This window comes from Pinus tabuliformis, chromosome 6, assembly GCF_031772625.1.
Source record: "Pinus tabuliformis cultivar Carrire ecotype Pingquan chromosome 6, CPIR1, whole genome shotgun sequence".
NCBI classification, from domain to species: Eukaryota; Viridiplantae; Streptophyta; class Pinopsida; order Pinales; family Pinaceae; genus Pinus; species Pinus tabuliformis.
The window spans coordinates 167,502,049-167,574,137 of record NC_142292.1 but is presented as its reverse complement, the minus strand read 5'-3'; positions in this window follow the sequence as shown (position 1 = coordinate 167,574,137).

Sequence of the window (72,089 nt, the reverse complement as noted above, 5' to 3'; positions counted from 1 at the left end):
GCACACTTGGCCAAATGGACCCAGGCTTATGGAGAAAAGCCCCAACCTGAATGGGTGCACTTATTCTGTCACACCCTAGATATTGTCCCGATGAAATGGTATGTAGGAACTGAGCTCCACCATGGGACATGAGAATGGGATATCCTACGTGAAGGATTCATGATGACATTCAATTTTTAGGATGGGTTTGACAGTATTGATGAAGTGCTACAAGAGGTGAAAGAAACAATCTTTAGGATACCACTATTTTTGGAAGTTTTAGCATTTATGGATAAACGCTTAAACCCCTAGACTAGTAGCTAAGTCTAGAACAACAATGCAATCAATTATCTACTTTTTCTATGACCAATAGATTAAATAAGATTGTAAAGAAGCCTACCTAAAGCTTTCTCTTACTCCTTATCTCCCTTGACCAATTCTGTCGCTCCTTTCCATACTTAATCCACTTGAAAAGTACCTGCACACAGACAGAAGACAAAATCGATCAAAGCATATGATAATGATCTATTGATTAAACATAGCATGGAATCAAGTACATAATATACATATGAAAGCATCAATGAACAATACAAACATATGGAAAAATCTTTGAACACTTTATTAGTAAAAGGAAGAGTTACAACCCAATTTTCTTGATTCAGTATCACTCCTCCAGTTCAATCCCATCCTCTCCTCATAACAAGCAAGACATTTTGACATCAGTACAATACTTGAAACCATCTCAAGTCTCATACTAACAGCATCTCCATATAATTCAATGATTTCCAGCCCAGCCAGCCCTTGATCACTTAGACGAGTGGTCTTTTTATAGGTGAATGAAGGAAGTTATGCCCTAAATGGTGATAATGAATGCCCTCCCAAACTTAGGATTTAGTTCCATGGAGGAAGGGATGAAGGGATTGATGTTCCTTAACTCCTCCCTCATACAATTTCGAGCCTAAAGGAGCAGATAAACTTGGGAATATTCTAGATGCATCCAATGGATAAGAATATTCCCAAACCCTAATGAAATTTCGCTCAAATTCACCCAACGCGCCCTGGTAGTTTACTGGGCTGCATTGCAGTGCACCTTGGTAGTGTACTGGGTTGCACTGCAGCACACCCTGGTAGTGTTTCTACTTGCGCTGATCCTCTTAGAGACACTTTTTGGATGATTTCAGTCATAGAACTTCTTGGGAAGTTAGGCATTCTGATGGTTGACTTCTTTAGGGCATGTAACAACTGAATTAGGGTTTGATGGGATGTAATAGTACCGATCTCTAAGTCGGGGTTGATGTGCCCAAATGGATCTGTAACAGTTGCCCCCTAAAGCATGAAGTTGTAAATATGTATGTGGAGTGAAATTCTTTGCTATGTGGAGAGGAGGTCTCGAAGTAGAAGACGACCTGCATCAATTACAATACATATATCATGATAATTGATTTTTTCATGAATTCACTGAGGAAAGGCATACCCATACTCAACTTATAAACTTTCATTACATGTACAAATATAGTCGTCTACAAATATAGACCCATGAATGGATGACCATTAATGTATGGCCATTGTACATTTGATTTAGTACTCCTGAAAATATCGCAGCCCGGATGGATGAAACTAGATCCAGGGTCTTCAATCTCATTCAATCTTTCACTTAAGTACAAGTCTAACCATGTGAATAGATGATCTGAAGTCAAACATGGGAAGACATCGTCTGATTACCAGCCAATGATGTAAGTCATTAACAGATGTGAGAGGAATCATCGATAATGATGATGAACCTCAAGGTACTACAATACATTTCGCATGGTGTGAATAAATGATTTTATGTCGAACACCATACAAAGTCTTTCGGTCGAAGGCCAATGATGTTAAGCTATGACCATGTTGAATTCCCGAAAATCGGGTCGACAACAAGGGGGATACCCGCCCATCCGGACCTTGGTTGGCAGCTCCTTATCCGTTTGGTATAGCGGGTCCGACTGGGGATAATGGGACCAGTTTCCCAATCTAAGGGTGTGTGTGTGTGCAGAGTTGGATGATGTTGATCTAAGAGTTATAATCTAAGCTACTTTAATCTAATTCTATGCTATTGTAATCTAATGAAAAAAGCACATCTAATCTATGCTAACCCGGGATGTATTTCTTCTATTATGCGATCTAAATAGATTTCAAATAATAACTGGTAATAAAGATCATTCAGCTATCATAAGAATGGAAATCAATTAAGATGAACCACTTTGCATAAAAATTTAGGCAAAACAGTTGTGAATAGCATATCGCATAATAAGTTATTCATATATCAAACATAAATAAATGGCTCCACCGTACAAAAGTGCCAAATGGTAACTCAAACATTCATGCAATAACATATAAACAACTAAAAACTATATATCACTTTAAGAATATAAGCAGAAATGGTCAAGAGATAAAAGTACCATTTATGACTGGTCCTACTCATAAGCTTCAAGCAACAATGATTTATCTCTCCTTGTTCTAATATCTACCAAGAGTACAGAAGTGCAACATCAGTAGCAGATATCAAATGCAAACATTAATAAACCTTGATCCATTCATTCATCAAAACCTCCTCTGAGGGTGCAAAAGTGCATGTTCTGAGGACAAGTTTTTGACAAATTTCTAGACCCTTCTCTAAATGCATGAGAAGGGTTTAAATACTGCTAACTAAATAACTTAATTACATAAATTTAGGATACGGTTTAAATGACCGCCCTTTATCTAAGAAAACTTATTTCTAAAAATTGAATCTAATTCCTAACTATTTCTACATTTGCTCCTTAATGTTGCGAGTATGCAACATCCTGGGAAGAGTCGGCTGGTTGTTTTCTGCTTTTGCTTGGGCCACGCAAATAGAAATGGCAAGTGCTGGAACCACTTTTTAGTAAACTAGAGATGTTTTTGGGAATCATCCTCTGGCTGGGTGAATTTACTGCGTATATACTTGGTAACAACCCAAATTTCTCTCAAATTGCTTCTGCTTTTGCTATCTCGATTTCCGGACTCGTGGACGACTAAGCAAGTTAGGGACTTTGCTTTCTGAACAATTTTCTTAGCGATGCGTGATTAGCGCTAGGCGCTAATCGCGCATTGAAAACTGCCTCCGTTCTTTGATCCGGGCCTTTCTGGTGCGTTTTCTACCTTTAGCGCTTTTTCCTTTACTGGGAATAAGCTTCAGAATTTTGTAAACATGCTTCTTTTGTGAGCTTTTGACCTTGAGTGTCGAATCGCCTATTGATATCAGCATTTGTTCAGTAATACTTTGAAATCCACATTTCTGTTGCATGCGGTATCTGTTTATGAGGATATCTCTTCTCTGTTCTCCGAGCATTGACGCTTTCCCTTTTCCCTTAGATGTTTCCTGCAGTTCACGCAAAGAAAAAGAGTAATGATAATAAATTTTGACACGAAAGCTCTAAGCTCTACGAATGTATAAAATTATGACACCCATAGTGAACTGACTCTTCGAAAGACACAAAAATTGTCCTTCATGAATACTTTGGCGTACATTCATTAATTTCTTTTAAGGTGCGCGCCAAATTTTTTTGTTTAGGGACTGCTTTTCTTGAATGATGAGCCGAGGAAAATTTGCGATGGGTGATTTCTGTGACTCGCATCGCAGCATCGCGGATCGCATTATCAAGATGTGTTATTGCAGAGTTTCCTGATCAGTTTAGTGCAGAATCGCGTTATCGTGTTGTCACAAGATCACAACATTGCGTGTATCGCAAGATCGCAACATCGCTCTTATCGCAAGATCGTAGCATCGCACTTATCGCAAGATCGCGGCATCGCATTTATTGCAAGATCGCAGATCACATATCGTTGCAATTTGTTAAGTTATTGTGTGTTGTTTATGCGATGTCGCATATCGGCCATCGAAGATTTCTTAAGATCTTCATTTATGGGCGCTTCTTAATGTATGCGATGCGATGAATTTCGCGTCACTTCTTCGCAGTTTTTTATTGTGCTCATAAAGAAATGTTTTACTCTTCTCCGTGCAATATATTTTTAAGGAGTATAATACAAAAAAAATTTATAAATTTTTTTGAATTTTTTACTAAGTGTCCCCACTTGTTTAGTGTTATTGCTAATACTAAAGAAGGAGGGGGTTGTTGGTGGCCACAACACACCGAAAGCGAGAAACCTGCCATTGATGTATGCAAGCCTCAAGGTACTGAAGGGGTGTTTCTAAGTCAACTACTTGGATAATGTGTTGATGTCGACAAGAAGCAACTTATCACATGAGGGCATAGCGACTTGTCGCAGGAGGGCCTTGATGTATCCCACATCAACGAAATGAAATGAGGTAAATTATTTTGGAGATAAAAATTGACTGACGACAGAAGGTTCAGGAATGGTGGTCATGAAAATGAAGGTTTATGGTATTGCAAAGGATGAAGTTTGAACTAAATGACTTCTCTTGAACATGTTGGTGACGCTAAGATGAATTGGTAGCAGTGACCCAAAACAAAGTAATGGATGGTATGATAAACCAATGGTGTGATAACCATCAAGCTGAATGACCCAATCCACATAGTCACGATGATGAGCTGAAAGTGTTATGTTCAAGAGTGACTTGCCACCATAAATTGTTTTCCCCTATTTCCAATTTTCCCCAGTCATTGCTGACCAGTACCTCTTTGTTTTTTTATCAAGCTTGACGAGGATAACATATGCTTGTTGTATAATTCCACCCTTCAGGTGAATCCATCGCTATTTGATGTTTTAACAATTCTAGTGAAGGTGAAACTCGGTCTTGTATAGATGGACGAGTTTTTCGCTATTTGATGTTTTTAAAGAGTTTAACGACAAAGATAACTCGGTCCTTTTCATGTTTAGAGAGTTTGAAAAGGGATGAAAAGAAACTGGTCTATGGGCTAGAAGCAAAGTTTCCTACATCTCTAGGAATTCCTGTGATCAAGTTGCTGCAAGAAATACAAGCTGAGCCCAATGACATCCAGAGAAGGATTAATCATACAATTCATTTACAGCAAACAAGAGAAGAAGTCTATCAAAGAATCCAATTTCTACAAGAAAAACTCAAAAGAATATTTGACAAAAGAACCAAAGCTGAAGATTTCTTCATAGAAACAAAGTGTTAGATGGATTCCAGAAGGAGGACAAAGGCAAACATGGTAAGTTTATTTTTTATGGAAAGGTCCCTATGTCATCGATGCTATACAAGGAAACAACACCTATTTTGTAAGAATGTTTGGATGGCTCAAACACGGAGGAAGGCCCAGTAATGGGAAATGCTCAAGCATATTCGAAACTATCCTTTGATCAAACACTGAACATGCAATAAATTGTACATAAATATTTATCCCAGATATTTTCAGTTACAGCAGATAAATAAAGCACCAAGTGGAGCATAATTTTGAGAAAACCTGCATGCAACACTATGTTCTTTTTGGAGAATGTTGATCCTGGCATTTGAAAGCAAAGAAAAAACACAAGATAACTATCAAGTGATGAGGAAAATTTCCGAGAAACAGGTAAAATAAAACAGATCTTGCAAATTCACACAAATCAGCTCACAGGGGTGCTGCCTGCAACTATCTAGGATCCTAACATTGGTCTCCAACAACAGAGGAAATTCAGCCTGCATCCAAGAAAGCAGAACTCAGGCAATCTGACCTGCTGTTCTTGGCTTTTCACCTGGAAAAGCCATCCCTCATCACCCAAGTGGAGCCACTGTTAGCCTCCTATACCAATAGGTTTTCATCTCTCATGATTGACAGTGGAAGTGCCAAAAATGTTCACCTTCCATGCTGCTAAGGTTCCATTTTTGTGAAAGAAGCAGACAATTAAAAAATGTAAAGAGGGTATGCCTTAAAAGAAAAATCAAAAGGCAAGAAAATGAATTGGTCAAAGAAAAATAAAGAAATGAACCCCAAACAAAGACCATGAAAGTGGCTAGTCCAAATGGCCACTACTACTTTGATGGGTGGTCCAACAGCTCAAGCTGGGCCTCACCATGTTTTGAATTGCATGTTGTAGACTAGAGAGGAAGTACCTGTTCAAACAGTTCAAGCTTGACAGATGACTAGGTGGATAGAGAAAGAAAGGAGCCCAACTGCTTAATCTGGGCCCTTGGAAGTCATAAGGGTAGACTTAGATAGGAGGGCAGCAAAAAGAAAAGAGAATTATCAGGGTTTGCAAGGCTAAGTGCACCCATCCAAAGGAAGAAAAAATGTTAGGCATATTAGGCAGGGTAGGCAGTTGAAGGTTGCAGAAAGCAAGATCTAAGCATATGACATGGAAAAATCACAATGATGTCACCAGCAGGAGAAAGGCAAGAGCAATGGCCTATTTGGCAAACTACTAAACCATCACTAACTTCCCTCATCCCCTTCAAAAGTTTCTTACTAACCTCCCCATGAGCACTGCAGGATCTGCCTGATCAGTCCTCCTTACACTCTTCATTTGTAAAAATTTCATGTCAAATGACTTCTCTCTTTGAAAAGAAGCCACATTTCTTGTGTAAAAATTCTTTTCATTTTGATCTACTCCCTAACTAAGTTTGTTTCCTAAAAAACTTAGTTCTATCACTTCCCATTCACATTCCCCTCCAAAACTAACTACTAACTCTATCTACACTAAATCCCCTATGTTCCCCTTTCCCTATTACTATAACACCATGGTGTATAAACCCCAAACAATGTATAAATATCCCCCCTTTAGCATTATAGCTAAATAACACTTCTATGGGAGACATTAGCCCACCAGGGACTATAGTCAACCCTGCTTTGGGATTACTCTAACCTCTGGTCAGAGTAATAACCTATACTAAACCCTCATTTCCCCTTTTTCCCAAAAAATTCATGAAAAACCCCTTCCCCCCGCTCAAACCAACATTCAAAGGTTTTTAACCCTGACAGATTAACCCACATACCCTGTAAATTCCAAAAACCCCTTAACCAAAGTTTTAAACCCAAAAACATTTAAATGAATATTTTATTGGCCGGCGGGTCCCCACCCAAACTTGCACGATGGGTCGGGGCGCCCGCCAGCCCTTGATTTCCCGCTGCCCCCAATCCAACGGTGGGCGGTCGATTTGAGTTTTGAACCCGCCGCGCTTTAGCGTCCGGGGAGCGGGTGGTTTTGGCCCCGTACACTGGACGCGTGGCAGCCGGCGGAGGTGTTCGGAGCCCCCCTCCCCGATACCGCCTTCTCCCAAAAGCGGTGCGGGGAGACCGCTTACCGCCTTTCCCCGATACCGCCTCCTCTGTCACGTCACCCCACATCACCGTGACGTCATGCCACCGGTCCCGCCACCGCGCCTCGTGGCCCTCCACATCACCTTGCCACCCCACACATCCGCCACCGTGTCTTGCCATGCTGGCCTCCAGCTCAGCACCCACGTCACCTTCCGTACCCGGGCCCGCCATGACGTCATGCTGACGTCATTGGCGGAAAAGCACCAATGACCCATATTTTCCAAATTTTTCGTTGAAAACACGCAAACAAGCCGTTTTGTGTCATTTTCATTTAAAATAGATAGAGCCATTGTGAGCTGTTCGCACCGAAAATTGCCTCCAAACCGTGAAATTCAAAGCTCAAGACCGTCATTCACCAATTCAACTAAGTTCTACACCCACTGTCCAACCCGGAGGCTCTCGGCATCGTTTATCCAGGTATTTGCCAGAATTCACCTGTTTTACCCATGTTTATGCCTTTCTCTGCAATATTGTCCATTAAACACCTGGTTATTCCCAAATTAAAGATTGTCTCTTAGTCAATTCTGGACTAAAACAACCTACATTGCCCCCTGCTCCAAAATTTGATGTTAAAACAATAATTCGCGGTCTTAATTTGCAAATTCATCCTCAAGCTGCCCGGCATTGTTCCCTTTTGCCGAGTGCAGGCTTGAAAAGCTGCATTTCACCAATTTTAGTCCTGCCCGCCCTCTGCATTTCATCCTCGTTGTTCACAATCCCTGTGAATTTACCCAAGCAGAGCAGAGGCAAGCCTGCCTAGCCTGCCTGTTCCTCTTTGAAGAATACATCCAGCATCATCTGCATTCAATCTGCCAATTGACCTCTAGAAAAGCCTTGCAAGCTATTATACTTACCTTGTAACATTCAGAAATTACATAATGGCTGCTCCTGCACCCACAGCTCTCAGTGTTGCCCCCATGAATCCACCAAATAAAGAGCTTGAGTCCCTGCCTCTTGCTGACAGGGATTACCTCATCCAAGACTTTGTGGGTGATAGGAACCATTTGCAGACCTTCAGGGAATTGAGAGATGACTATTTGAATGGCAAGGATACATATGGGATATGGGAATCAAATCTGCCATATTACTTTCTCCCATCTGTTAACATTTTTCCAGAGATTATCCGCCTATGTGCTGAGAATTATGATGCAAATCACAGAGCTGTCAAGTCTCCATCTGGGAGCATCCTCTTTCACATTAATGCTGAGTCCATCAACCAGATGCTCAACTTCAAACAAACTCAGCTGTTGTTTCCTTTCTCCATGAACTATCTGCTGGATACAGGTGCCAAGATGTCCACTGCTGACATTCAGAAGATCACCCAGACATTTATGAGGCCTGACCGCCAGCCCACAGGGCCACCTCCCTACTTGTATGTCCACTTTACTGATGTAGGCAAACTTCTGCTGGACATGATTGCTTATGTGTTGGGCTATAAAACCAGTGAGTTTGTTGATGAGACTGTGCTGGTGTTTTTAGCTGCTTATAGCCCAGGCCAACCCCCTGCCTACAAATATAATTTTGCCAAATTCATAGCCAACAAGATACATGACCAGCTGTTCAAAGTAGACAGGGAGGGCATTTTCAAATACTCATCATACATCTACCATTTGTTCATGTATTACCAGTCCGAGGCCTTTCAATGCTCCATCAAAAAGCTGGATTCTAAGGGGGAAAGAAGGTCTGTCATCTTCTGGACATCAGTTTATCACCAAGTCCAAGATTCACCATACTCATACTGTGAATTTATTGATGAGTTTGTCTACCCAGTCTCTTGCTTATTAATGAGGTCCCCTCCTCCCAGAGTCTCATTTGAAATCCAGAAAACTCTGCAGCTGTCCAAAAATTATAAAATAGGTGATTGGTACCTATATCAAGATCATACAGTCATCAGAATTTATGGCTGTGAGCTCTGTCCATACAGGCTCCCAAAATATGTGCCAATGAGACTGTTTGCCTTGGAGTACTATAGGCAGCTCATTCACTCTGACCTCACCCACTTCCACAGTGCTAAAAAGAAAGCCCATCTCAAGTTTAAGCACCACCTGGGCCCCTTCATCATGAATAAAAAAGAGGGATGGCAAGATGCTGAGCAAATCCTCAAAGACAAGTACAAGCTATCAAAAAGCTTCCGATGGGTCCCTTATGACCCTGAAGGCTTCATCTGTGCTAGGAGGGTCAAGTACAGGCTGCTAGGCTATGAGCACTGTAAATTTCCACATATTGAACAGTATGCCAATCAGCAAGAATGGCTGCAAGATACATTAATTGAGAAACTAACTGAAGAAGAAATAATGCAAAAGAATGTCAAGGATTTGGAAAAAACTCTTGACTTGGATTCTGTGCAGCAGGTAATCTTCAAGCAACCACATCCAGTGGGAGAAGGGACTTCAGCTACAACAACTGCACCAGCCACCCAGGCGCCCTCTACAGCAGCATCAGGCACAGATAAAGGTAAAGGAATAATGGGTGCTGAAGAAGAAACAGTAAAAGAACAGCCTGCCTCCTCAATTGGGCAGCAACAAGAGCAGACCCCTCCACCACAAACAGAACCACCTACAGCACCTATTTTGCAGACTCCAGCACATGAGGAGAGGGGTAAGAAAAGAGACAGAGAAGAGTCCACTCCTGCTAGTGGATCCTCCCAGCAACCTGAGGCCAAGAGGCAAAAGGTTGACTCCCCAGTGATAGAAGAAATAAGTGAAGAAGTCCTTGACAGTCCAAGGAAAGAAGGGGGAGACAGCCAGCAAACGGGTACAAGCTCCTTTCAGCAGGAGCAGGGATTACAGCTTGGCTTGGAGGTGTCCTCCTCCACTCAGCAGAGCAAGAAGCCTTCAAGCACCAAGGCTTCCTTCAAACAAATAAAGGCACAGAATGACTTGCTGAGAATAGAAGTATACAAGCAGTTTCTCAAAGCAACACCAGCCAAGCAAGAAAGGTTGATGTCTGTATACGACATACAAGAGGAGAAAATGATCCTCAGCCACTTCAAACCCAAGGTGCCGCAGCCTAAATCAGCTGCAGATTTTGTAAGAACAAGGGTGGAAGTCATGGCAAAGGACATTCACCCCATGGACCAAATAGAGCTGCACAAACAAACGGGAGAAATGGTCTATGCCACCTTGGTAGACAGGGCCACAATGGCCCATGAATTGAAAGAATCACTAAAGAATACCAACATTCAGTTGGATTTTGAGAGAATGTCCTCCATGGCCAAGGACAACAGGATTAAATCACTAGAGGACATCATCATAGACCTAGGACATGATCCTAAGGACCCAAAGGGCGTGAGGGCCCTCATGAAGAAAAAAGAAGATGATCTTAATGCATTGAAGAAAAGGTTGAAGCTGCTGCCCACCGAGCACCCCCAAACAGCAGAATTGCAGAAGGAAAAGGAGGCCGATGAGCAACTTGATCTAATAATGCAGCTCAATCAAAAGGTCCTTGATTTGGAAAAGGAACTAGAAGGGGCACTGCAAGACAAGCAGGGAGAATCTACATCCCAAGCTCCTCCAACTACTTCAACCACTGCAACAACTACAGAGGCAGCAGTAGCCCCTGTAACAACTACAGCAACAACAGAAGCAGCAGCAACAACAACAGCTCCAGAGTCCAGTTTAAACATGGAAGATTTGACTAAGGCTATCAAAGAGCTGGAGCTCCAAGCTACTGAGATCAAAGAGGCCAAGGAAAAATTGGCAGAACTAGAGGCCAAATATGACAAGTCCAAGATGACTGTAGCTGAGCAGTCTAGAGAAATTAAGGCCCTCAAAGACAAAATAAAGGCCTTAGAAAAGGAGCTCAAGCTAGAAAGTGCTCTGGCAGAAATAAAGAGAATTTTGTGGGCCCGAATTGACCAATCCATTACTAGACAATGGAAGTCAATCAAGACTGTGCATGAACAAATGGAATTAATTGGCAAAGCACAGATCGAGATCCAGAAAGCCAGAACAGTACTAGGGAATAGGCCTGAGCAGGCCAATAGAATGATACATTTTTTGAACAATCAGACCCAGGAGGAGCTAGCAGCCATCAACATTGTTAACAGAACAGAGGCTGTCCTTACAGCTAAAAAGGTGCTAACTCTCAGGAATTTTGTACAGACTGTAGAGAGAAAATGCCATGAAATACAGGCTGAGGTGGATGAATACAAGCTCAAAATGGGAGCACTGCAAGGAAAGGGATTGCCCAGCCTACTAACCAGCACGGGAAGACTGCTCCCCCGTGAGCAATATGCTGCCAGGATGTCAACTTTTATTGAAAATCATATCACTGCATCTGCCAGTACTTCTGAGGAAGCAGGGCCTCCAACAGGGCAGGGCCTTTTTGACAAACTTGAAAATCTGTTTTTTATTGAAAATGAAATCCACCACCTTTTTGAGGTTCCTCCTAATTTTTATAGATATACAGAGGCAGATGAAACATTGGTGAAAATTCGAAGGCACCAGCTGCCCAAAGAGGATTGGTGGCAGGCAATGCTGCAAATTTTGCCTCAGTGATCTCAGTTGATCAATCCTAGTCAGCCTCCACTTAGCAAAGAGCAAAAAGCAGAATAAAGACAGCATACAAGGCAGCCGATAAGGATGACTCAGCATAAAGACAGCGCAGCAAGCCAAATATAAAAAATGCGCAAATTTTGGGCAGCGCATCTTCAGCCGACTCCAACGGTCACAAAGTCAACATTCTCTGACCATTTTGGACAGCTAATACAATCAGAAGTTACTACAGCATTTACTTTCTCAGCTACAATGCTCCAGGAGTTGGCACGATATTAATGAGCCATTAACTCATTAGCTAGATATTTTCTGATGTAAATTTTGTATATATACCTCCCCTGGCAACGTATGAGGGGTTGGTGATTTTCATTCTGAGGCAAATGTATTGTATATTTTCAGATAATCTAATGCAAGAGGCTGGAAAAACTCAGTGATTTCCTGAATGTTTGATGTCTTGGTGATGCTATGCGTGCTGTTGCAGAATTCCTGTGCTGTCTAATGGAACAATAAGTTTTCTCAATCTATGTTTTGTCTTCTTATGTTTGTTTGAATCATACACATGTTTCACTAATCTAACAGTAGAGAAAAGGAATAGTACAGGAAATGTTTTGTTACACCTTGTGCTCAATCTCTATTGCTGAAAATGTTTTCTTCAGAATTGATCATGAACATGAATTCTTAATTGCTCATGTTTTCATTAATTCTATAAATATGAATGTTATATAGAAATTCTTCACTGCTTCTAAATAATATTCCCACTGTTCTCCATATCAGTTTGTTGAAAGATCCTTAATTGCCTTTCATGCCCTGATCACATCACCCCAATCACAGATTTAAAGAATTGTTTCTTAGACACTTATCTGGCTCTGCAGCATCACTATTGTATCAGCACAGACATATCAAGCAAGTTAAGCATCACTGACTCCATGCCCAATGGCCTAGAACACCCTGGTAATCATATATATATCTTGACTGAAGTCATCATCCAGCAAACTTCAAAACAAAACCTTGAGCATCATAACTAGCCTAAAATATTATACAAACAAAGTTAAATCATAAAGAGAGAGCCCTCTCTGGTCATAGGTAGGCTAGAACCTGTGACCCAAAGATTGGTTAGTGGTTACCTCGGCCGTATTCCCTTGGGAGTCAAAGGGAACAACCTGAGTGATAACATATTGGCGACTCCACTGGGGACAGAGCGTATTTTTCAGCTGCTGTCTGTTTTTAGACAGTAGTTCCAAAAGCCTGATCAGTCCCTTAAAATAGTTCTAAAAAATATCCTCAAAAATACCAAAAACAAGTTCAGAAGCTGGCTCCTAAGAAGAGAACTAGGCACACCAGGTCAAATCCTGACCCAAATCCCCCACCTGTTTTCGAAAATCCAAATTTGATCCATAAAACTCTTAGGAACCCGAACAATCCCCTGAAACTAGCCCTGAGGCAGTTCAACAAAGTTTTATTCCAACCCCTTCTAAGCCAGCCGTTCACCTCCATACAACTCATTCTTCCCCCTCTTCATCATCCACTTCACAAAACATATTGTCTACAACCAACACACAAACTGTTGTTGCTGTCCCTGTTGTTCCAGTTGTCCCACTTATCCCACCAAATATGGCTAATCGTTATGCACCCCTTCAGTTGCCTGGAAATCCTGGGGCCATGCCTCAGGACTACCAAGGCAAAATTACTTATTTTGATGGAACCAGTACATACACTGCCTTACAGCATACTAAGAAAATGCAAGACTACTTTGAGAACTATGAGATAGATGATGATGATGTAAGGATGAAAATCTTTGTCCAAAGTTTAACAGGTGAAGTAAGAACCTGGTTCAGGGCACTGGCTGCACATTCTATAGCTGATTCAGGTGCCCTTTATCAGTCCTTCCTCAACAGATGGGAAAAGAAAAAGGACCCTCTACACATTTTATCTGAATATGATACCATAAAAAGAGGCCCACAAGAAACTGTCTTGGACTATTGCACTAGATTCAACACTATTTATAATGCCATTCCTCAAAATCTTAGACCTCCACCTGATTTAGCATTGATTAAATTCCCTGATGGATTTGATGCTGATATGGCATATCAACTAAGAGAAAGAGCCCCTGCAACTCTAGCAGACATGCAAAACATAGCTGTGAGTGTAGAGGCAAATCTAATTGCCAAAAGAAACCGGGCGAGAACTGAAAGGAGAACTACTTTCAAAGAAGAACCCTCATCATTTGAGCAAAAGCTAGATGCAATCATCAAAGGGATGGACAGACTTGGAGACAGAGTGGAAACCATAGAAAGAAAATCATCATGGGAAGGTCAAACAAGCAATATTAGAAACCCAAACTTCAGAAAGAATCAAAATCCTAATGTTGGAAGGACTGATCCTGACCAGCATGTCAGACCTCCTTTCCAAGAGAATTATGCTGAGGCTTCAACATCTAGTGAACCTAATGAAGACCCTCACATCAACCTAATGGGTTTGGACAGTGAAAATCAAGTCTTTCTGACACAAGAAGACCAAGAGGTTTACAATGACAATCAATTCCACACTAAGTCAGGAGAATCATTGATTTTAAAGAAGGTTATGATGCAGCTGTGTATGAGGTACACAAACAGTACAAACTAAGGAGTAGAACAATAGATGTACCTACACCCCTCAAACCAAAGGACAATAAGCAGCCAAAAAAGATCAATGAAAATACTACCCTTCCCAATCAGCTGGCAGCTCAAACCCACCTGCCACAGAAGTGACTGTGGAGGACATTTCAGAACAACAGTCCTCTCAAAATCAGCCAGGTACACCCCATCCATTAAGGACAAAGGCAGATACTCCCCTAGGAAACAAACATGGCACCAGTTTTACTCAAAATGGACCTAACTATGAGCAAAAGACACTTGATAACTCAGCTGAAAAGGAAAAATCTGTTGCACTGAATGCCAAAATTCAAATGGAAAAACCTTTTAACTTGGAAACAGAAATAAGTAAGCTAAAGATATCAGTTCCTCTTTCGGAATTAGCCAAACATGACATATACAGACAGCAGATCAATAAATCACTCCAAGTATCAGACAACAAAGATGCTGTGAATGTCCTAGATGACCAACCAGAGTTGCTGTTCGGACCTGAGGTTAATGGAAAAACAGAAATGGAGGGGTACCACCCTTTTATGTCAGTCTAAACATTCATGATAAGGTCCTACATAATGCAATGTTCGATTCTGGGGCCTCACACAACTTAATGCCCAAATCTGTAATGGAAAAACTTGACTTGGACATCACAAGACCTTACAAAGATCTATTCTCATTTGATTCAAGCCAAGTCAGGTGTTTGGGCCTGATTAAAGACTTATGTGTCTCCCTGGTTCAATACCCAACCAAAACTATCTTGATGGATGTAGTGGTAGCTGACATACCCCCTAAGTATGGCATGCTCTTGTCCAGATCTTGGGGGGCCAAACTTCAAGGATCTCTGCAATTAGATATGTCCTATGCAACTATCTCAGTCTTTGGGCAGCCAAAGAGATTGTACCGGGAGACTCTGATGAAATATGTGGTAAGCAGTCAAGAGAAGCCCCAAAACTTTCCAATCTATTCAATACACTCAGACATGGATTCATTTATTCTCTACAATGCTGACATCTGTCACAAAGCTTATTCTGAACTATTAATGACAGTAGAGACCGAGGAGTCAGATGAGCAATGTGCTTTCAAAGACCAAGGGACTGTGGGTATAGCTGATAAGAAGACAAAGGAACAGGATGCACCAAGTAACTTGCAAGAAACAAATCTGCCCATGATCCAACTCACTAAAAATTTCAATCCAGATCTTGATCATGAAACCTTATGGTATCTAGAATTTGATGGCTCTGTAAACAAGCTAGGAGCTGGGGCAGGAGTCTGGATCCACAATATGCACAATGACCAAGCTGAGGGCCATGCATACAGACTAAACTTTCGATGCACAAACAACATGGCTGAATATGAAGCCCTCCTGTTAGGTCTGAAACTCATAAAAAATCTAGGTGCAACCAAAATCTCAATCTTGGGAGATTCAGATCTGGTCATACAACAGATGAAGGGAAATTTCACCACAAATGATCTGAGGTTGAGAGCATACAAGGGGGCAGCTATTCAAGTACTTGAGAGCTTCTCACAATCACAGTTGACTAAAATTTCCAGAGAACTCAATCTACATGCTCACAGCTTGGCAACTTTTGCCAGCACTTGTAAGTTGCCTTTCAAAACCAATCATACATTTACTGCTGAAATCAAACACAGACCTTCAGTTCCAGATAACATCAAGAATTGGCAAGTCTTCGAGAGTAATACACAGATAAATAACTTTCTCACTTTAAAGGAAGAATTTTCTGGCATGAACATTGACACTAGCACTAGAGATGATCAACCACAGATATGCACAATTACACAGAAAATATCAGCTGAAACTGCTGATCTAGTTCTGCATCCTACCACCTTTGACAAAGAAACTATACAGGAGTTGAAACAATCAGATGAAGAGGAAATGGTTGAAGCAGAAGATGAGGTAATTGAGCTAAAGGATAATTTTCTGCCCATAGGTCTAACCCCTTTGGAGGATCTGTTTGATTCAAATGATATCTCAAGAAAACCAAAAATGCAACCATTGAATGCTGAAATAGAAGATTGTAACATTGGGACCCCTGAAAATCCCAAAATGGTTAAGCTATCCAAAGCATTACCACCTGAACAGAAACTAAAATACATTGAGTTATTCAAAGAGTTTCAAGATGTCTTTGCCTGGAGCTATGAGGACCTTAAATCTTATGATACATCAGTTATCCAACACACTATCCCTCTAAAAGAAAATCAAAAGCCTTTTAAACAGAAGCTCAGGAGAGTCAATCCAGTCCTCCTCCCCCTTATTGAAAAAGAGGTTAAACGTATGTATGAAGCTGGGATCATCGCCCCAATTAGATTCTCAGAGTGGATCTCAAACCTTGTGCCTACTAGGAAAAAGACAGGGGAAATCCGACTGTGTGTTGACCTAAGAAATTTGAACAAAGTATCTCTCAAAGACCATTATCCCTTACCAAAAATGGATCATATCTTGCAAAGGGTAGTGGGAGCTGCTAGGATCTCTTTACTAGATGGTTTCTCAGGATTCAATCAGATTCTAGTACACCCGGATGATCAAGACAAAACTGCCTTTACAACACCTTGGGGAACATTCAAATATGTCAAAATGCCTTTTGGACTTAAAAATGCAGGGGCCACATTCCAAAGAGCAATGGATATTGCCTTTGCCAAGGAAATTCATGACTTCCTAGTTATCTATCTTGATGATCTCACTGCCTTTTCAAAATCAGATCAAGAACATTTGGAACACTTGAGGCAGGTTTTCACAATTTGTAGAAAGTATGGCATATCTTTGAACCCAAAGAAGTCACTGTTTGGGCTGGAAGAAGGTAAACTCCTGGGGCATATAATCTCAAAAGATGGTATTAGGATTGACCCGGACAGAATTCAAGCTATCCTACAAATACCACATCCAAGAAACATCAAAGAACTACAAAGCTTTCTAGGAAAGATCAACTTCTTGAGGAGGTTCATTCCCAATCTGGCTGAACTCATAAGAATGTTAAATAATATGCTGAAAAAGGATTCCAAGATCAAATGGACCATGGAAGCTAGACAAGCCTTTGAGGATATCAAAAGAGCATTGACAAACACACCAGTCCTAACAAGCCCTAGATTTGATCAAGATTTTATCATTTTTTCTTTTGCATCTGAACATACAATTGCTGCTGTCCTATTACAAAAAGATGACCAAGGCTGTGAAAAACCTATTGCATTTTTTAGCAGAGCCCTTAGGGATGCTCCTTTGAAATATCAGATCATGGAAAAACAAGCCTATGCATTGGTAAAAGCCATCAAGGAATTCAGAATCTATATCCTTTACTCTCATATAATTGCCTATGTACCTAATGCAGTGGTCAAAGATATTCTAACCCAAGAAGGAATTGAAGGCAAGAGGGGCAAATGGATTGCCAATATCTTAGAATATGACATTGAGATTAAACCTACCAAACTGATAAAAGGACAAGGCCTAGCCAAATTAATGACTGAAACTAATTTTCAAGCCCTTGACATTAATGAACTGGACAACGAACAGGAGATGGCGACTCCACAGATCAACCAAGCCTTTATGCAATCTCCCTGGTATACTGATATATGTTTTGTATTATTAAACCTGCAAGCTCCTCCAGGGTTGTCCAGAACCAAGAAAAGATTCTTGAAAATGAAAGCATCAAAGTTTTGTATTATTGACAATGTTTTATTTTGGAGAAATCATGAAGGGATCTTACTCAATTGCTTAACAATAGAAGAAACTGACAATGTCCTCAAAGAATTTCATGCAGGTGACTGTGGAGGACACTTATACTGGAAGTCCACAGCTGATAAAATCCTAAGGGCTGGATTTTATTGGCCCTCCTTGTTTACTGATGTAAAGAGATTTGTAATGTCTTGCCACAAATGCCAAATTTTTGAGGGCAAGAGGAAGCTGCTACCTTTACCACTCAAACCAGTTTCAACTGAAAGACCATTCCAGCAATGGGGTTTAGACTTCATTGGTGAAATTCACCCTTCATCCTCTGGCCAGCATAGGTGGATTCTCACTGCCACAGACTATTTTACCAAATGGATAGAGGCCATCCCTTGTAGGCAGGCCAATGACTCCATTATTATACAATTTCTAGAAACCAACATCTTGTCCAGGTTTGGTTGTCCAGACAAAATCATCACAGACAATGCTGCTGCTTTCAAGTCCAAGAAAATGATCAACTTTTGTCACAAGTATCACATGACCCTAGGTCATTCCACTACCTATTATCCTCAAGGTAATGTCCTAGCCGAGTCTTCCAATAAAAGTCTCATCAACATCATTAAAAAAGTTTTGGAAGAAAACAAAAAAGAATTGGCATAAGAAGTTGGTAAATGCATTGTGGGCAGACAGACTGACCACCAAGAGATCAATTGGCATGAGTCCATATGAACTGGTCTATGGGCTAGAAGCAAAGTCTCCTACATCTCTAGGAATTCCTGTGATCAAGTTGCTGCAAGAAATACAAGCTGAGCCCAATGACATCCAAAGAAGGATTAATCAGACAATTCATTTACAGCAAACAAGAGAAGAAGTCTATCAAAGAACCCAAGTTCTATAAGAAAAGCTCAAAAGAATATTTGACAAAAGAACCAAAGCTGAAGATTTCTTCATAGGAAACAAAGTGTTAAGATGGGATTCCAGAAGGGAGGACAAAGGCAAACATGGTAAGTTTGATTTTTTATGGAAAGGTCCCTATGTCATCGATGCTATACAAGGAAACAACACCTATTTTCTAAGAAGTTTGGATGGCTCAAACACGGAGGAAGGCCCAGTTAATGGGAGAATGCTCAAGCATTATTTCGACTCCCTTTGATCAAACACTGAACAGGCATATATTGTACATAAATATTTATTCCCAGTATTTTCAGTTACAGCAGATAAATAAAGCACCAAGTGGAGCATATTTTGAGAAGACCAACATGCTACACTATGTTCTTTTTGGAGAATGTTGATCCTGGCATTTGGAAAGCAAAGAAAAACACAGGATAACTATCAAGTGATGAGGAAAATTTCCGAGAAACAGGTAAAAAACAGATCTGCAAATTCATAGCAAATCAGCTCACGGGGTGCTGCCTGCAACTATCTAGGATCCTAACCATTGGTCTCCAACAACAGAGAAATTCAGCCTGCACCAAGAAAGTAGAACTCAGGCAATCTGACCTGCTATTCTTGGCTTTTCACCTGGAAAAGCCATCCCCAAGTGGAGCCACTGTTAGCCTCCTATACCAATAGGTTTTCATCTCTCATGATTGACAGTGGAAGTGCCAAAAATGTTCATCTTCCATGCTGCTAAGGTTCCATTTTTGTGAAAGAAGCAGACAATTAAAAAATGTAAAGAGGGTATGCCTTAAAATAAAAATCAAAGGGCAAGAAAATGATTTGGTCAAAGAAAAATAAAGAAATGAACCCCAAACAAAGACCATGAAAGTGGCTAGTCCAAATGGCCACTACTACTTTGATGGGTGGTCCAACAGCTCAAGCTGGGCCTCACCATGTTTTGAATTGCATGTTGTAGACTAGAGAGGAAGTACCTGTTCAAACAGTTCAAGCTTGACAGATGACTAGGTGGATAGAGAAAGAAAGGAGCCCAACTGCTTAATCTGGGCCCTTGGAAGTCATAAGGGTAGACTTAGATAGGAGGGCAGCAAAAAAGAAAAGAGAATTATTAGGGTTTGCAAGGATAAGTGCACCCATCCAAAGGAAGAAAAAATGTTAGGCATATTAGACAGGGTAGGCAGTTGAAGGTTGTAGAAAGTAAGATCCAAGCATATGACATGGGAAAAATCACAATGATATCACCAGCAGGAGAAAGGCAAGAGCAATGGCCTATTTGGCATACTACTAAACCATCACTAACTTCCCTCATCCCCTTCAAAAAGTTTCTTACTAACCTCCCCATGAGCACTGCAGGATCTGCCTGATCAGTCCTCCTTACACTCTTCATTTGTACAAATTTCATGTTAGAAGTGACTTCTCTCTTTGAAAAGGAGCCACATTTCCTGTGTAATTTTTTTTTTCATTTTGATCTACTCCCTAACTAAGTTTGTTTCCTAAAAAACTCAGTTTCTATCACTTCCCATTCACATTCCCCTCCAAAACTAACTACTAACTCTATCTACACTAAATCCCCTATGTTCCCCTTTCCCTATTACTATAACACCATGGTGTATAAACCCCAAACAATGTATAAATATCCCCCCTTTAGCATTATAGCTAAATAACACTTCTATGGGAGACATTAGCCCACCAGGGACTATAGTCAACCCTGCTTTGGGATTACTCTAACCCCTGGTCAGAGTAATAACCTATACTAAACCCTCATTTCCCCTCTTTCCCGAAAAATTCATGAAAAACCCCTTCCCCCCCCTCGAAACCAGCATTCAAAGGTTTTAACCCTGACAGATTAGCCCACATTAATCTGTATATATTCCAAATCCCCCTTAACCAAAGTTTTAAACCCAAAAACATTTAAATGAATATTTTATTGGCCGGCGGGTCCCCACCCAAACTTGCACGATGGGTCGGGGCGCCCACCAGCCCTTGATTTCCCGCTTCCCCCAATCTAAAGGTGGCGGTCGATCTGAGTTTTGAACCCGCCGCGCTTTCGCGTCTGGGGAGCGGGTGGTTTTGGCCCCCGTACACTGGACGCGTGGCAGCCGGCGGAGGTGTTCGGAGCCCCCCTCCCCGATATCGCCTTCTCCCAAAAGCAGTGCGGGGAGACCGCTTACCGCCTTCCCCGATACCGCCTCCTCTGTCACGTCACCCCCACATCACCCTGACGTCATGCCACCGGTCCCCGCCACCGCGCCTCGTGGCCCTCCACATCACCTTGCCACCCCACACATCTGCCACCGTGTCCTGCCATGCTGGCCTCCAGCTCAGCACCCACGTCACCTTCCGTACCCGGGCCCGCCATGACGTCATGCTGACGTCATTGGCGGAAAAGCGCCAATGACCCATATTTTCCAAATTTTTCGTTAAAAATGCGCAAACAAGCCGTTTTGTGTCATTTTCATTTGAAAGAGACAGAGTCGTTGTGAGCTGTTCGCACCGAAAATTGCCTCCAAACCGTGAAATTCAAAGCTCAAGACGCGTCATTCACCAATTCAACTAAGTTCTGCACCCACTGTCCGACCCGGAGGCTCTCAGCATCGTTCACCCAGGTATTTGCCAGAATTCACCTATTTTACCCATGTTTGTGCCTTTCTCTGCAATATTTTCCATTAAACACCTGGTTATTCCCAAATTAAACATTGTCTCTTAGTCAATTCTGGACTAAAACAACCTACATTGCCCCCTGCTCCAAAATTTGATGTTAAAACAATAATTCGCGGTCTTAATTTGCAAATTCGTCCTCAAGCTGCCCCGCATTGTTCCCTTTTGCCGAGTGCAGGCTTGAAAAGATGCATTTCACCAATTTTAGTCCTGCCCGCCCTCTGCATTTCATCCTCATTGTTCACAATCCCTGTGAATTTACCCAAGCAGAGCAGAGGCAAGCCTTCCTAGCCAGCCTGTTCCTCTTTGAAGAATACATCCAGCATCATCTGCATTCAAACTGCCAATTGACCTCTAGAAAAGCCTTGCAAGCTATTATACTTACCTTGTAACATTCAGAAATTACATAATGGCTGCTCCTGCACCCACAGCTCTCAGTGTTGCCCCCATGAATCCACCAAATAAAGAGCTTGAGTCCCTGCCTCTTGCTGACAGGGATTACCTCATCCAAGACTTTGTGGGTGACAGGAACCATTTGCAGACCTTCCGGGAATTAAGGGATAACTATTTGAATGGCAAGGATACATATGGGATATGGGAATCAAATCTGCCATATTACTTTCTCCCATCTATTAACATTTTTCCAGAGATTATCCGCCTATGTGCTGAGAATTATGATGCAAATCACAGAGCTGTCAAGTCTCCATCTGGGAGCATCCTCTTTCACATTAATGCTGAGTCCATCAACCAGATGCTCAACTTCAAACAAACTCAGCTGTTGTTTCCTTTCTCCATGAACTATCTGCTGGATACAGGTGCCAAGATGTCCACTGCTGACATTCAGAAGATCACCCAGAAATTTATGAGGCTTGACCGCCAGCCCACAGGGCCACCTCCCTACTTGTATGTACACTTTACTGATGTAGGAAAACTTCTGCTGGACATGATTGCTTATGTGTTGGGCTATAAAACCAGTGAGTTTGTTGATGAGACTGTGCTGGTGTTTTTAGCTGCTTATAGCCCAGGCCAACCCCCTGCCTACAAATATAATTTTGCCAAATTCATAGCCAACAAGATACATGACCAACTGTTCAAAGTAGACAGGGAGGGCATTTTCAAATACTCATCATACATCTACCATTTGTTCATGTATTACCAGTCCGAGGCCTTTCAATGCTCCATCAAAAAGCTGGATTCTAAGGGGGAAAGAAGGTCTGTCATCTTCTGGACATCAGTTTATCACCAAGTCCAAGATTCACCATACTCATACTGTGAATCTATCGATGAGTTTGTCTACCCAGTCTCTTGCTTATTAATGAGGTCCCCTCCTCGCAGAGTCTCATTTGAAATCCAGAAAACTCTGCAGCTGTCCAAAAATTATAAAATAGGTGATTGGTACCTATATCAAGATCATACAGTCATCAGAATTTATGGCTGTGAGCTCTGTCCATACAGGCTCCCAAAATATGTGCCAATGAGGCTGTTTGCCTTGGAGTACTATAGGCAGCTCATTCACTCTGACCTCACCCACTTCCACAGTGCTAAAAAGAAGGCCCATCTCAAGTTTAAGCACCACCTGGGCCCCTTCATCATGAATAAAAAAGAGGGATGGCAAGATGCTGAGCAAATCCTCAAATACAAGTACAAGCTATCAAAAAGCTTCCGATGGGTCCCCTATGACCCTGAAGGCTTCATCTGTGCTAGGAGGGTCAAGTACAGGCTGCTAGGCTATGAGCACTATAAATTTCCACATATTGAACAGTATGCCAATCAGCAAGAATGGCTGCAAGATACATTAATTGAGAAACTAACTGAAGAAGAAATAATGCAAAAGAATGTCAAGGATTTGGAAAAAACTCTTGACTTGGATTCTGTGCAGCAGGTAATCTTCAAGAAACCACATCCAGTGGGAGAAGGGACTTCAGCTACAACAACTGCACCAGCCACCCAGGCACCCTCTACAGCAGCATCAGGCACAGATAAAGGTAAAGGAATAATGGGTGCTGAAGAAGAAACAGTAAAAGAACAGCCTGCCTCCTCACTTGGGCAGCAACAAGAGCAGACCCCTCCGCCACAAACAGAACCACCTACAGCACCTATTTTGCAGACTCCAGCACATGAGGAGAGGGGTAAGAAAAGAGACAGAGAAGAGTCCACTCCTGCTAGTGGATCCTCCCAGCAACCTGAGGCCAAGAGGCAAAAGATTGACTCCCTAGTGATAGAAGAAATAAGTGAAGAAGTCCTTGACAGTCCAAGGAAAGAAGGGGGAGACAGCCAGCAAACGGGTACAAGCTCCTTTCAGCAGGAGCAGGGATTACAGCTTGGCTTGGAGGTGTCCTCCTCCACTCAGCAGAGCAAGAAGCCTTCAAGCACCAAGGCTTCCTTCAAACAAATAAAGGCACAGAATGACTTGCTGAGAATAGAAGTATACAAGCAGTTTCTCAAAGCAACACCAGCCAAGCAAGAAAGGTTGATGTCTGTATACGACATACAAGAGGAGAAAATGACCCTCAGCCACTTCAAACCCAAGGTGCCGCAGCCTAAATCAGCTGCAGATTATGTAAGAACAAGGGTGGAAGTCATGGCAAAGGACATTCACCCCATGGACCAAATAGAGCTGCACAAACAAACAGGAGAAATGGTCTATGCCACCTTGGTAGACAGGGCCACAATGGCCCATGAATTGAAAGAATCACTAAAGAATACCAACATTCAGTTGGATTTTGAGAGAATGTCCTCCATGGCCAAGGACAATAGGATTAAATCACTAGAGAACATCATCATAGACCTAGGACATGATCCTAAGGACCCAAAGGGCGTGAGGGCCCTCATGAAGAAAAAAGAAGATGATCTTAATGCATTGAAGAAAAGGTTGAAGTTGCTACCCACCGAACACCCCCAAACAGCAGAATTGTAGAAGGAAAAGGAGGCCGATGAGCAACTTGATCTAATAATGCAGCTCAATCAGAAGGTCCTTGATTTGGAAAAGGAACTAGAAGGGGCGGTGCAAGACAAGCAGGGAGAATCTACATCCCAAGCTCCTCCAACTACTTCAACCACTGCAACAACTACAGAGGCAGCAGTAGCCCCTGTAACAACTACAACAACAACAGAAGCCGCAGCAACAACAACAGCTCCAGAGCCCAGTTTAAACATGGAAGATTTGACTAAGGCTATCAAAGAGCTGGAGCTCCAAGCTACTGAGATCAAAGAGGCCAAGGAAAAATTGGCAGAACTAGAGGCCAAATATGACAAGTCCAAGATGACTGTAGCTGAGCAGTCTAGAGAAATTAAGGCCCTCAAAGACAAAATAAAGGCCTTAGAAAAGGAGCTCAAACTAGAAACTGCTCTGGCAGAAATAAAGAGAATTTTGTGGGCCCGAATTGACCAATCCATTACTAGACAATGGAAGTCAATCAAGACTGTGCATGAACAAATGGAATTAATTGGAAAAGCACAGATTGAGATCCAGAAAGCCAGAACAGTACTATGGAATAGGCCTGAGCAGGCCAATAGAATGATACATTTTTTGAACAATCAAACCCAGGAGGAGCTAGCAGCCATCAACATTGTTAACAGAACAGAGGCTGTCCTTACAGCTAAAAAGGTGCTAACTCTCAGGAATTTTGTACAGATGGTAGAAAGAAAATGCCAGGAAATACAGGCTGAGGTGGATGAATACAAGCTCAAAATGGGAGCACTGCAAGGAAAGGGATTGCCCATCCTACTAACCAGCACGGGAAGACTGCTCCCCCGTGAGCAATATGCTGCCAGGATGTCAACTTTTATTGAAAATCATATCACTGCATCTGCCAGTACTTCTGAGGAAGCAGGGCCTCCAACAGGGCAGGGCCTTTTTGACAAACTTGAAAATCTGTTTTTTATTGAAAATGAAATCCACCACCTTTTTGAGGTTCCTCCTAATTTTTATAGATACACAGAGGCAGATGAAACATTGGTGAAAATTCGAAGGCACCAGCTGCCCAAAGAGGATTGGTGGCAGGCAATGCTGCAAATTTTGCCTCAGTGATCTCAGTTGATCAATCCTAGTCAGCCTCCACTTAGCAAGAGCAAAAGGCAGAATAAAGACAGCATACAAGGCAGCTGATAAGGATGACTCAGCATAAAGACAGTGGCAGCAAGCCAAATATAAAAAATACGCAAATTTTGGGTAGCGCATCTTCAGCCGACTCCAACGGTCACAAAATCAACATTCTCTGACCATTTTGGACAGCTAATACAATCAGAAGTTACCACAGCATTTACTTTCTCAGCTACAATGCTCCAAGAGTTGGCACGATATTAATGAGCCATTAACTCATTCGTTAGATATTTTCTCATGCAAATTTTGTATATATACCTCCCTTGGCAACGTATGAGGGGTTGGTGATTTTCATTCTGAGGCAAATGTATTGTATATTTTCAGATAATCTAATGCAAGAGGCTGGAAAAGCTCAGTGATTTCCTGAATGTTTGATGTCTTGGTGATGCTATGCGTGCTGTTGCAGAATTCCTGTGTTGTCTAATGGAACAATAAGTTTTCTCAATCTATGTTTTGTCTTCTTATGTTTGTTTGAATCATACACATGTTTCACTAATCTAACAGTAGAGAAAAGGAATAGTACAGGAAATGTTTTGTTACACCTTGTGCTCAATCTCTATTGCTGAAAATGTTTTCTTCAGAATTGATCATGAACATGAATTCTTAATTGCTCATGTTTTCGTTAATTCTATAAATATGAATGTTATATAGAAATTCTTCACTGCTTCTAAATAATATTCCCACTGTTCTCCATATCAGTTTGTTGAAAGATCCTTAATTGCCTTTCATGCCCTGATCACATCACTCCAATCACAGATTTAAAGAATTGTTTCTTAGACACTTACCTGGCTCTGCAGCATCACTATTGTATCAGCGCAGGCATATCAAGCAAGTTAAGCATCACTGACTCCATGCCCAATGGCCTAGAACACCCTGGTAATCATATATATGTCTTGACTGAAGTCATCATCCAGCAAACTTCAAAACAAAACCTTGAGCCTCATAACTAGCCTAAAATATTATACAAACAAAGTTAAATTGTAAATAGAGAGCCCTCTCTGGTCATAGGTAGGCTAGAACCTGTGACCCAAAGATTGGTTAGTGGTTACCTCGGCCGTATTCCCTTGGGAGTCAAAGGGAACAACCTGAGCGATAACAGATTTGTTGCTCAAGTTTGAAAAAGCATAAAACAATATGAGAGAGAACCTATTGACCATGTTCAATCAACGTATTCCTTTTTCGTAGTTAATCTATCTCAGCCCAAAAGAGGGTTAAACTTGTACTGGTTAAATATCAATTCCAATCCGTTAACGAGATGGAAATGACAAGCGCTCGACAATCTTTTCATGTTTAGAGAGTCAGAAAAGAGCTTAAAGAGGACTCCAATTTTGAGGAATGAGTGGTATCTAGGGTAGCAACTAGTTCTGGTGATGTTGGAACTTCTCAAAACATGTTGATTTATGTAAAGAGGTGTGCTAATAAGACCACTCATTGCAACTTTTCCTAAAAAAAGGTAAAACAACCAAGTGAAAGTGTATGATCGGCCAAAGAGATGGTGGTGATGGGATGAAACAACCAAGGCTCATCTGATATAAAAGGCTGATAGAATGGAAATCACAAGGGTTAAAATGGAAATGGGTTTATTTTTACATAAGCTTGAACCATAAGGAACTATGCTTAGATTCATTTTCATGTTTACACAAGCTTGAAACGAAAAACTATGCTTGAATTTAGTTTCATTTTTACACAAGCCTAAAACGAAGAACTATGCTTGAGATTGGTTTACATGCCCCCAGCGTGATGAAAGGGAGAGTCTCCTGTAACTAGATGGAAGTCGCTGCGGTGAAGCAGGACAGTTATCCAACACCTTTTTGGCTTCGTTCAAATAGGGACAAGGGTGAATGGGGTGATTCCATTCACATAACCTACAAGGAAACTTAACTTTACCATTAGGTTCATGCCCCTCAAGCTTCATTACATTCACCTAAGTAGATAACTCATGGCTATCAAGTGGATGGAATGAAGGTTCTTTTACGAGATCAAGTGAAAGACTCGACTTGGACTTTAGGAGATCTAATCAAAGACTCGAATTGGAACTTGGGACCTTGTTTCATATTTTAATGATCTTGACACAAGATAAGGAACTCTGCTCAAATCCCTTGTTTTATTTTTTAACAAGCTTGAAATAAGACAAGGAACTATGCTCATAGTGCTTGTTTCATTTTTTAACGAGGTTGACACAAGACCAGGAACTATCCTCATAGACCCTTCTTTGATTTTTTAACGAGGTTGAAACAAGACAACAAACTGTCCTTGGAGGAGATGTTTCATTTTTTAATGAGGTTGACACAGTAAAAGAACTATCCTTATATTCCTTGATCACAACTCATAAAAGGTCATGAAGGAGAGATCTGGTTCCAATTCCCCAGGTACATGTTGTACAACATCACTGAATTGATCGTCATTTGATGTAGGTATGGAACAGGTTGCCACATAATTAACCCATGGCGGGGATGATACCATTGGTACAAAAGGACCATTTAAAGAATATGGTTGACTGGAAGCCATATTTTCACTAGGAAATGAAAGCTAGTTAACGGTGACAATTCTGCCTTCATGTAGGAAAAAAATCACTCGAAAGAGTGTTGAAATAATAATTGTCATGCCATAAACATAGTCACGCCCAAGAAGTAAATTGTAATCTAAAGGGCCTAGGACTACCATCACATTCAGATAAATAGTTTTTCCTCCCAAAGTAATGGGCAACTGAGGGAGGATCCCTAATGGTTGACTGGTTCCTCTATTAAAAGCCAACAGATTTCGAGTAACAGGCACAAGTGGCGGCAAACCGAGTGCTTGCTAAGAAGTTGAGGAAAGGATACTCACAAATGCACCTTCATCTATAATAGTTCCAGATAAAATCATATTACAAACTTGTACTATGATCTGGAAAGGCACATAAGAAGGAAGAGGGAAACCTGCCAGTCGATTCCAATCAAAGGAAGTGACCAGACTACTTGGAGGGGGTATTGTAGAAATAGGAGAATTAACCCCTTGAGTTACGAGAGCGGGAGGATTTTCCTCTTGTCTTGATGGAACAGGAAGATCTTCCCAAGCTCATTTGAATCTAAAGAAACAAAAATAACCTGAATGGTATCATATTCACTCTCTTTGGGAAGGATATGATTTACTGAAGGTGAAATCAGGGCAACTGTTACCTCAACTTGTTGATTTGGGTCGGGTATAGAATCATAGGATTCACTTTCAGAGAGAGTGGGTTTGACCGACGGTTGATTTGAGTCAGTCAATTCATCAACTAGTGAATTATTTAGGGAGAGTTTCCTGTAACCAGATGGAAGTCACTGTGGTGAAGCAGAACAATTATCCAACACTTTTTTGGCTTCATCCAGATAGGGACAAAGGTGAATGGGGTGATTCCATTCACATAACCTAAAGGGAAACTTAACTTTACCCTTATGTCCATGAACTTTACTACCACTAGTTGATGGTGTGTCACCAACATGATCTCCAGAAGTTGATCACACAGGATGATGTGAACGAGAAGACCATTCTTCTAAGATCTCAGGAATATCAGGACAATTTCGAAGAAGATGGACTCCCATACAAAGTTTGCATGGATATCAAACTTTGTGAGGCTTGATGGGTGGTTTCTCATCAAATTTTGCATTCAAAGTAATGGTTGCTTGGTTGCCGATCTACTGAATTTTCTTCTTCTTCTTCTTCTTCCCTTTCTTCTTCTTCTTAGCCACCTGGTTACTAGTACCAATACTTTAACCAGGCAAAGAGGAAGAAGGGGAGGAAGAAATAACCGAGGAAGAAGGCAAAGGGTCAACTTTAGGATCAATTGGAGGTTGATTTTGTCCAGTTGGAGGTGTACTCGATTGCAGAGAAATCATGACATTTTGAACCAAGGACGTTGAAAACAACCATACTAGCAAACCAATGGTAAGTCCAAATAGGGATAATGTAGCCATGTAAGGAGCATCAATATTTTCGAAAGAAGGAAAAGGACTAGGATTATCATCAAAAGGAATTCCTTGGTCGGTGGACTCCAGATTTTTTTCCATATGTTTCAACCTAAGATCAACTAAGGAGTGTGTTGGCTTAGTGGGGCGTAACCCAGGTTCAGAAGTGATATAGCCAAAAAATCTCGGTACTATTGGCCCTTTCGGCAATAGTCTGCAGAGCACGGACTGAGGTCTAACCCAAAGTAGTATGGGAGGGTGCTAGAACCAGGTTTCTGCACCTTGGGGATGTATGATATGAGGTGATTGGCTCGTGATCCAACCTTCACACTTATTGCGTTATGTGCACCAGCAGGCACCCCGCGCCCTGCGATACTGCCTTCGTGCAGCTCTAGCCACAACGCAACCTGTGTTAATTACCCAAGTCTTCCTTAATTAGGTTCTGTTCACTGATTACTTAGAATATTTTCATACATAAGCATTCATACAAGTATTTATCAATGGCGCGTAGTAAATAACATAGTAAAAGAAAAGCATAACATCAAAATACAGATCCAAGAATAGATGCATTGAGTAAACTTCTCTTTATTAATTTGCAATTCCAATTATAGACCTGACTCCACCCTGCGCACTCATCTACAGGGGTCTGTACACTTAGCTGCGGACTCTACTAGGCCTCTGTGCACTTAGCTATAGAGCCTCTTCCTACTACTATGACCCAGTACACTTCAGATCCAACTCTACACTCTAACTATGCCTTCGCATTTCTATCTATTACTTCATTTTCTTACACTTAGAGCTTCACCCTATTTATAAAATTCCATGGTCCGCGGGCCATGGGTAGGCTGACACAAATTTACATTAAATTACATTATTTTTAGGGTGGAAAACCCTATGACTCAATTATACAATTCGCGCTCCGCACCCGTACTTCGCGGAGTCTTTACATTACATTGACCAAAACTCGAGCTTTGAGCTCCAAAGACATGTTGTGGGGGATCGCTACCCAATAGGCCCCCAACACAAACATCAGGACTCACCCTCGAGTCACTCTGTTGGTGTGGAGATCTCACGCGGAGTCCATCTAGTAGGTCTCGTGCAGCTTGGAGGACCACATCACACAGTTATGATGTTATTGTACTTGCTTCATGTGTATCACTAAACCTTCGTGAGCAGGGTCACATCCCTGTCTAACTGCATAAAGTACATACATTTGTGCCAGTTTTTCTTTAATGTTAGCTGTAATTGAGAAAGCTTCATCGATCCATGGCTGGATGCGCGCTATAAGCAAGGCTTATTTTTGTCGCGCAACATCTAACTGGTCCTTCAGTTCCCTTTCCTCCTGTAGTTTGGCAAGTCATTGAGTAAGGATGACCATTTACACGGACCCCCAGGCACTATCGTTCTCGTGCTGCAACTCGCGTGCCTCTCTGTCTCTAGACGCTGTAGGTTTAGATCTTCCTGCAGGTGTGTACGCATGGTTAGTGCTTGATCCAACATCCGGTGAAGTCCTGTATCACCTGGCCAATTTGCTCCAACCCTGTCTGGATAGCGCGAGTGCGCTGCTCTCTAACTTCTAGGGGCATGGAGGGCTACGCATTCATTTGTAGCTCGGTGATTTGTAGGTTTAGCTCCAAATGAACCTTCGCCATTTCCTCCTTGGCCTCGCTAACTCCGGCCACCAATCGGTGGACCCGCTTTGCTGTTGGTAGCTCGGCCAACATGGCCAACTCTAGGACATTCCTACACGCATCCTCTACCACCTGCTCCAGTCTACGAGCTTGTGCAAACAAATCATTATGCTGGAGGCTTAGCTGATCCATGTTGATTTTTTTCTCGTTGAAGACTTGGATCGCGCGACCTTCCTTGACGCGGAGCTCTGCGATGACCCCATACTGCAACTAGTATAGAGTTTCACGTGACAGGGCTGCCAAGTTTAAGCCGATGCCTTTCATGCTGATCGTTGCAGCTTGATCATCCTCGCTTGCTGCTGCTAGTGCACCTTCAGGCAACACGAAAGGGTTGTCATACGAGCATGCAATGTCTGTTCGACTTCTGCGGTTCCTGCTACGAGGTACAAAGCCATTGTACTTGTTTGGGGAGGTTGTACTTTTAAGCCTTGTAGATGTGCTCTGAGTGCCCCCAAAACAGTGTTCTGCTCCATCATCACCTCTTGGAGCATGTCCTCAGTGACATCGCGAACCATTTCGCCAATGTCAAACAGATCACCTTCTGTGAGTGTGATCGGGTCAATGGATGTCTTTGTCGCCTTCACCTTCTTCTTGGGAGCTAGTTTTTGAGGAATGCATGGCTGCTTGAGTTGGGTCGATGCTGAACTAGGGTCCACGTGCTCTTCTGTCCTGTCCACTTCCCTGATCCACTGCCCCATGGACATCTCCTGGCCCTCCTCAGTCTCTTCTGTTGGCGCTTTAGTTTGTTCTACTGTCTGCGCTACTACTACTGCTGCCTCCTCAGCCTTTTTCTGCGCCGCTGCCTTTAATGTTGTTTCACACAGATCCCTAACCTCTGTAGCTACCTTCTCATTGTGTCACTTCTCGGCCAGCTTTGTGCTATGATGCTTGGCTGCTTCCTTTGCTTCTGCGCAGCTACCTTTTCCACCTCAGTCAAGTCCGGGGCGTGCCACTTCAGAGGCAAAAACTCCATCACTGCAAAGATTGCATCATCCATTGCGATGAGCGGAAGCTTCACCCATTTCTACACTAGATCCTTGTGCACCCAAATATATAGGTTATGCATATCGACCTTGAACTCTGCCAAGCTTTTAAGCTATTATAAACCATGGGAGACAGGCGTAGCCTTCGGTTGATCCACATCCAGATGCTCACCTCCATGAGCACCCAAAACACCTTCATCTCGCGAATCCTCTTTGCATATTTTGTAGCCCAGAGCGAGGGGTACCTCGTAGCTTTTGGTAGATCATGCTCAATAATGGGGAACTAGCTATCCTACAACAGCTCCCTTGCAACCAATAAGATGGATAAGAGAAACCACGCGTAGTGGAAGGTCTTACCCTACTCTTGGGCCTCCTTGCAGTTCATCAGAAACTCCTCGTATAGGAACTGCACCCAGTTGAACTGGACCACCTTTGCACACTACTCTGCCAATGCAATCACAGATACTGGTACTTCATCGGCATGACATTTCCTCATCAGCTTGCGAACCAGTAACTGGGTGGCTACACGCACCCCTTTATCCTTAATTCTTACGATTGCGTACCCAAAATTTTTCTTCTCTAGTTTATACTTGGCCTTCATAGCTTCTATGAGGACCAAGTCACTGCTTTTACCCACTATGGCCGCAGGGTCATGTCCTTTGAAGGGTAGTCACGAAATTCTATGAATTAGGTTGGCCGTGATGGGAATAGGTTCCTCCAGCCAGAGATACCCATCATGCACCAGGAACAACAGTTGCCTGATGACGAAAATGGTGATGGGCGTGCGGTGGTAGTGGGGTATCCATCGCAGATGGAGTAACCTAGGCTTCTCCACATCGCGCAACCATTTTTGGAGCTCTAAAAATATAACGGGCCCCTCTGAATCTTGCTTCATTAAACTTTCAGTGGCCAAGTGTGGGAACTTCTCGTTGTTCGTGAGGTCCCAATCTTCAAAATTCATGGTAGGTACTCGTACCAAAAGCAGACCTTCAAACATTATACCATTGGGGAGGAGTGGGTTTTGGAGGGCACACTTCATGGCCTCCAGGTCTTTTGGTACCTTGGTTTTCCCTTTCCATGGAGGGACATACGTGGGTAACTTTACTGCAGAAGGCATTGGTGAGACATCCTCCTCCACATCATCTTGTGCCTCAATTTGAGCAATCAGAGCTTATAATTCTTCCTCCTCTTCTTCTGTTTCAACGATGACGGCTTTTCCCTTCTCTTCTAGTGAAAATTTGCTGAATTATGGGTTTTTTGGGATACACAGACTGGTCCCATAGCCTGCTTATCTTTCTTTGGCCATGACATTCGTGGCGATTTTGGAACTTCTGGCATAACTACCACCTCTCTGGGCTCCTCTTGTACCATATGGGGCTCCACGGCCTCACCAGCGATATCTTCGGTGAATCACACTCCTAGTATGGTAGCAGTCATCATGTCTACACTTGAAGGTGGTAAGAGTACACGACGCTCAATGCTCTGTAATTGCTCAATTCTCAAACAACCAAGTGTTGTCTCGTGGCTAGCCCTGCGGGTTTATATTTTGAATTTGAATTCGACCATTCCCCCCACTTCTAAGTCATTAATTCCTTCTTGGTGGCAGATCATCCCAAATCTAGCTCTTAATTTGTGTCTTAATTTCCCGTCGCTCGCTCCTCTTTGTCTTAAATAGGACATCTTGTCCTGAACAGTGACATGAACGGTCACCTCCCAGCCTACCCGTGTGGCAGTGTAGCACCCTATGCGCGAGTGCAACCCCTATGACATACTGATCCTGCGCGCAACCTCCTTATCGCGCAGTTCCCATACAAACTCTTTTATAGTCTCGCGCTCTCTTTCAACTTCTTGGATCGTTGAGACCGTACTTCCTACGGCTAGTCAGGTGGTCGCACCACCAGTGCAATACTTCAATTCACCCTCAAGCCTAGTCCATAGGCATTCCTCAATTTCCCTCGTGACAGTCAGCGTCGCACGTTCTTCCTTATGCGGTGCGCTCCAATGGTTACTTTGTTTGGTAAGGTGTTGTCACAGCCATGGTAGTAGAGTTACAAATCCTCGCCGACAATATTCTAATGCAAGATTCTAGCTGTCCGTATCTTGTCTAGTCACTCTTAGTCTATCGACGAGACATTCTTGCGTGATTTTCTTTTCCAGTTTTTTGATGTCAGCGTCCATTAACATGCTTCTCTTCCTCAATCACACCCGATCTTCTTCAAGTTCCCGAAGTCTAACATTCCCTTGTCGAATGGATTATCGAATTTGCATATGTTCGTCCTCACGTAGCTGCATAGTCCCTTCGTCCTAATCCTCACGTATTGTCCCAACTATGGGAGCTATTGCATGAGGGTTTCTTTCCTCAAAAACTATGGTCTCATCCCTACTCTTTAGCTTTGGAATCATTTCCGTGCTCAAGTTTTTGCACATGGCCCTATAGGCCCATCGCACCACTGGTACGTGCACGTCCCAATCAGTTTGTCTCACCTGGTGAACCTTGTTTAGGACTCCGCATACCCTATTGAATGCTTCTACGTGGAACTCTTATGGTGCACATTGCCTTTCCTGCTGCTGCATCCTGTTTTGACTCTCGATTCTAAGTTTGGGGTGTGCTTGTATGTTGGAAATAAGATTACGAGGGGGGTGAATCAGTATTATCAGGTCATTATTTTTCATTTCATAATCAGATTTGTATACACTACTTCAGTTAGTAAATGTTGCGTATGTACACAACTTCAGTTAAGGAAACAAGCGTATATGAGCAGACTTGTAATTTAAATTATTCTTCAGATGTTGATCATTAATCTGTGCATCAAATCATATGAACAGTAACCAGGAGCAGTAAAAAAGAATAGGAAATCACACATAAGAACACAAGATATAAGGTGGAAACCCAATGTGGGTGAAAACCACCTACTGCAATTCGTCTCTATCTTCTTTGAATTAGAAACTTCTTTTTACAATGTTTCTGTACTGGTTCAGTCTTATACCAGTACGCAGGCTACTACCTGCAGAAGGCTACAACCTTCTCTCATTCTCCAGCTTTTCCTGGAAGGGAGCTACAACCCCCTTAGATCTTGTACTAGCTGAGGTACTAGCATGTAGGTGCTGACCTACAAAAGGCTACAACCTTCTCTTTTCTTTCAGGAACCTTGTTTCATAAATTTTCAAACTGGATCCATTTATATCAATCAAACATCAAGTATATCTGCATTAACCAAACTCCTTTGTATAAACAAATACTGAATCAACCAATAACTTCTCAGAATGTTGTAACCAGAAAACAGTACCAGTAACCAAACTCCAATCCTGAACCCAAAATACTGCAGCAATAAACAGAAGCAGCTAAAAATATTTCATGAGATATACGTTACTTCAATATATATAACTTGCGTGCAGAGGCTTTTGTATCAAGGCTATCCAATGTATACGCTGATTTACATTAGCGAACCAGCGTGTATACGCACCTCTGCTGCGTTGAACCTGCGTACAGATCTATAAAAGATAATTTATCTTTTTTTTACTTATTTAGACATTAGTTATACCCAGATTATCATATCTATAGATCACGTCATGCGTCAAATAGATCAAAGATTTCACAAAGATACTTCTCTTCAAACCATCTTAAGATCTTGACCCATCAATAGAACTTATCCTTCTCCTTGCGCTCAGGTTCCTCCTTGATTCAGATCTAGTTATGCACCATAACCCAATGACAGTATTCTCGATCTTTCTCTTCATAAGATATTCAATTCTTCAATTGATTCCTTGCCAAATGATCTCCTTCCCCTTTTATAGACTTAGACCTTACTCACACCATGGTCCAAAACCATAGAGATCCAATACTAGGGGTTCAATACCTAGGTTCAACACTTTGGATGCAATACCAAGGACCAAAACCATAGGATCAAATATGACAAACTAAATACCATGGACCAACCATAATTTTTCCCACATGTACGTGTTTTTCTTTGCATGAAAGTGTGTGCATACGTATACACGTCTTTTGATCGGTACACCCGCGTGTATACACAATTTTTTTAAGATAAACCTGCGTATACCTCATTTTCTTTCATTCTGAGAGCCTGAACTGTGATCTGCCCTTTGGGTGAGTTTCCATCAAGGACAACACCTGTGCCATAATGCCAACAATCTCCCCCTTTGGACTTGATGGCAACCCCAAGTCACTCAAAAACATTCTCCCCCTTTGACATCAAGGGCAAAGGGTTATGCTCCCCCTAAATACATGTTGAATCCTCTGCTCTCTTGTGCTGTCCAAGCTCCCCCTTACTGTAGGCAAGGTCTGCAAGAAAGTATATACATGACATGGAGACAAAATAACTATAACAATTCTATGAAAGTCATCAGCGACATCTGTCAATCATCATTCAGATCAGCAACCATAATCTCCCTCTCCACCTGAAACCAAGACAGTTATGAACGAAAACCAAGATCTTCTAAGATAATGCCAACAATGCATTATTAGAAGAATATATGCTCCCCCTGAACCTGTGCCAGATAGTCTCTGCCAGACCTATATCAGACTCTTTCCAACCCGAGTCTGACCACATTGCTTTCCTTCAAATAATCGTATACGCGATTGTATTCATATAAATCAGCGTATGTACACGGATCCTCCTCATTAAACTCGCGTACAACCACTTTTCTCTGAAACAGACAAGTTTCAACAGCAAGATGATGCATCAACTACTCCCAGCTTCTGTCTGAGGTATTCAAATGTCTCCCTGGGCAGTGGTTTGGTGAGTATATTAGCAACCTGTTCCTTAGAGGGAACATACTCCAACTTGACCTTTTGTTCAAGCACTTGTTCTCCGAGAAAATGATATTTGATAGGTATGTGCTTGGTATTTGAATGCATGACTGGATTTTTTGAAATGCTGATTGCACTTGTATTATCACATAGAATGGGGATAGGTGGAGTACAAGTGATTTGCATGTCTTGTATTGTTTGCATCATCCATAGGAGTTGTGTGCAGCAAGATGTAGCAGCTACATATTCTGCTTCAGCTGTAGATAATGCAATTGAACCTTGTTTCTTGCTGAACCAAGATACTAACCTAGGACCCATGAAGAATGCACCACCACTAGTGCTTTTTCTGTCATCCACACTTCCTGCCCAATCTGCATCTATATATGCATGAAGTGTGAGATCTGTACTTCTAGGATACCATAAGCCATAGTTTTGAGTTCCTTGAAGATACTTAAAAATTCTCTTAACTACCTGAAGATGAGTTTCCTTTGGATTTGCCTAAAACCTTCCAACTATTCCCACTGCATGCATAATATCTGGTCGGGTACCTGTTAGATAGAGTAGACTACCAATCATGGATCTATAGGTTGGTTGATGCACTACTGCTGATTCATCATTTGCACTGAGGCTGCATCCTATTACCATAGGGGTACATACTGGTTTCGAATCCTCCATCCCATATTTCTTCAAGATCTACTTGAGATACTTGGTTCGTGATAGAAAAATGTTGTCTTTGTTTTGTTGGACTTGTAAACCAAGAAAATATGTGAGCTCACCAAGCATGGACATTTCAAACTCTTTTTGCATTACCAAGGAAAAATTTTGACTCATGTCTTCTTCATTGCTACCAAAGATGATATCATCAACATACACAACAAGTATTAGCAACTTATCATTGTCAAATTTTATATATAGATTGCTATCTGTGGAACCTTTTGTAAAACCTTGTTGATGGAGGTACTTATCCAAGTGATAATACCAACCCCTTGGATCCTATTTAAGGCCATAGAGAGCCTTTTTGAGTCTGCATACAAGCTTTGGATCATTTCCAAGGATAAACCCATCTGGTTGCTCAATATACACTTCTTCATCCAAGTCTCCATTTAGAAAAGCAGACTTCACGTCCATTTGAAATACTTTGAACTTTTGAAATCTAGAAAGAGCAAGGAACATCCTTATGGCCTCAAGTCTGGCAACTGGTGCAAAATTTTCTTCAAATTCTATGCCTTCCTGTTGAGCATACCCTTTACAAACAAATCTGGCCTTGTTTCTAATCACATCTCCATTTTCATTTAGCTTGTTTTTGAATATCCATTTTTTTCCTATGACATTCTTATCTTTTGGTCTAGGAACCAACTCCCAAGTGTTATTCTTTTCAATCTGCTCAAGTTCTTCCTCCATGGCCTTTACCCAACATTCATCTTTGCATGCCTCTCTTACATTTTGTGGTTCAGTGGAGGAGAGTAATGCTAGATAACTTGAAGCTTCTGAAATGGTTCTTCTTGTTTGTACACCTGCCTCCTTTTGCCCCAAAATTTGAGTTTCTGGATGATTCTTCTGAACTTACTTGGATGGAGTCTTTTCTTCTATCCTTATCTATTCTTCTGGTGCCTCATGGGTTTCTTCTTCATCATGAGTCTAATTTTTTGTAGAAGGATAGTCCTCATCATCTTCAAACTCTTCATATTTTGCTTGCCTTGGAATGTTTCCTTCTTCATCAACCACTACATCAATACTTTCAACAATTTTTCCAAGTCTTTTATTGTAACACTTATATGCTTTGTTGTGGGGAGAGTAACCAAGGAGAATGCCTTCATCTACTCTAGGTTCAAACTTGCCAAGGTTTTCATCAGTCTTTTTGCTGTAGCATTTGCTCCCAAAAATTTTGAAGTATTTTACCGTGGGAGTCTTACCATACCAAAGTTTGTGAGGAGTCTGAGTGTTGTTTACCTGGACGTTTGTGTTGTTGAGAATAGTAACTGCAGCAAATGTGGCTTCACCCCAGAAGGTTGCGGGAGTTCCAGACTCATCAAGCATAGCAAGAGCCATTTTTTGAACCGTTATGTTCATCCTTTGCACTACTCCATTTTGCTGAGGAGTCCTTGCAGTAGAGAATTCCCTTCTTATTCCATGTCCTTCACAAAAATCGAAAAACTCATTCGAGGTAAATTCCCCACCTCTATCAGACCTGAGGCATTTGATTCTACGATCTGATTCGTTTTCAACTAAGGCTTTGAATTCTTTGAACTTTTCGAAAGCTTCGTCTTTATGATTCATAAGTCCTAACCAACACATCTTGGAAAATTCGTCAATGAACAATATAAAGTATTCTTCTCCTCGAGGTGACCTTTTCCTAGATGGTCCACATACATCAATATGGACAAGTTCAAGTGGCCTGGTAGCTGATCCTTCCTTCTTTGGGAAATTAGTTCTGGTTTTCTTACCAAACTGACATGATTTGCATATTGTATTGTCTGGAATTCTGATGTCTGGGAGATCACGAACCGCCTGATATTTACATGCTTTCCTTATCTAAGAGAAGCTTAGATGCCCCAATCTTCTATGCCATAGCCAGTGTTCATCATTCTTGCTAAGATAGCATTACTGTTGTCCTCCCTTGAGTATGTATAAATTATTTGGAGTTCTTATGCCTTTGATCACTGTTTCTCCTGTATCAAGCTCACGCACAATACATACATTTGATCAAAATATTACATCATTTCCTTGATCACACATTTTACTGACACTTAATAGATTATGCTTTAAGCCATCAACATACATAACATTCCCAGCTTTGACCTTTTCTTTCAAAAGAACTAAACCTTTACCTTTTATGAATGTAGGGGTGTCATTTCCAAATGAGACCTTCTTTTCCTTTTCTAAGGCGCTATATGATTGAAGTTTTTCTTTATCACCTGTCATATGTTTCGAGCATCCACTGTCGATGTACCACTGATTTTCCTGTCCTTCTGCATATAAGGCTATACCACATATTTCTGGTTGTGGTTCTTTCTTCCTCCATGTTTTGGGGCTCAATGAAGCTTGCTCCTTTTGAGTTGTTTGCCGAAACCTACTCCCGCATTTAGAATCTTCATGACCAAAATTGTTACGGATAGAACATTCTATTTCATTTTCAAGAGCAGAAAATTTGTTGTAGGTTCTTTTCATGATTCCAGTCACACTCCTTTGATTTCGTGCTTCTCTGGTCATGATGGTCTTGTAGGCAACGCATTGAGCTGCTTTATGTCCAAAGTTATTACAAGAGAAACATTGGCCATTGAAGAAATTCCTGTGATCATCAAACCTTCCATTGTAATAGCCATTCATTCTTGAGGTAAATTGAGAATGATTTACCTGTGGTTGGTTGTAGCTTTTGTTCATCCTTGAAGTAGATTGCCCTCGATTTACTTGGTGATTTCTGTTCATTCTTGAAGTAAATTGTCCCTGATTTACCTGGTGATCTCCATTGGGCCTTTGTTGTTTATTGTCAACCTGTTCACTTCTCCTTCCAACTTCAAGATAAATTTTGGAGGTAGATGGCTTTTGTACTTGAGATGTTTCTTTAGTATACCCAAGACCTGTCTTGATTAGAGGAGAATACTGCAGTTTGATAATCTCATCTAAAGTTTTAGATCCTTTAGCAAATATAATATTAAGAGCTTTCGTTTTCTCAATGCCCTTTCTAAGTCCCACAATTTCACATTCTAACTTTTCATTGTGTTTCTCCATTTCAGCAAGTTGGAATGTCAGAGTATTTATAATCATATTTTTCTCTTCTAAGCAAGTTTTGAGTTTAGAAATTTCTTCATAAAGACTTTCTTCATCTATAGCATCCAAGAAATCATCATCTTCAAAAGCCATCAAAAGTCTATAATCATTACCTTGTTCATCTTCATCGCTATTTGAAAGTCCATCACTGTCTTCATGTGTGTAATAACTCTTCTTACTTACATTTTGTTTTTTGTTCCATCTAACTGGTTCCTTACCTTTGTCAAGCTTATCTTTATGAGGACACTTGGTAGCATAATGACCGACTCTTCCACAAGCAAAACATTTGAAAGGTAACTTACCTTTGAATCTTTCAGAACACTGTTGAAGGTTCTTGACAAAATTTGACTCTTCCTCTTCTTCCGACATATGTCCTGAGTCATTGTAATCTCCTTTTCTTGAGGCTTTGAATGTGGCTTCTCTCTTATCTAAAGGTCCCCCTTTTCTCATTTCGTAAGCGGTTAGGATTCCGTGTAGTTGTGACATGGTAAGGCTTTGTAGATTTTGTTTTTCTTCTATGGTGGAAACTTTTGATTCAAACTTAGAAGACAAAGATCTTAGAACCTTTTCAACCAAAACAACTTCTTTTATTTCTTCACCCAAATTTTTCATACAATTAACAATCTCATCTATATGTAGGAAATAGTTAGCCACACTTTCATCATTGTACATTCTGAGATTTTCATATTGAATTCTGAGAGTTTGTAATTTTGCTCGTTTTACCTATTCATCTCCTTCATAGGTCAGAACGATCTTGTCCCATATTTCTTTTGCAGTTTTGAGCTGCATAACCTTGACGAATTCTGATTGAGATAGGCTCACTAATAGAGTATTGATGGCCTTTGCATTTGTTTCATACTGCTTCTTACCAGCCATATCTGTAGGAGTTGCTGGTGGAAAAGTGTATCCTGTTTCCACAATATCCTAAACTTCTGTACCAAGAGATTGAAGATAGGCAGTGATTCTTACCTTCTAATAGACAAAGTTGCTTCAATAAAAAATTGGTGGCCTGATTGATGCTTCTTTTTTGTAGTTTCTCATGATGATAGATCTTCCTTCAAGCAATCAAGCTTCTTATGAAGGACCTACTCTAATACCAATTGTTGGAAATAAGACTGAGAGGGGGGGTGAATCAGTATTATCAGGTCAATTATTTTTCATTTCACAATCATATTTGTATACGCTACTTCAATTAGTAAATACTGTGTATGTACGCAACTTCAGTTAAGGAAACAAGCGTATATGAGCAGACTTGTAATTTAAATTATTCTTCAGATGTTGATCATTAATCTGTGCATCAAATCATATGAACAGTAACCAGGAACAGTAAAACAGAACAGGCAATCACACATAAGAACACAAGATATAAGGTGGTGTTGTGGTCACCTACAACCCCCCTCTTTGATTGGTATTAGCAATAACACCAAGAAAATGGGGACCCTTAACAAAAATCCAAAAAAAACATTTTATCAAAATTTTTGTATTTTAACTCCCTAAAGCTGTATCGCATCGCAAGAAGAGAGTGAGACATTTTCCTATGAGCATAATAAGCTGCGAAGAAGCGACGCGAAATTCATCGCATCGCTTATATTGTGAAATGCCCTTAAATGAAAAACTTAAGGAATCGCCGACGGCCAATATGCGACGTCGCATATCGCAACATCGCGTAAGCAGCACACAATGATTGGATGATTAAAGTGCGATCTGCGATATTGCGATCTGCGATGAATGCGATCATCAATTCCTGCGATGACACATCTTGACGACGCAATCCTTGACACTGCGATGCGAGTCGCCGAAATCACTCATCGCAAAATGTCCTCGACACAGTGTTCAAGGAAAGTTGTCTGTAGACCAAAATTGGGCGCGCGCCTTAAAAGAAATTAATGATTGTATGCCAAAGTATCCAAGAAGGATTGTGTTGTGTTTTTCGAAGAGTCAGTTCATTATGAGTGTCATGATCATGCATTCATTAGAGCTTAAAGCTTTCATGTCAATCTTTTCGTCATTACTCTTTTCCTTTGCGTAAACTGTAAGACAGCAACTAACATAAAGCAATGTGCAGGAAACATCTAAGGAAAAGGGGAAAGCGTCAATACTCGGAGAACAGAGAAGAGATGCCTTCGCAAACGAATGCCGCATGCAGCAGGACCGTGGATTCCAGAGTATCACTCAACAGATACTGATGGCAATAGACTATCCAAGACTCAGAGTCAAAGGCGCACAAAAGCATCATGTTTACAAAAGATCCTGAAGCTTAGACTGGGTAAAGCAAAAAGAAAAACGCTAAAGAAGGAAAACGCACCAGAAAAATCCTGGAACAAAGAACGGAAGCAGTTTTCAATACAGAAAATTGTTCAAAGAGCAAAGTCCCTAACTTATTCAGTCATTCGCAAGGCCGGAAACCGAAATAGCAACAACACAATCAGTTTGAGAGAAATTTGGGTTATTACCAAGTATACACACAGCGAATACACCAAGCCAGAGGAAAATATCTTCTAGTTTGTCAGAAAGCGATGCCAGCTCTTGTTATTTCTATTTTCGTAGCTCAAACGAAAGGAGAAGACAACCATCCGACTCTTCCCAGGCGAATGTTGCATTGCTTACAGCACTGAGGAGCAAATACAGAAACGGTTAGAAATTAGATTCAATTTTTAGAAATAAATTTGCTTTAGTAGAAGGGCGGTCATTTGAAACCATGTCCTAAATTTATGTAATTAAGATTAATTAGTTAGCAGTATTTAAACCCTTCTCAGGCATTTGGAGAAGGGTCCGGAAATTTGTCCAAAAACTTGTCCTCAGAACATGCACTTTTGCACCCTCGGAGGGGGTTTTTGATGAATGGATGGATCGAGATTTATTAATGTTTGCATTTAAGGTCTGCTACTGATGTTGCACTTTTGTACTCTTAGTAGATGTTAGAACAAGTAGAGATAAATCGTTATTGCTTGAAGCTTATGAGTGGAACCAGTCATAAATGGTACTTTTATCTCTTGACCAATTTTTGCTTATATTCTTAAAGTGATATGCAGTTTTTAGTTGTTTATATGTTAATGCATGAATGTGTGGGTTACCATTTGGCACTTCTGTACGGTGGAGTCATTTATTTGTGCTTGATATATGAATAACTTATTATGCGATATGCTGTTCACAACTGTTTTTCTTAACTTTTTATGTAGAATGGTTTATCTTAATTGATTTCTATTCTTCTGATAGCTGAATGATCTTTATTACCAGTTATTGTTCGAAATCTCTCTAGATCGCATAATAGAAGAAATACACCCCGGGTTAGCGTAGATTAGATGTGTTGTTTCTCAACTAGATTACAATAGCATAGAGTTAGTTTAGAAGTTTGAATTAAATTAGCTTAGAATACTCCTAGATCAGCATCATCCAACTCTACACACACACACACCCCCTTAGAATGGGAAACTGGTCCCATTATCCCCAGTCGGACCCGCTATACCAAACGGATAAGGAGCTGCCAACCAAGGTCCGGACCGGGTGGGTATCCCCCTTGTTGTCGACCCGATTTTCGGGGCTTCAACATATTTGGCGCTAGAAGGAGGGCCCAAACTATGAATGGCACCTAAATCAAAATCTAAATACCATTCTGAGAGTAAATCGCCCTCATCAACTCCCCCGACTTCCCCAGTACGTTTAAATCCAGAGTCAGAAGTCGCTCGAGTATCAACCGCTGCTACATACCCTAATATTTCAGACCAATTTATCATTGAACCCCCTGAAGTTCAAACTCTGATTCGCAAACTCCAGGGATTTTCTATTTTTACCCAGAAGTCTGATAAATCTCAAAGCAGCGTGACTTCACAGTACAATCCTGCTCATCCCCTGACCAGATTAAAGAGTGAAAAATTTGGCATCCAGCCAACTGAATTCCCTCTCCCCACCAGGAAAAGAGCAAGGAAAACACCACCAGAGTCTGACAGTGAGACTCTTTCATCTACGTCGTCCATTTCAACTCCCTCACCGCGAAGTCAGCCACCCACATCTTCATTCCAAATCACTCATCCATCTTCCACAACCCCTCCTCTTCAATCATCAAAGATCATAATATCTTCATCTTCCCAGCATCAGGGATCATCCTCTGCACTTTCATTTACTAGCAGCTCAACGATGGCCCAGTCTCCATGGAACAATCCTAGGGCAGTTTTAATGCCTCCACCCCTGAGCCCAATACCGGCCCATCCTGAGAAATGGCTACCCAAATTCAATCCAGAAGCAGGAATGCTAGCTGAAGAGCATATTAATAATTTCATGCTTTCTGTTAATCTCAACGGAGTTACCAACGAGGATGCTGTCGTCCGGCTTTTTCCCTACACAATGCAAGGAACAGCCGGGTCATGGTACTTTTCATTACCTTCCGGGTCTATCACAAGTTGGGACATTTTTCAAAGTCAATTCCTTACCAAGTTTGGTGATGACAGATCAACGGCGACGTTAATCAATGACCTATCCAATCTTAAAGCCGAGGCTAGAGAACCCATCAAAGATTTCAATTTACGGTTCAATAAAATCCTCAATAAAATTCCCGCCGCTTCCCAGCCCAACGAAGAAGTGAGATGTGAATGGTATATTACGGCCTTACCATCGAACTTGGCAATCTTCGTGGATAGGGCAAATAAGACAACCTTAGTTGAAAACTTGACAGAGGCGATAATAGTAGAGAAACGCGTAGTAGCCCTGGAAAAAAGATCTGCGATAGAGGAACACAAATCTAAGAAAATCTCCTACAAGGAAGACCCCAAGAAGAAACAATCGAAAGATCCTTTCGATTTGGAAGGATTACAAAAAGTGTTAAAAACCATGTCCAATGAGATGATTGACATAAAAAAACAAGTAGCAGAAACTTCTTCGAAAAAGCCCTACAGAGCTTTTAAAAGAAATCCTTCAATGGAGGTGAAACCACCCAACGCTATCTCAAACGTCGAATCCGAAGGAGAAGAAGAAGAAGAGAATACCACTGAAGGGCAGACCGATGATGAAGAAGTTGTGGAACTACAAGGAATGTGGGATTTCATCCTCCCACAAGAAGAAGATCAAGAAGCGTTTCCGGTTAGCACACGAAGCAAAAATCAACTTGATCCTCCCCAAACTACCCCTAAGCAGAAGGGCGCAAGCCCTGCAGCAAAAGATAAAGTCGCAACAAAGAAAACAACCACTAAAGCGACTCAATCTATCCCAGTCCAATCAGATCAAACACCTCCATCAAGAACACTGATTGTGTTGGATGAAATGGAGTACAACATTATTGATGACATGAAAAAGACTAGGGCTAATATCACTCTTTATGATTTGAGCAAATTGAAACATCAACAGAAGATAATGATGAAAGAATTACATGTCGTGCCTACTACATCTTTGCCTACAGCTGTAGCTTCCCACAACACGGGAAAACCCCCAACCAACACGATCAATAAGGTTGACCCAAATGACATCGCCTTGATTGGAGGAAGATCAAGGTCTCACACTCCCCCTTTTCTTCTCACTTATGAAATTTTCAACAAAAACGTGCACAATTGTTTGGTAGATTCTGGTGCTTCAACGAATATTTTACCCAGATCAATATGTGCCAAGTTGAATGTTCAACCGCAAAAATCCGCAGTGCGCATAGTTCAGCTTGATCGATCTCAAGTCGAAGTGATTGGTGAACTTAATCAAGTGACCATAAGATTGTCGTCTAACCCGAAGGTATGTCAGGTTATTGACATTCTAGTAGCTGATATCCCTGAATTCTATGGCTTAATTCTTAGCAGGGATTGGTCCAAAAAACTCCATGGATACTTCTCAACCGACTGGTCGCACATGTGGTTACCCTACAATGGTTAACCGAATCAAATAAAGGTTGAACAAGAGTTACACCAGAAGTACATAGTGACGGAATTGGAGGGAGAAAATGAAGCAATAGCATACAACAGTAGTATCATAGGCAATTACTCGGTAGATTCTTTCCTCGGCAATGTCAATGCTCATACCTCACCTTACTTAGAAAATTCAGTTTTGTCCCAAGTCGAAAATTTTTCCCAAACTGATAACTCGAAGTGTGTTAATTTTTTAGATAAACCTGTAAATACATCTTTGTTTTGGAAATTATATTTTGATGGCTCTAAATTTAACGAGGGAGCAGGAGCAGGATGCGTTCTGATTAGTCCAGATGGAAATAAGACCATGCTTACGTGCAGACTTGAATTCGATTGCACAAACAATACAGCGGAATACGAGGCCTTGGTGCAAGGCCTATTCAAAGCAATCGGGTTGAACGTTAAGTACCTTCAAGTCTTCGGAGACTCTGAGATTGTCGTCAAACAGGTACGTAACACCATACATTGCCTATCAGGTCATTTGAAGCACTATCAATCTTTAGTACAAGATCTGACTGCACATTTCATAGCATTCAATATTTCATCAATCCCAAGACTCTAAAATGCGAGCGCAGACCTGTTAGCTAACGTGGCCTCTAGACTTATTCCCTCCGAAGATTTTAGTCCAGATATATTCTCAATAGAATTAATTTTTAGACCGTCCATCCCTGACAACATTACAAACTGGAGAGTTTTCAATGACGATCCAGACATTGTAAATTTCCTCACTTCTGAAGGATCCTACTCAAATCAAATAATTGACGAAGACCATCATGATCACCAAATACAACAAAATAGCACTGATAATGCTATACCTAAATCTGTGGTTAAGTTAGAAGATTTATATGATTTGAAAAGTCGATTTAAAAGGTATACCAATTCTAATCTCTACAGTTCGACTCTGAACTACGAATTAGTAAACCTAGGAACCGATGAGAAACCACAAAACATTAATCTAGGCCACGGCCTAGCCCCTGATAAAAAATTAGCATATATCCGTCTTTTGAGACAATACAAAAATGTTTTTGCCTGGAATTATGATGAGCTGAAGACATACGACACTTCTATCATTCAACATACTATCCCTATGATTGACAATGAAAAACCTGTCCAACAGAAACTCAGAAAAATCCACCCCAATTTAGAAAATCAGATAAAAACTGAGCTAAATAAGTTATTGAGAGCCAGAATAATTTTCCCCGTCAGACATTCCAAATGGGTCTCCAATATGGTACCCGTTAGAAAGAAAAACAGAGATATTAAAATTTGTATCGATTTCCGGAATCTCAACAAAGCCTGTCAAAAAGACAATTTTCCCCTCCCACCTATGGAGCAGATATTACAGGCAGTAGCAGGCTCAGAATTAATGTCTTTTTTGGATGGATTTTCAGGATACAATCAAGTGCTGGTACATCCCGATGATCAGTTAAAAACCACATTCCGAACTAAATGGGGCACATACGCATATCGGAAGATGCCATTTGGTTTGATCAATGCCGGTGCTACATTTCAAAGAGCCATGGACATCGCATTCAAAGGTTTAGTCAATAAATCCGTAGTGATTTACCTGGATGATATAACAGTGTACTCCAAGAAGCGAAGCGACCATCTCAAAGACTTGAAACAAATCTTTCAACGATGTTTAAGGTATGGGATTTCACTTAACCCAAAGAAATCTTTTTTCGCATTAAGTGAAGGAAAACTTCTAGGATTCATAGTGTCAAAATCTGGTATTCACATTGAACCTGACAGAATCAAAGAAATTTCTGAAATATCCATTCCTCATAACAAAAAAGCCATGCAATCTTTCCTTGGTCAAATCAATTTTGTGAAGAGATTTGTCCCAGATTTCTCACGTATTGTTTCTCCTTTGCAAAATATGATTAAAAAGAATTCAAATTTTAAATGGGGTCAAGATGAGCATGAAGCATTCAACTTGATCAAACAAGCTATCATTAACACTCCATCTTTAGCGACCCCGAATTTTTCAAAATCTTTTATCTTATACACATTCACCTCAGAGAAATCTTATGCCGCGATTCTAACTCAAGCAAATCAAGAGAAAGCGGAAGCTCCAATCGCATTTTTTAGCTCGAATTTACAAGGTGCTGAACTCAACTATTCAGACGTGGAGAAACAGGCATATGCTGTTTTCAAATCAAATATTTCAGACCTTTCTTACTTAAAGCCCATACTAAGGTCATAGTACTGTTTCCAGTGGTAAGAAACCTTCTGATACAGAAGGATGTGGGTGAAAAAAGAGCAAATTGGATCACCGCTTTACAAGAATACGATCTTGAGATCAAACCAGCAAACATTGTAAGAGGTCAAGGCTTCTGCAAAATGTTGGCTGGAGCATCGCAAATTCCTGAGAATTCATCTGAAGAGGTACATACGTATGAGGTAAGCCTAAATGATGCAGAATCATTATATGCTGACACCATTTATTATCTTAAGAACGGGTATGCTCCATCACACCTGGATCACACCAAGAAAAGAGCTCTGAGATTGAAAGCTAAACAATACCAGCTCATAAATGATGTTCTGTTTAAAAGGAATTATGATTCTGTGCTTCTTAGGTGTCTTGAGAAAACTGAAGCCGAAAAGGTTTTGCAGGAACTCCACGTTGGACCAGCAGGCGGACACTATGCTGGAGATGCTACTGCACATAAAGTCTTACGTGCAGGATATTATTGGCCCACACTGTTCAAAGACTCACACAGTTATGTGAGGAAATGCCAAGTCTGCCAGACTGCTGCAGGGAAACAAAAGAAACCGTCCATGCCACTACAGCCGGTAAACATCGAGCAACCATTCAGTCAGTGGGGCTTGGACATAATAGGTGAGATCGTTCCTCACTCTTCTAAGCAGCATAGGTGCATCCTTACGGCAACAGATTAATTTACTAAATGGGTAGAAGCAGTTCCTCTCAAGACAGCTAATTCTGAAAACATTATTGAATTCATAGATCAATTTATAATCACTAGGTTTGGATTGCCAATGGCCTTAATGTTTGATAATGCTTCATACTTTTCTGGAAATACAATGACTGAGTTTGCACTTAAAAGAGGGTTCAAACTGAAATATTCGGCCAACTACTATCCGCAAGGTAATGGATTGGCTAAATCAACAAACAAAAACCTGATCAGGATTATTAAAAGAACAGTCGACCAAAACCAAAAGAATTGGCACAAAGCATTGGTAAATGCTTTATGGGCAGATAGAATAACGAAGAAAGCTTCAATCGGCACTTCTCCCTTTAATTTAGTTTATGGGAAAGAAGTGGTTCTTCCAACTCACTTAGTCATCCCCTCTTTGTCTTTGGTACAACACATCGATGAGGTATCTACCTCCTCCATACAACTAAGACAAATGGAAATAATTAAATTAGAAGAACGACGAGAACAAGCTAAGAAAACCCATGCTCATCACCAAGCACTGATAAAATCCTCTTTTGACTCAAGCATAATGACCAGAAAGAATTTTTAGATGGGAGATTTAGTTTTGAAATGGGATAAGGCTCATGAAGAAAAGGGCAAACATACAAAATTTTAGAAACTGTGGCTTGGTCCTTTTCAGATTGTAGAAGTCATAGGCCCATCGACGTTTGTGTTGCAGGATTTAGCAGGTAGAAGAGATTCTTTGCCTGTTAATGGACATATTCTTAAAATATATTTTCCATAGAATATCACTCTTCTATTTTTGTAGGATAGTTTTAGTTTTTATTTGTTTTTCTCTTTCTTATAAATAAAACCAGTTGTAGATGGTCACTAAAAGGGTTCATGAAAAAGACACCAACTCTCTATCAGATTTTGGGCTTTTTGCTTGTACAAGTAGCAAAAATTTTCGAAAAATCTGATCTTTATTATTGATAGGTAGAGTTAACTTTAGCCTAGACATGATACTAGTTTCAACTTCAAAAATGTGATGAAAGCAACCTTTGGTAAGAAATTGTTTTATATCAGCACAATGAAAGGTATCAATAATAAAATAAATATTCTCTGTAAGGCTGCTGTTTTCAAACTCTATTATTGTCATCCAGAGCTTTCTTAAGGAAAAACAATGACTTCCTCCCTGCTAAAGGAAATCACAGCGTTCAGAGGAACAATCCGAGAAAACACTGTATCTCAAAGAATAAGAGGTCTCATCACGAGCCGGCTTATCATGATCACAGATATTATAACTTGCTGACTTTGCCAATACTGTCTACCAAAACAGGGCAACGACTCAATATTGTTGCAATCAAAAGACAAGGGGTCTCATCACGAGCCAGCTTGTTCAGCAAAAGTGTAAATCAAGTGAATGACTGTGTCATAATTTGGCCACCAAACCAAGACATTGTTCTTTAGATAATAGAAAAGGAAAAAGTGTCAAAAAATGGTTTTCCTCTGAAAAGTTGTAAATAACCTCAAGCAGGATAAAGGATCATTGCTAGGTAACAGGTAACCCTGTTGAGGCTATGGATGCTTGCAGGCAGCAGAGGCTCTACCTACGACAAATGAGCATATTTTAAAAGCCAGCACGCAGAGAAGACCTTATTTTATCTTTAAAAGACCAAGTAATGTCTGGTTTGAATACAAGAACTAAGCCCGAGGAAACAAACAATTGGAATATGAAAAGGTTGAGATGAAGTATCATTGATAGGATAAGGCGTAATATACTCTATCTGTCCATAACAAAATTTAGACATATGAAAATTTTTCTGCTTCGGAAGTTAAAATTCAATATAGAAAAACAGAGATAACTGGTTCTTCACAGTGAATCGCCATTGTTGTGGTCACCTACAACCCCCCTCTTTGATTGGTATTAGCAATAACACCAAGCAAATGGGGACCCTTAACAAAAATCCAAAAAAAATTTTTTATCAAAAATTTTGTATTTTAACTCCCTAAAGCTGTATCGCATCGCGAGAAGAGAGTGAGACGTTTTCCTATGCGCATAATAAGCTGTGAAGAAGAGACGCGAAATTCATTGCATCGCTTATATTGTGAAACGCCCTTAAATGAAAAACTTAAGGAATCGCCGACAGTCGATATGCGACGTCGCATATCGCAACATCACGTAAGCAGCACACAATGATTGGATGATTAAAGTGCGATCTGCGATATTGCGATCTGCGATATTGCGATCTGCGATTTGCAATCTGCGATATTGCGATCTGCGATGAATGTGATCATCAATTCCTGCGATGACACATCTTGACGACGCAATCCTCGACACTACGATGCGAGTTGCATAAATCACTCATCGCAAAATGTCCTCGACACAGTGTTCAAGGAAAGCTGTCTGTAGACCAAAATTGGGCGCGCGCCTTAAAAGAAATTAATGATTGTATGCCAAAGTATCCAAGAAGGATTGTGTTGTGTTTTTCGAAGAGTCAGTTCATTATGAGTGTCATGATTATGCATTCATTAGAGCTTAAAGCTTTCATGTCAATCTTTTCATCATTAGTCTTTTCCTTTGCGTAAACTGTAAGACAACAACTAACATAAAGCAATGTGCAGGAAACATCTAAGGAAAAGGGGAAAGCGTCAATACTCGGAGAATAGAGAAGAGATGCCTTCGCAAACGAATGCCGCATGCAGCAGGACCGTGATTCCAGAGTATCACTCAACAGATACTGATGGCAATAGACTATCCAAGACTCAGAGTCAAAGGCGCACAAAACCAGCATGTTTACAAAAGATCCTGAAGCTTAGACTGGGTAAAGCAAAAAGAAAAACGCTAAAGAAGGAAAAAGCACCAGAAAAGCCTGGAACAAAGAACGGAAGCAATTTTCAATATAGAAAATTGTTCAGAGAGCAAAGTCCCTAACTTATTCAGTCATTCGCAAGGCCGGAAACCGAAATAGCAACAACACAATCAGTTTGAGAGAAATTTGGGTTATTACCAAGTATACACACAGTGAATACACCAAGCCAGAGGAGAATATCTTCTAGTTTGTCAGAAAGCAGTGCCAGCTCTTGTTATTTCTATTTTTGTAGCTCAAACGAAAGGCGAAGACAACCAGCCGACTCTTCCCAGGCGAATGTTGCATTGCTTACAACACTAAGGAGCAAATACAGAAACGGTTAGAAATTAGATTCAATTTTTAGAAATAAATTAGCTTTAGTAGAAGGGCGGTCATTTGAAACCATGTCCTAAATTTATGTAATTAAGATTAATTAGTTAGCAGTATTTAAACCCTTCTCAGGCATTTGGAGAAGGGTCCAGAAATTTGTCAAAAAACTTGTCCTCAGAACATGCACTTTTGCACCCTCGGAGGGGGTTTTTGATGAATGGATGGATCGAGATTTATTAATGTTTGCATTTAAGGTCTGCTACTGATGTTGCACTTTTGTACTCTTAGTAGATGTTAGAACAAGTAGAGATAAATCGTTATTGCTTGAAGCTTATGAGTGGAACCAGTCATAAATGGTACTTTTATCTCTTGACCAATTTCTGCTTATATTCTTAAAGTGATATGCAGTTTTCAGTTGTTTATATGTTAATGCATGAATGTGTGGGTTACCATTTGGCACTTCTGTACGGTGGATTCATTTATTTGTGCTTGATATATGAATAACTTATTATGCGATATGTTGTTCACAACTGTTTTGCTTAACTTTTTATGCAGAATGGTTTATCTTAATTGATTTCTATTCTTATGATAGTTGAATGATCTTTATTACCAGTTATTGTTCGAAATCTCTTTAGATCGCATAATAGAAGAAATACACCTTGGGTTAGCGTAGATTGGATGTGTTGTTTCTCAACTAGATTACAATAGCATAGAGTTAGTTTAGAAGTTTGAATTAAATTAGCTTAGAATACTCCTAGATCAGCATCATCCAACTCTACACACACACACACCCCCTTAGATTGGGAAACTGGTCCCATTATCCCCAGTCGGACCCGCTATACCAAACGGATAAGGAGCTGCCAACCAAGGTCCGGACTGGGTGGGTATCCCCCTTCTCGTCGACACGATTTTCGGGGCTTCAACAGGTGGAAACCCAATGTGGGTGAAAACCACTTGCTGCAATTCATCTCTATCTTCTTTCAATTAGAAACTTCTGTTTACAATGTTTCTGTACTGGTGCAGTCTTATACTAGTACGCAGGCTGCTACTTGCAAAAGGCTGCAACCTTCTCTCGTTCTCCAGCTTCTCCTGGAAGGGAGCTAAAACCCCCTTAGCTCTTGTACTATATGAGGTACTAGTACTTAGGTGCTGACCTACAAAAGGCTACAACCTTCTCTTTTCTTCCAGGGACCTCGTTTCATAAATTTTCAGACTGGATCCATGTATATCAATCAAACATCAAGTATATCTACATTAACCAAACTCCTTTGTACAAACAAATACTGAATCAACCAATAACTTCTCAGAATGTTGTAACCAAAAAACAGTACCAGTAACCAAACTCCAATCTTGAACCCAGAATACTGCATCAATAAACAGAAGCAGCTAAAACATATTTCATGAGATATATGCTACTTCAATATATAGAACCTGCATGCATACGCTTCTGTATCAAGGCTATCTAGCGTATACGCTGATTTACGTTAGCGAACCAGTGTGTATATGCGCCTCTGCTGCGTTGAACCTACATATAGATCTATAAAAGATATTTTATCTTTTTTTTACTTATTCAGACATTAGTTATACCCAGATTATCATATTTATATATCACGTCATGCGTCAAACAGATCAAAGATTTCACAAAGATACTTCTCTTCAAACCATCTTAAGATCTTGACTCATCAATAAAACTTATCGTTCTCCTTGCACTCAGGTTCCTCCTTGATTCAGATCTAGTTATGCACCATAACCCAATGATAGTATTCTCGATCTTGCTCTTCATAAGATATTCAATTCTTCAGTTGATTCCTTGCCAAATGATCTCCTTCCCTTTTTATAGATTTAGACCTTACTCACACCATGGTCCAAAACCATAGAGATCCAATACTAGGGACTCAATACCTAGGTTCAACACTTTGGATGCAATACTAAGGACCAAAACCATAGGTTCAAATATGACGGACTAAATATCATGGACCAACCATAAGTTTTCCCACATGTACGTGCTTTTCTTTGCATGAAAGTGCGTGCATATGTATACGCACCTTTTGATCGGTACACCCGCGCGTATACGCAATTTTGTTAAGATGAACCTGCGTATACCTAATTTTCTTTCATTCTGAGAGCCTAAACTGTGATTTTCCCTTTGGGTGAGTTGCCATCAAGGACAACACCTGTGCCATAATGCCAACATTGTGCACATGTTTGTACCCATTGAGACAGGTGGGTGTGCAAGTTGCTCTGTCCTTGCTGACTGATTCTTGTTTGAAGCTGGTGGATTCCAAACTGTAGGCACATCATCCTTCTACATCCGTGCCAATCCTCAAAATTTCCTTGATGTGTACCCCACCATCACGTGGGTGTTGCGCATAGTGCCCACTTCAACAAATCGAACTGCTTCTATTCTGGTACCGCACTTTTGAATTTTCTCAGGAATTCGTCCACCGCTGTCAATCCATCATATGTTAGCAGCTCTCTTGCCTCCGTTGTCACACAACGCAGTGATCTAACCATCATGTTTCAATTCAACGTTGTCACTTCGTGCAATCGATTTTTCCATCGCTCTACTTCTTCGTCTGAATCCGAAGCGTAGGAGCTTTTGCGCTCCCACGAGATTCTCCCATCTATAGTCAGATTGAACCAATCTTAGTCTCACACAGTTATCTTGTAAATACAATCCAGCTCATCATCATGCACTGGTTCAGTGTAGCGCGCTCCTTTGGCTAGGCCTAGCGAGACTACTATGCATAGTGACTTTTTCTCGAAGATCATCTTCTGCTTCTTCAGGTTGATGATTCCATTCATATCAATGGCCCAGTATATTCCTAATAGCGTGGGATAGGGATTTCTGTCATCGACAATCTCTATCACCTCAAAATCTGCCTAAGTTCTCGCGCCTTCAATATTAATTGTTACTCCTTGCAACCTCCCCATGGGTAAAATCTTCTGTTGGTTCACCATTTGTAATTGAATAGGGGACCATTATAATTTGGGATGGCCCATGTGTTCCCATGTTTGCTTCAGTAACACATTCATGTACGAACCAAGATGTAGGATTACCTGATCCAGTTCATACTCACCAATCTACGTAGTCAACTTCATTTCCCTTCCAGTGCGTAATGCATGTTTCCCCAATTTCTAAACTACGTGCGGTTCTCCTGACCCTGCACACCTGGTGATCAGCTCCTGTAGTCCCTTAAATACCTTGTTGCTGTGCAACAGTTTCATGCATGTCTCTAGGAAGGTAGTGAGCATAGAAGGATCCATTCTTGGCTCTGGTTGATCCTTACTATCTGAAGTGGAGGTCTCCATGAAGCTCTTCTTAGCTTCCATGAATGTCTCCTTTGTGCGTTCAAAGTAAAACTTAGTTTCCTTTGCATGAGACTTGCGAACCCATGCATCTTCCTCTAGCTGCTTCCCCTTATCCTCTCCCATTTTCACACTGCTTCTGAGCATCATGTTCGCATTTGGGTCTTCTTCGTGCGGTTCAGACTTCATCATTCGTATATTCTGAGTCGAAGGAGGCTGGAATACCCTTTTTTTTTGTGCATATGGATGATCAACGTAGGATATTCTATTGTTTCATGATCAAACTGAGGACAATACGAACAAGATATCCTCGTTGGGTTGGTACAATCGCGGGCATAGTACCTTGGTCCTCCGCAATTGTAATAAATTAATTGTCTGCAGCCCCTTCTTAATCCCATTCCTCCTTGTCCTCGACCTCAACCCTGAAATCCAGTGCGTGCCATCCCCACAACTGGGTCAAGGGCTCACATTTCTGTCTGCATCCTATACATTGGGGTCTGATCCATCATTAGCTCGTAGCTGCAGCAAGTGCACTCATCGTGGCCTACCGACCTGCATAAATTACAAAACAATTGTTGGGGTGTCTATGTATACTACTGCAACAAATGACAATTATTTGTTGTATGTTTCCCTCCTATTTGATGGATCACGCACCATAAATCGGGTACCACACTCGGCCTTGCTTGTGCCTCCATTCTCAATGGCATTGGTCCTCCTCCTGCTAAGTAGTTCATGAACACTGGACAATGATCCTTGTCATGGCCCTAGCCCTTGCATTTTATGCACCATACTTCTCCGTGCGCCTCTAGCTGTGGTGCCCTATCCTACTTCAAAATTTTCATTTCTAGGCATAGGTTCTGTAGTTGCGCCTAGATTTGTTGAACTCCCAATCCAGGGTCTTGTATCGAGGTCTCATGTAATCTCATCGCCATTTCCAATGCTTCGTCCTGGGTGGAAAGTTTCTATTGTGACAGTGCTATCCTCAAGTGCAGTGTCAGAGATGCTACAAACCATGCATGATGTTGTCCATCCGTCAAAGTCATATTGGCTTCGCAAATCATACTCTTTAGCCATTGATCTAGATCCTAGGGAGTCTTGCCCGAGAGCATCGCGATTTCTTTAAACCCAATGATTGATTGTGTTTCTGACTTTGGCCTACTAAATTCTCTATTCAGTGTGGTTTGGATCTCTTCTATCCCTGCATTTGGGTGGTTGTTAGAGTGCTTGATATACCATGTTAGTGTGTGATCCTTTAGCGCGCTCACCAATGTAGCCTTCTTAATATTGTCATCCGTGACACCTTGTGCTTCCCATACTGCTCTTACCACGAACTAGAATTGGTCCAGATCTTCATTCCCTACCCCTCTGAATACTGTTTGTTTGATTTCACTCACCATACTGAACTATGGAGGTGGTGGAGGTGGAGTGGGTGGAAATGGAGGTGAGGGAGGTGAAACGGGTGGTGGTGTGGGTGGAGGTGGTAATCGCGGGATGCGCTGCCTTATCAAACTAACGGTGCTTCTCAGAGAGACCTTAGTGAGCTCTTCCTAGCTCTCTCGTGAAGGTGAAATTAAGGAACTATTTTCTAATTCCTCGCTACTTCTATAGATCTTTCTGCTCCGCGTAGTCCCAAACATTAATGTATTCACATGAACCTTTTTTCACACAATAACATCTTAATCCAAGTATTCAAAGACTTAATGTACTTACCTCGCAGTCCCTTGAGAAAGCATCATTCTGCCTCACTGTAGCTCACGGTCATGTCTATCGCAAACTCAGTGATAAATCCCCCTATTATCCGGTCGAGCCAATGGTCCACAGATCGCGTGATCTTATCCTCTAGTGTTTCTTGTCTGCGCACTAATTCCGGAGTCCACACTATTAGTTTGTCGAGCCTACACCTGCCCTTGTGGTCGGCTAACTTCGCGATCCACTCATACAACTCAGATAGAAAGGATGCAAAGAAAATATCATGGATTTCCGTATACACGTAGTAGTCCAACCACTTTTCCTTAGATACTTGCAGAGTTCTGTTTTCCTGTGTTGTGAACTCGTGAATCTTCTTATCCAACCACTCTTCAATTTCCTTCTGTGTTGGTTTCCAATGGCATAACATCAGGAATCCCTTATGCAGATCCCAGTCTCGGCAATGGAACCATTTGTTGGCTTAGTGGGGTCTGACCCAGGTTCAGAAGTGATTTAGCCAAGAAAATCTCGATACTGCTAGCCCTTTTGGCAATAGTCTGCGGAGTGCGGACTGAGGTCTCACCCAAAAGTAGTATGGGAGGGTGCTAGAGCTAGGTTTCCACATCGTGGGGATGTATGATATGAGGTGATTGGCTTGCCATCCAACCTTCGTACTTACTGCGTTACATGCACCAGCGAGCACCCCGCGCCCTATGATATTGCCTTTGCATAGCTCTAGCCATAGTGTGACCCGTGTTAATTACCCAAGTCTTCCTTAATTAGGTTCTGTTCATTGATTACTTATAATATTTTCATACATAAGCATTCATACAAGTATTTATCAATGGTGCGCAGTAAATAACATAGTAAAAGCAAAGCATAGCATCAAAATACAGATCTAAGAACATATGCACCGAGTAAACTTCTCTTTATTAACTTCCAATTCCAATTACAGACCCGACTCCACCCTGCGCACTTAGCTGCAGGGGTCCGTGCACTCAGTTGTGGACTCTACTAGGCCTCTATGCATTCAGCTACAGAGCCTCTTCCTACTACTATGACCCAGTACACTTCAGATCCAACTCTACGCTCTAACCATGCCTTCGCATTTCTATCTATTGCTTCCTTTTATTACACTTAGAGCATCGCTCTATTTATACAATCCCATGGTCCACGGACCATGGGTAGGCTGACACAAATTTACATTAAATTACATTATTTTTAGGGTGGACAACCCTATGAATCGATTATACAATTTGCGCTCTGTGCCCGTACTTTACGGAGTCTTTACATTACATTGACCAAAACTTGGGCTTTCAACCCCAAAAACATGTTGTGGGGGATCCGCTTCCCAATAGAGTGAGTGTGGAGGATGTTATCCATGGTCAATTAATTTATTTCAATCAAAGTAACATAAAAAAGTAAAAGAGGGATAATCTAGGCAAAAGGTTTACCAAGCAATTGTGAACTGTAGAATACCTCTTGGCGAACCAAGAAGTACGGGCAGGAAATCTCCCCGAATGTTGTGTTTAGTGTATCAGATTTTACAAGGTGGTTGACTCAGTTACTTAAGGATGGATAGAAACCTATAGTTGTCCTCCCATATATACTCGAAAGTACATGGAGGACCAATCCATATAAGCGTTGTTTAATGCAAAACTACACAGTGAGAGGATCCCCATATACTTTATGTACTGTAACACCGCCCTATATACCCGAATGTACATGGAAGAGCTACGATATATCACATGCATGGAATGAGGTATCACACTCGGGATGTATTGTAGACAACTTAGCAACAACTGCCTTGTTTTACAATGGCGGAACATGTCTCTAGCCAAGACCTCTAAATCTTTTTCATTAGGTGACAATTCCCCATTAGGTAAATTCAGATAAATTTTAAGTTGATATTATTTAGAATTTTCCTTTCAAGGTTCACCATGTGATGTATGTTTGCAATTGCTAAAATGCAAATAATATGATAAGCATTCTTTCCATTCAATTTAATAATGAAAATCCTTAGCTAGTATGGATAGAGGAATCAGATTTTTGACAAAGAGAAAAGAGCACATCTAATGCAATTTCCCTAGCTATTCCTTTCAAGAATTCACAAACTACAATATGAACGATGCAAGTTTTTCTTTTCGAATCCCTTAATGTTATGATGAACAAAAAGGAAACCTGCACAATCGATCAATAAACTCTTTTCATAAAAATGACGATTTTGCGACAATTTCTTTTCAAGGAAAGGAAGACTTTACAACACTTTCATTTTCAAATTAATGAGGAATTACAAAACTTTCAAGGAAAAGACTAATCATATGCACACATCAATCAATCGATCTTTCATGAATTAAGATTTTACGACAATTCAACTTTTTGAAGGAAAAGACGATTTTACAACACTTTCTTTTCACAAAGATCAATCAACTATATTCTAACTTTGACTATAGATTGATAATGACAAAGAAAACATTAAAGAAACATTAATCAATACAATCAAAGTAGGAATGGAAAAGGAGGTGAAAATCCTATTTTCTGAGACATGACATCCATTTACAATCAGCAAACAAGCGATCAGAAGAATTTTGGCAAAAAAAAAAAAATTAATTCCAAGGGTGGGAATCTGACCCTAGGAAGATTAGCATAGGCCAAAGAGGGAGTGACTATGCTATAGTGCACTATCTTTAACTAGAGGGTGCATTACAACGAACTGTCTCTAAGGCTAGCCTACGTTAATTCCTGCGAGGCCACTCAAGAGTCATCTAACCTCAAATTTTGACCAAAATTCAATGCAAAAGGCTGAATTTCAACACGTAAAGTATGTCAAGGTGTCTAAGGAGGTGGATAAGCTACTAAGATGGATAATCGATCCTTAGCAGAGTCGCTAATTTTTTTTGGGAAGTTTTAGTGTCTATGGATAAGTGCTTAAACCCTTAGACTAGTAGCTAAGTCTAGAACAACAATGCAAAGAATTCTCTACTTTTTCTATGACCAATAGATTAAATAAGACAATAAAGAATCCTACCTAAAGCTTTTTCTTACTCCTTGTCTGCCTTGACCAATTCTATCCCTCGTTTTCATACTTAATTCGTTTGAAAAGTACCTGCACACAGATAGAAGACAAAAACCGATCAAAGCATATGATACTGATCTATTGATTAAAAATAGCATGGAATCAAGTACATACTACACATATGAAAGAATCAATGAACAATACAAACATATGGAAAAATATTTGAACAATTTATTAGTAAAATGAAGAGTTACAACCCAATTTTCTTGATTCAATATCACTCCTCCAGTTCAATCCCATCCTATCCTCATAACAAGCAAGACATTTTGACATCATTACAATACTTGAAACCAACTCAAGTCTCATACTAATAGCGTCTCCTTGTAATTCAATGATTTCTAGCCCAGCCAGCCCCTGATCACTTAGATGAGGGGTCTTTTTATAGGTGAATGAAGGAAGTTATTCCATAAATGGTGATAATGAATGCCCTCCCAAACTTAGGATTTAGTTCCATGGAGGAAGGGATGAAGGGATTGATGTTCCTTAACTCCTCCCTCATCCAATTTCGAGCCCAAAGGAGTAGATAAACTTGGGAAGCTTCTAGATGCATCCAATGGATAAGAATATTCCCAAACCCCAATGAAATTTCGCTCAAATTCACCCAGCACACCCTGGTAGTGTATTGGGCTGCACTGCAGTGCACCCTGGTAGTGTATCTACCTGCGCTAATCCTCTTCGAGACAATTTTTGGATGATTTTAGTTATAGAACTTCTTGGGAAGCTAGGCATTCTGATGGTTGACTTATTTATGGCATGTAACAACTGAATTAGGGTTTGATGGGCCCTAATAGTACTGACCTTTAAGTCAAGGTTGATGTGCCCAAATGGATCTGTAACAACCGCAAGATCCTTTAGACCTGATTTAGCCTAAATGGGCTACTCAGCTGAGTCATGCGCTAGAATGTTATAATGTAACTGCTAAAGAAGAGGACGAGGATCCACAAAATATTAGATTCCAGAAACAGAAGGTCACCGCAAGGTTAAAGAACCATAGATTGAGAACCTTGATATAACCACACCGTTGAATACGAAACAAGTAAACATTGGTACAGAAGCAAAACCCAAGTTCATGAAGATTGGAGACTACTGGGATAATGCAATAGTGGATAAGGTCGCCGAATTGATCTGCGAATACCAGGATTTATTCCCTACCAAGTTTATGGACCTAAAAGGGATAATCGGGGACCTAGGTATGATGAAGATCAAATTAAAGCCCAATGTGAAGCCAGTTGAGTAAAGACCTTACTGTCTCAATTCGAAATATAAGGAGAAGGTCCGCTTAGAGCTAGAAAAGATGCTCACAGTAGGCATCATTGAGCCTGTGGAAGAATCTGACTAGGTAAGCCCCATGGTGTTACAGGAGAAGAAGCAAAAGGATGAAATAAGGATATCTGTGGATCTCAAAAAGCTAAATGATGCTTGCGTACATGATCCTTTCCCAACTTCGTTCACTGATGAAGTGTTGGATAATGTAGTTGGGCAGGAAGCATATTCCTTCACGGATGGGTTCTCTGGGTACTAGCAGATCAAAATCGCTCCTGAGAACAGGAGCAAGACAACCTTCACGACTAATTGGGGTTGTTTTCAGTACACTGTCATGCCATTTGGATTGAAGAATGTGCTTGCAATCTTCTTACATGTAGTCATTGCTGCATTCAAGGAGTTTATTCATAAGTTTCTGGAGGTATATTTTTATGACTAGACCATGTTTGGGCTGGGTAAATGCCATGTAGTAAGCCTGTGCTTGATGTTGGATACCTGTCAAGGATACCTGATCATGCTCAATATCAAAAAGTGTCTGTTTTGTGTTCCTTTTGGGAACCTATTGGGGCATGTGGTTTGAAAATAGGGAATGATGGTAGACCCCGCGAAGATCATGGTGATACTGAACTTGGAAGTATCGAGGAGTGTGAAATAGTTGTGCACTACCCTAGGACATACGAGATATTATAGAAATTTTATCAAAGGCTATGCTTAGATCACCGCGTCTATGGAGAAATTATTGAAGAAGGATGTCACATTCTATTGGAATGATTATTGTAAGAAGAGCTTGGATATATTGAAAGAAAAGATGGTCACCACGCCGATTCTAGTCTTCTCGGGTTGGAAGAAGGAGTTTCATGTACATGTCGACATGTCGTGTATAGCACTAGGAGCAGTACTAACACATGCTGGCAGAGAAGGCTTGGACCATCCTATTGCATTCACAAGCTGAAGATTATCCAAAGCGGAGAAGAACTATTCCAACACTGAGTGCGAAGGGTTAGCTATGGTGTATGTACTCTAGAAGTTTAGGAACTAATTGTTGGGAGGCCATTTTAAGATGTATATAGATCAATCCGTGCTAAAGTACCTGGTCAATAAGCCTGTTTTGGGGGGGAGAATCTGTAGGTAGCTCTTATTATTCCAGGAGTATGATTTTGAAGTTCTTGTGAAGCCTCGATGACTGAACGCGGGACTAGACCATCTGTCACACATCAAAATGGGGGAGGAACCCACTAACTTGGAAGAAGGATTGCCTGATGCACAAATATTTGCAGTGTGCATCACGGATGATCATTTTGAGGATATAATACATTTCCTAACAACAGGTACTGTGCCAGAAGGATACCTTGTCCAGCAAAAGAAGGAATTAGTAATGCGCGTGATAGATTTATCTATCATTGCTGGGCATCTGTACAAGATGGGATATGATGAGATATTCTGACGATATGTACCTGAGTTTGAAACAAGAATCATCCTCGTAGATGCTCATGGGGGCACCGTGGGAGTACATTATGCAAGAAGAGCAATTGCGCATAAGATTCCACGTGCAGGGTTGTGGTTGCCAACCCTCCATCAGGACTCAAAAGAATATTGCAAGGTGTGTGATGTATGTTAAAGGACTAGCAGGCCATTGCAGAGGGATGAGATGCCTTTGAATCCACAGATGATGTTGCAACCCTTTGAAAAGTGGGTGATAGATTTTGTGGGACCCAATCAGCCCCAAGGAAAGACTAAAACAAGGTACATTATCACCACGATGGAGTATTTGACTCGTTGGGCAGAGGCAGAGCCTATGACAGATTTCAAAGATGTGACCACAGGAAAATTCCTATTTGAGCATGTCCTAACACAATTTTGTTGTCCAAAGATCTTGATGAGTGATCGTGGGACACAATTTTTGAATGAGATGATCAGCGCATTGACAGAGGAATTTTAGGTATATCACCAGAAGAGAACCCCTTATCACCCACAAGCTAACGGGGTGGTGGAAGCGTTCAATGAAGTGCTTGAGAAGGGACTGACCAAGGTTTGTAATTCTCAATGAAGTGATTGGGACCTACGCATACCTACCGTACTATGCACTTATCGAATGACATGCAAAAAGTTGACTGGACAACCCCCTTCCAGCTTGTTTATGGCATTGAAGTAGTAATGCCTATGGAATACATCATGCATAGTCTGTGCATAGTAGCGCTCATAGGTATGAAAGATCACAGAGCCCTAGAGGAGAGGCTTGCCTAGTTGGATGAACTGGAGGAAGAAATATTTTTAGCTAGCAGTGCAAAAAGGCATGGCATGATAGACACATTAAGCTGCTTTCATTTAAGGTAAATTACCTGGTTTAGTTATATGATAATAATTTTGATAAGTTTCTAGGGAAGTTTAGAATGCACTAGTTAGGGCCTTATTTCATTAAGTAAATTACCGATGGAGGAGCAGTATAGCTAGGCAAATTGAATGGAGTACACTTCCCAGGAAAGGTGAATGGAAGTCGCTTGAAACCATACACCGGCGGTCCGACCATATGACTAAATGAAGGTAGCATAGTCTTAGCACTCCAGGCAGCTAAAAGGAGGCATGAGATTATAAACTCCACTACTTGGGTTGGGGAGTTGCGCGATTGGAGGATGGTGCAAAGCAAGGAAGTGTCACTGGGTCCACAGCAGCGTGGAGGGAGTTGCACTAGCTAGGGATAAATCACACAAGTCAGCCGAAAAGTGACTGTTAAAGTTACTGTTCATGATTTGATGATAGAAGTGAGGCCAAATGGAGTGGGCGGCCGACATTTAAGATGAAAATTATGGTTCAAATCCTTGAAAACTACTGCCAATCTGGCATTAATGAATCGATTTTGGGGGGAACGATCGGATTTGAATTCAAAATGCCCTATAAATTAAGAGTGGTTATCCAACAAGAAACACTTGGCATTTTGAGTATTGAGTTGTTAAGATCTCAGACACCTATGGACTGAGAGTTCTTCGAGGCTTTCAAAAAGACTCATCCATTTGCGAACTTTCCAAAGACATCACGAGCACTATTAGAAAGTGTTATGTTAGCACGTGCAGAGATTATTAATAATAAACAAGTAGTAGAGGAGCCGGTACAGGAAATGAAAATAGAGGCAGAATTAGTTGCTCCAAAAGTGGCCGAAGTATTGGCAAAGGTCTCTAAATCACCAAGAACGCCAATACCAAAGCCAACCCCCACTAAGGATACTATGAAGGACAAGAAGGGAAAGCATCCTCCCATACCGGTGCATGCATCACCAAGGAGAAACCCACCAAAGCCCACTGCATAGGGGAAAGGCAAGGCTATAAACCTAGAACCAGAGGAGGAAGATATTGAAGACATCCCGATGGACAATGAGGATGTGGGAACAAAAGTGGAGAAGGTTGAAGCCCATGGTTCAAACCCTATTACGTGGTTTCCAGAGTATGTCCCTCTATGTAAGCCTAAATCCAAGGTCCCAAAGGACATTGATGAGAGTAAGACTCCCCTGCAAACCCCTCTACTACCAGATGAAATTGTTTGCGATGATCCATGCTTGGAATGAGTGCCCCTACTAAAGCTTGAAGATTTGGACTTGGGGTACCATGAGAAGTTCCCACACCTAGCAATCGAGCAGCTGATGTGCCACATCATAGATACGAATATGGGAATGACAACCTTGGAGCCACAGAGGTGGCTCAAGAGAGTGTAAAAGGCAGGGTTACTCAACTTGCTTTGGGTGTCGCACTATAACTGCACCCTGGTGACAGTTTTGGTCATCAAGTAGCTATTGTGCTTGGTGCATGATGGGTTTCTGTGGCTGGAGGAGCCGATACCCATCACAAATAGGTTGATTCATCATATAATGTGCCTGCCATATATAGGTGATAATTGATCCATGGTCTTTGGCAGAAAGGGTGGCGAGTAGGCTCTCATAGAGTCAATGAAGGAAAAATTCAAGCTGGTGAAGAAGCCATGTGGGTACGCTACAACATCTATGACCCCGATGTGAAGGTAGCCATGTAGATCCTCACAAGGAAGGTGATGCAGAAGTGTCGCGCTGATGAGGTGCCGGTGCCTATCATCGCGCTTGCACAATAGTGCGCTGAAGGAGTCCAGTTTAACTAGTTGGACTACCTTTGCTGAGAGTTCCTAGTGAACTACTGCGAATCACAAGATATCAGTAAGAAATTCCACTATGCGTGGCTCTTTTTGTCGTTTATGATGGTAGCATGGGAGCTACCAAAGGACAACCAGTTCCCTTCGATCACGCTAGACCTCCCTGAAGCAGTGAAGTACATTTCGCTGTGGGTGACCAAGGATGCGCAACGATTCCGGGACAGCAAGATCTTCTGGCTCTTGATGGAAATTAACATCAGGATGTTCATCAATTTAAAGCTGTGATTGTCACACACGGTGTATACCAACCTGTAGGGCTATGCCGAGTTCAAAGCCGATTTCAATCGAGTATCAATCAAGGCATAGAAGGACCCTACACAAAAATGGTACGACTTGCCGTATCTGTCCACAAATGACGCCATTCATGCGGTGCTTGATCAATGGCTGACGGAGTGGAAAACTACCATGGACTTGGTGGTGGGTGGAAGCAAGTCCACTATGGACAAGAAGAAGGAGGAGGCCAAGCTAAAGATGGTATAGTTGGTCGAGAAGTGGAAAAAGGAGGCCACTGATAGGGCCCAAGTAGAGTAGAAAAGAATGTAGACAGGTGGAACAGAGTGTGGGTCTAACAAAGGCGCAAGGTCACCTTCACCTAAGATGGAAGAGGAAGAAACAGAACAGCATGACGCACACCCTCAGGAGACGTTCGCCCGCATTAAGCACCTAAGAGAGCTAGAAAAGGAAGGGTCTAGGAAGAAATCAAAGACGACCAAGACCTCATTGGACTCCATCACACTAATAGAGGGAAACTTACATGATATCAGTGACACAGTCAGGGATGTCACCACAGAGGCCCTACAACAATTTGAACCATAGCAGCAGATCATCCTAGGGGCCATCCAGACTAGGTTGCAGGAGTTGTAGACCTGCGCGTCGCAGGCTGGTATGGTGTCTACCAACCTAGCTATCGGCACTTCAGAGGCTGCTGATATGCTGCGCACGAAGACTTCCAGCCTGATAGTGCTGCCAGACAGAGTACTGACCATAGAAAATGACACTAACAGGCCCACTGTCAGTGCCCTAAAGGGAGTCATATTGAACCTGGTAGCGCTTTCGAGTGGAGCACTCTACCTCTTGGAGGATGGAGTAATTTCAAAGCTGAGGTTCCGTGAGAATCGCACCCTCTAGGTAATTAGCGAATAACAAATCAACAATGAACAGATGGCCCCACAGATAAATTCTTCCATCACCGATTAGACCGAGGTGACCAATCAGAGCAAAAGGATTATGCAGGTCGTTGAGGAGGCATGCCGAGTGGTCACAAAGTTGGACATTCTGGAGGAGGAGCCAGTCAAGGTGTGCATCTACAAGTTGGCCACAGGGATGCGCTACACTCAAACTGAGATGGAACGGGTTCAGTTGGAGCTGAACCTACAAATTACAGAGGGATAGTTGAGGGCCCTTCCATCAACACCACTGGAAGTAAAGGAATAGTGGGCAGTCGGTATCACAGAGGCAGTAGCGGTAGTGGAGAGTGAAGTAGTAGACTACACATAATTGTTTGAGTAGTCCTTTGAGATCCTGATATGCTTGTAGGAGGACCCAAATATACAGAGGCTAGAGACGGAAGTGTGCGAGCTACAAAAATGCTACGATGAGGTCAAGGGGACAATGCAAACCGTTGCGCTAACAAAAAGGCTAGCCAAGATGCAGGGGGCCAAGCAACTGAAGGAACATGTGGACGTAGCGCTGCACAAGGAAGTAGTGTTGAAGGGGAGACTAAATCCATGGCTGGAGGAAGCTTACGCAGCCACAGGAAATATTGAAGGCAACCTTGTGACTTTGCAAGCGATGCAACAAAAGCTTCATGCTGACAGCGTAGGAGCAGTGACCAAGAAGGCAATTGAAGACGCGAAGAGGGTGGCAGCTTAGTGTAAAACTGAGGTAGTATTCATACAGGTCAAGTTGGATGGGCTACATGTAAAGATCTCAATGCATATCGAGTGACTCAAGGGAGAGTCACGATGTTATGTGTTGGGGGCCTGTTGGGAGTGGGATCCCCCAAGGATAGTTTTGGGGCTAAAAGCCCATGTTTGAGTAAAATTTTGTAACAAAAGTGTAATGACTCCGCATTTTGTGGTCGTAGAAAACGAAGGTGTCATGTGTCATACAGGGTAGTCTACCCTTAGTTTTGTAAAGAAAAGTCGGCTGTAAGAGATCTACCCATGGTCTGCAGACCATGGGATTGTATAAAAAGAGCTAAGATCTAAGTAGTTTAAGAGACATACAATGTAAAAGAGTCATAGCTTTGAAATAAGAAGTTTAAGTCTTGGGTTGTAGGGTAGGTAGAGGCTCTGCAGCTGAGTGTGCAGAGGCCTAAGGTAGAAGTCCGCAACTGAATGCATGGACCCCTGCAGCTATGTGCGCAGGGAAGACAAAGTTTGTAAACACCTGGAAGATATTAATAAAGAGAAATATTTGGAAATTCCTATGTCTTTGTTCTGTTGATACATCTTGATATGTTATGTATGAATTTCCTTTATTATGCTTATGTGCTGCACGAATGAATGCAATTACATTGAATAATTGAACGCATTTACAAATATATGTTTACGTGGTGTTAAATATAATTGTTTGATAAGATAAGCAAGTCACTTATATTAATTGGGGAATTTGCACGGTACGCTACCATAGCAGTGTGAAAGTACCTGAGCAGTAGGCTAGGGCTGCATGAAGGTCCATCATACCCTTTCACAAAGGAATTGAAGGATGGAATAAAGGGCTCATCTTGTAAGCCCTAGAGAAAACTGACCTACGCGAAGGCAGGGATAGAAGGAATCAAACGACATCACAACCATCTCAGGGTGCAGAAACTTGGTTCCAGCATCCTCCCATACTACTTCGAGTGAGACTTCAATTCGCGCTATGTGGGATGATGCCAAAAGGGCCAATAGTTTAGGGATTTGTTTGGCTAATTAACGGTGAACCTAGGTCAGGCCACATCAAGCCAACACAACATTAGGTGCAACACCTCAATATATTTCTTCAATATATTAGACATTCTCCAGACATCCAAATATACTTCCAAGAAATTATGAATAAACTTTGTGAATGTTGCAACCATTATCCATGAGAAAATGGTTAGCCCATTCTTCAAACCAAACAACATCACCATGTATTGAAAACATCCCCATTATTTCACAAAGCTGGTTTATGGCAATCTTCTTTAGTGAGCCTCACCTAGTGATAGCCCAAAAATCCATCAATGAAGGAGTAAGCCTCGTTCCCACCCATGTTCTCCAATTCTCATCTGTGAATGGGATAGAAAGGGATCATGCACACAAGCATCATTTAGCTTCTACAGGTCCACACAAATCCTTATCTCGCCTATATTATTATCTACAAGCACCATCGAGCCTATCCATTCTGACTCTTCCATCGGTTCAATGATTCCTACTTGTAACATTTTATCTAACTCCTATTTAACTTTCTCCTTATAAATTGGGTTCAGACGATAAAGTATCTACTTCACAAGCTTAGCATCAAGTTTTAAGGGGATTTTTATTTCTCCCAATTCCCCAAAAATCCACTTCATCTCTTCAAATTTGTTGGGGAATAGGTCCTAGTATTCACACAGTAAATTTTTGACCTTTTCAACTATCTGTTCATCCTAATAGTCCCCAATTGCTTCCATATTGGGACTCTTCTCTGTCCCAATGTTCACCTTCTGGGTTCATATAGGATGCACATATTCAGCAAACTACAATTATAGCCAATCTACTGCATTTTCCCCTTCAACCTCCAAAATTTAAATATTCCAAGGATCATCCTCATCTTCTCCCTGCTTCGCCACATTATATCATTCTAAAAACTCTTGCACCCAATACAAATGTCTATGCAAAGAACACAACAATTGGCACTCTAGCATTATAGTTCCCTCACAACAAATATCTTCTATTGTATCACCTTTAATGCCTCGTTAAGTGATATCTCCTCCACTTCAAAGCTAAACGTGGCCCTAAAATTTTGTGTCATTTCATTGAAATCCTGCATTCCTCTACGTACTTCCAATATAATGTACCAATTAGCAAGAATGGTTTCTAATGTGTGCATGAATCAATGAACCCACTCCTATTGTGGCACTCATCATTTTTTCCATGCTACAACACACTACTTCAGGTGAATTATGGGGCATTCAGTGCCCAAATAATTCTCCCTAGGGACACTAGAGTTGGTCCTGAATCTAATCCTTATCATATGGTTACCCTATTGCTATCCCATGATTTTTCCTATATGGGTTATCCACCCTTTCGCTTGGGTTGTGTGCAATGCAATGTCTAACCCGGGAATCCTTTGACACTTTATTATTTGGTCCTAAAACTCAAGAACAAAAATATCCACCTCAAACAATCTGTCGAAGCGAGGTATATTGTGCACCACACTTCCTATTCATCACACCATTATAGTGGTATGTGCGCACCTATGAATATTATCTTCATGCAATAGGTTCTACCAATTCTTTAGTGCTTCCTTTGAATCAGAGGTGTGGGATCCAATTATGCACCAACTAAACACTCCATTAGTTTTTGGATTCACATATTCCTCTCGTCGTGTTGTGACATTATAAATGTTGTCCAACTCCTCCTAGCTAAGCTCACCTTTGACTGGCTCAACATATTGATATCCTTCTCATGAATATAACGGTGTTATAACTCGAACATATCCACCCTCAAATATCATTTATATTTTCTTTAAATTAATTATTACCTGATTATCCAATGCCCAGTCGATCCTGAACAGAGAAGGGTCGGGATCGGTGTAATCCACAATCTCGATGACTTTAAAGTTGACAGTGCTTGACACCCCGACGATGTCCACTGGCACTCCTGTCATTCATCCAATATGAAATATATGATGTTGGTTTGATCATCTCCCATGCACTCTTCAGTAAATATTTACATTTGACCCAAGGTTCAATATGATGTTGTCCATCTCGTACTCCCCGACCTGTGCAATGAACCAAAATTATTTTTCGGTTCTCTTCCTGTGATCCACATGGTTTATTGAATGTTTTTCAGATCTTTTTATGTGTCGAATCCTCATGTTCAAATCATTCTATACCTTTTCTATATTTTTCTTCAAGGTTACCACCTCTTTGTCGGGTGGATAAATCGTTCTTGCAGACAAGACCGATCTCCCTAGTATCTATGGATATCTAGCGACAAGCAAACCAAACAAATTCTATCTTTCTCTAAATATTGTGATTTATAAATAAAGGCCAATAGATGTTTTAGACCCTACCTCAAGTACAGTGCTAGTTTGTGGAAGCCACGCTCTGTTTGTCCAAATGAGCTCCCTTTCAAAGAACCTGCAAACACAAACAGGCACACATCAAATAACACCTGCATAGCCAATATAATAAACCATATTTATCATGATGATCAAGGAATTCATGAAATAAACCATAGAAGACAATTTATTGAGAAAAATGAATTTGATTATATTAACTTTAAACAAAGAAGAACTTTACAACCTTGGTGCCTTGATGCTGTACAAGCTCCTCCCAGGGTCCAACAAGAATCTCCTCTACTTTGACAAGTTTCACTCTCTTCCCAAAGAGACCAAAAGGTATGTAATCTCTCCTCTCAAGCTCAATTAGGAAGTCTAAATTCCAACAGCATTTACCCTAAAAAATATTCAGCTTTCAACCTCCCTAGCAACCAGCCCAATGCCTCATTTTATAGTGTAGAGGAAGGAAGTTACCAGGTCCACCTTCAAAGGGATAGAGTCCTCCTTCACAGGGATAAGCTCCTCTCATCAAGGGGTTAGCTCCTTTAGTTATGGGATGCATGAACCACCTAGGAGCGAACTTTCCACGTCAAGATTCCTTCTAGAA